This window comes from Solanum dulcamara, chromosome 2 (genome assembly GCF_947179165.1).
Source record: "Solanum dulcamara chromosome 2, daSolDulc1.2, whole genome shotgun sequence".
NCBI lineage: Eukaryota > Viridiplantae > Streptophyta > Magnoliopsida > Solanales > Solanaceae > Solanum > Solanum dulcamara.
This window is the reverse complement of record NC_077238.1, coordinates 78,086,858-78,145,162: the sequence shown is the minus strand read 5'-3', so window position 1 is coordinate 78,145,162 and position 58,305 is coordinate 78,086,858. Positions and strand designations below refer to the sequence as shown.

The 58,305-nt window shown below is 34.2% G+C and overlaps 5 protein-coding genes across 5 annotated transcripts; 2 read left to right on the top strand and 3 right to left on the bottom strand.

Annotated features, from left to right (window-relative positions):
* Positions 1 to 8,872: 8,872 nt before the first annotated feature.
* On the bottom strand, positions 8,873 to 11,525 carry LOC129877725 (chalcone isomerase-like protein 2). Its single transcript, XM_055953255.1, has 5 exons — positions 11,453 to 11,525; positions 10,900 to 10,986; positions 10,271 to 10,426; positions 9,248 to 9,474; positions 8,873 to 9,163 (listed from the first exon to the last, which is right to left on the bottom strand). Coding segments are annotated over exons 1-5 (633 nt in total). The 5' UTR covers positions 11,454 to 11,525; the 3' UTR covers positions 8,873 to 9,001.
* Positions 11,526 to 17,304: 5,779 nt separating this feature from the next.
* Positions 17,305 to 18,345, top strand: LOC129877713 (uncharacterized). The gene has a single exon (XM_055953245.1). The coding sequence runs from the start codon at positions 17,522 to 17,524 to the stop codon at positions 18,197 to 18,199; it is 678 nt and encodes a 225-aa protein (XP_055809220.1). The 5' UTR covers positions 17,305 to 17,521; the 3' UTR covers positions 18,200 to 18,345.
* Positions 18,346 to 19,277: 932 nt separating this feature from the next.
* LOC129880850 (U-box domain-containing protein 62) lies at positions 19,278 to 27,848 on the bottom strand. The gene is made up of 8 exons (XM_055955076.1): positions 27,232 to 27,848; positions 26,907 to 27,150; positions 25,538 to 25,619; positions 24,692 to 24,749; positions 22,480 to 22,568; positions 22,200 to 22,295; positions 22,045 to 22,115; positions 19,278 to 19,675 (listed from the first exon to the last, which is right to left on the bottom strand). Exons 1-8 carry the CDS (start codon positions 27,698 to 27,700, stop codon positions 19,552 to 19,554), a joined length of 1,233 nt encoding a protein of 410 aa, XP_055811051.1. The 5' UTR covers positions 27,701 to 27,848; the 3' UTR covers positions 19,278 to 19,551.
* A 4,495-nt stretch (positions 27,849 to 32,343) lies between these two features.
* LOC129880849 (uncharacterized) lies at positions 32,344 to 36,021 on the top strand. The gene is made up of 4 exons (XM_055955075.1): positions 32,344 to 32,932; positions 33,544 to 33,715; positions 35,019 to 35,143; positions 35,284 to 36,021. Exons 1-4 carry the CDS (start codon positions 32,801 to 32,803, stop codon positions 35,680 to 35,682), a joined length of 828 nt encoding a protein of 275 aa, XP_055811050.1. The 5' UTR covers positions 32,344 to 32,800; the 3' UTR covers positions 35,683 to 36,021.
* A 6,716-nt stretch (positions 36,022 to 42,737) lies between these two features.
* On the bottom strand, positions 42,738 to 57,813 carry LOC129880848 (uncharacterized). The gene is made up of 21 exons (XM_055955074.1): positions 57,550 to 57,813; positions 54,458 to 54,556; positions 54,153 to 54,304; positions 53,052 to 53,124; positions 52,423 to 52,545; positions 51,891 to 51,999; positions 51,399 to 51,478; positions 51,190 to 51,271; positions 49,585 to 49,724; positions 49,358 to 49,468; positions 49,102 to 49,218; positions 48,879 to 48,968; positions 48,199 to 48,252; positions 47,947 to 48,021; positions 47,753 to 47,828; positions 47,423 to 47,522; positions 46,083 to 46,152; positions 44,648 to 44,718; positions 44,153 to 44,265; positions 43,755 to 44,003; positions 42,738 to 43,364 (listed from the first exon to the last, which is right to left on the bottom strand). Exons 1-21 carry the CDS (start codon positions 57,673 to 57,675, stop codon positions 43,018 to 43,020), a joined length of 2,457 nt encoding a protein of 818 aa, XP_055811049.1. The 5' UTR covers positions 57,676 to 57,813; the 3' UTR covers positions 42,738 to 43,017.
* Between the last annotated feature and the right edge of the window lie 492 nt (positions 57,814 to 58,305).

Genomic DNA, 58,305 nt, shown 5'->3' with positions numbered 1-58,305 from the left:
AATTATTATTTTTTATATTGTTAGTGTTACTTATTATTTATTTTAAGTTATTAACTAATGTCATTAAATAAAATTATATATAATTACAACAACAACAACAACAACAACAACCCAGTGAAATCCCACATCGTGGGGTCTGGGGAGGGTAGAGTGTACGCAGACCTGACTCCTACCAATGTAGGACGGCTGTTTCCGAAAGACCCTCGGCTCAATAAAAGCATAGAAAAAAGTCAGACAAGAATATTAGAGTAAATAAGTAGATGACAAAAACTGTCCAAACAATAGTATAATCAAAACACAGAAATAAAATTATATATAATTATCTTTTAAATAACCTAATTAATGCGTGATTTTTTTAAATACATCAATGTCAGAAATTTAAAGCCGTATAAATATCGTACAAATTTCTAGAAAATAAGAACATCATTATAATTAACCCTTCTTTTTTTGGCTCTTTCAACTTTTATTACTTCAATTGATTCTTGTCCTTTAATTATTTAATCATTTTCTAATATTTATATATACATTTGATATAGTCATAAAACGACGACTAACATGCACATGCGCGCAGTTGTTCTAATCTAACCACCAGTTGATAATTATTAAGATCCTAAAACCACATGCATTTCTCAAATATTCCGTCGCGGTTTGAACATAAAAATTATGAAATTTTAAAAAAGTATATTTATTTAAAATTAAAATGATTTTTAGACAAGAATATAAGTTATAATTGTTTATGAATTTATGAGTGATTTGAAGTAAAAATTGTGAACTATTTTGTAATCATTCAAATCCCAAAAAATTATAATAACTTCATGTTAAAAAAATCAGAATAAAATTACGGAAAAGTTAAAATTATCCATGGCAAATGGTTGTACCCTTCCTTTCGTATATTATAGGGATAATTACATTAGATGGTCATTCGGTCATTCCTTTTAATTATCAAAAATTGGTCATTTGCATGTTCAGGTATATTCGATGTATATTCATGTATACTCAGTATATATTTCATGTATAGAATGTATCATAATGTATATTCATTGTATAACTCTTGTATAAGTAATATATATTGTATAGTCACTGTATATTCTCTATGACTTTTGCAAGCTATATTGTATAATCATTGCATATTTTCTATGATTTTTGTTATTTTTTATGTAAATAAAACTTGGCTATATTTATTGTAAATTAATTAGTTTATTGTATATATTTGAAATTGTCCCTATATTATATTCCTTTTTCTATTATTTTGTTTGGCATTCATGTCAAAGTATAAATATTAATTTCTGTATTTCACTTAATCAAATTGTGCTAGTTAGGTAGGAAGGAATCAGATCCAATAATATTGTTAATCATATGACTCATATCCAACTTTTATTAATTAATTAGAAAAAAAGGTACCAATTAACTATCCACTAATCATAAGTATATCTTTAAATTAAACATTGTATTATTTAAAAGTATCTTTTTTAAGACTTAGAAAACACGGCGTTCCTCTAGAGTCCAAAGAGCAGGTGGTGTAAATATTTCCAGTTGGTTGAATTTTTTTTCCTTTAATTTCAACCAAAAAAATAAAAATAAATCATAGTGTTCGTTTAGATTGCTTTGGTTTTGGAGTTTAAATTATATATGTATATATAATATGATAATTGAAACGAACTCGCTTTCAATAACTATAACTAAAAGCAAGTCAAAGACTGAGGGGCACGTTCCCAACTTCTTAGTTATTCTGAGCATTATAATTCATTTGATTGACAGATACAAATGATTCATAGCCTCTCAATTACAATCCTTTTATTATATAAATATACTATTTAAGTATTAACTTAAATACCAGAATTATGTGCACAAACTTGTTAAGGGTTTTTCTTTAATTTATTTTAGTTAGCATGTTATACTATGTATCTCCCAAATGTTATGTACACATGCAAATCTTGATTTTTGAGATCACATTAATTATTAAGTTTAGTTGGCATATCTCTCAAGTATCCCTTACACATGATATAATTACTTTGTAAGATCACATAATTAACATGTATATATCAATTTTCATGTGTACTGTGCTCATGATACCTAATAATGTGATCTGTTTGGCTTCACAAATCTCTTGTCAAGATTTATGATTGTGAAATTATGCCACACGTCCTATCAAACAATTCTCATTTTGGTAGGCGTTTGGACATGAGATTTGAGGTCATAATTTTTAATCATTGTTTGGATATGTGATTTAAGATCATGATTTCAAATCTCAAAAAAAATAATAGGATTTGACATTTCAAATTGTGATTTCAATTTTTATAAAATGTAAAACCTGACTCGTAAGTTATAATTAGTAAAAGAAGACTCATCAATTTAAATTTTGTAAAAAAGACTCAGGTTTGGCGTGAAGAGATTGCTTGTATCATGTGAAATGATTATATTAAAGAACAATTAGTTACTACTGTTGTTGACTAGCGAATCTTTTATGAAATGATGTGTATCTGAAAATTTATAATCGCAAATATTTATTTATATATAAAAAATGAAGGTATACAATTTATCAATGCAGCGTCTTAGGCTATTCCAATATCTTGTTTATAAACTACAATTTACTCACTTGATAATTGAGGATTTCTTTTTATATAGTTTTCACAACTTATGGGGGGGGGGGGTTGAATGTTTCTAAGAAAAAAAATATAACTTAAGAAATTCAAATTGCATGTTCAAACAAAATTTCAACTTCAACTTAGTAATTTGAAATCATGAACAAACAAGCCCAAATAATACCAAATTATTACTACCAAAAAACAAGTACCCTTAAACAATGTCTAGAGACTAAAAAGGACAATTGTAACAACCTAGCCTGTTGTTACTAAAAAATATATACGGTAAAGATATATGAATATCATTCGTCACAAAACTGGGATCAATTCCTCGGTATACGAGTGCAACAACAACAACAACAACCCAGTGAAATCCAACATCGTGGGGTCTGGGGAGGGTAGAGTGTACGCAGACCTGACTCCTACCAATGTAGGACGACTGTTTCCGAAAGACCCTCGGCTCAATAAAAGCATAGAAAAAGGTCAGACAAGAATATTAGAGTAAATAAGTAGATAAGTAGATGACGAAAACGGTCCAAACAATAGTATAATCAAAGCACAAAAAACAGTAGATATTATTATTGGATAATAACATAAATACCATAAATAACATACATCAGAGTACAAGAAATCATAGTGCGTTAATACGCCTACGAATAAGGGAGAATAAAACCACTATGTACTAGCCTTCTACCCTAATGTGTGTCCTCCACACCCTCCTATCTAGGGTCATGTCCTCGGTAAGTCATAAATGCGTCATGTCCTGTCTGATCACCTCTCCCCAATATTTCTTCGGCCTACCCCTACCTCTTCTGAAACCATCCATGGCCAGCCTCTCACATCTCTGCACTGGTGCATCTGGGACTCTCCTCTTTACATGTCCAAACCATCTCAGTCGCGTTTCCCGCATCTTGTCCTCCACCGAGGCCACTCCTACCTTTTCTCGAATAGCCTCATTTCTAATCTTGTCACTCCTGGTATGCCCACACATCCATCTCAACATTCTCATCTCGGCAACCTTCATCTTTTGCACGTGGGAGACCTTAACTGGCCAACACTCCGCCCCATATAACATAGCTGGTCTAACGACCACTTTGTAGAACTTGCCCTTAAGTTGTGGTGGCACTTTCTTGTCACATAACACACCGGAGGCGAGCCTCCATTTCATCCATCCTGCCCCAATACGGTGTGTGACATCCTCGTCGATCTCTCCGCTGTCTTGCATGATAGAACCAAGGTACTTAAAACTACTTCTCTTTTGGATGGCTTGGTCCCCGAGCCTAACTTCCGCGCCAACCTCTTGAGGTGTCTCACTGAACTTGCACTCTAGGTACTCTGTCTTGGTCCTACTCAGCTTAAACCCCTTAGACTCCAAGGTGCGTCTCCAATCTTCCAGCTTAGCGTTAACTCTGCTACGAGTCTCATCGATGAGGACTATGTTGTCCGCAAAAAGCATACACCATGGCACCTCACCTTGAATTTATCGCGTCAATCCATCCATCACCAAGGCAAATAGGAACGGGCTAAGAGCTGATCCTTGATGCAACCCCATCATAACTGGGAAGTGTTCTGAGTCCCCTCCTACTGTCCTTACCCTAGTTTTGGCACCCTCGTACATGTCCTTGATCACCCTTATGTACGCTACAGGTACACCTTTAGCCTCCAAACATCTCCATAGTATCTCTCGTGGGACTTTATCGTAAGCCTTTTCCAAGTCGATGAACACCATATGCAAGTCTCTCTTCCTCTCTCTATATTGCTCCATTAGTCTCCTCATAAGGTGAATGGCTTCTGTAGTTGAGCGTCCCGGCATAAATCCGAACTGGTTCTCTGAAATAGACACGCCTTTCCTCACCCTCATCTCTACCACTCTTTCCCACACTTTCATAGTATGGCTTAGAAGCTTAATACCTCTATAGTTGTCACAGCTCTGGCTATCCCCTTTATTTTTGTAAAGCGGGATCATGATGCTCGATCTCCATTCTACGGGCATCGTTGCCATCGTAAAGATGACATTAAATAACCTAGTCAGCCATTCCAAACCTACCGAGCCCGCACTCTTCCAAAATTCTCCAGGGATCTCGTCAGGTCCGGTCGCTCTTCCCCAGCGCATCCTACGAACAGCATCCTTAACCTCATCGACCGTAATACTTCTACAACCCCCAAAATCGTGACTCCTTCCTGTATGTTCCAAATCTCCCAACACAATTTCTCTGTCCCCTTTGTCATTCAAAAGTTTATGGAAGTATAATTGCCATCTTTGTTTGATAAGGGTCTTCTCTATCAATACTTTTCCGTCTTCGTCTTTAATGCACTTCACTTGATCCACATCGCGTGCCCTTCTCTCCCGGACTCTGGCTAGCCTGAATAATTTTCTGTCCCCACCTTTCTCTTCCAGTTCAGCATAAAGACGTTCAAAAGCTGCCATTTTTGCCGTTGCAACCGCCGACTTCGCCTCCTTCCTCGCTATCTTATACAGTTCTCCATTCGTCCACTTCTCCACCTCATCCTTGCTCTCTATCAACTTAGCATACGCCACCTTCTTTGCTTCCACTTTCCCTTGCACTTCTCTATTCCACCACCAGTCCCCTCGATGCCGACTACGACTACCTGTCGAGACTCCTAGCACTTCCTTTGCTACAACCCTAATATAACTAGCTGTCCTATCCCACATATCGTTCGCATCCCCACTACTATCCCAGGCCCCCATATCCTTCAATTTCTCTCCCATCTCAAAGGCACTAACCATTGTCAAACTCCCCTATCTGATCCTAGGTCGTTCTTCCCCGACCCTCCTCGTCCTTGTCATCTTTATCCCTAAATCCATCACTAAGAGCTTATGTCGGGTTGTAAGGTTGTTGATCGGGATGACCTTACAGTCTTTGCATAAACCCTTATCATCCTTCCTGAGGAGTAAAAAATCTATCTGAGTTTTAGCCACTGAACTACGGAAGGTTACCAAGTGGTCCTCCTTCTTTGGGAAACTCGAGTTGGCTATCACCAATCCAAAAGCTCTTGCGAAATCCAACAGTGCGGTTCCTCCTCTATTTCTGTCCCCGAAGCCAAAGCCCCCATGCACATCATCATACCCTCCCGAAATAGATCCAATGTGCCCATTGAAATCCCCTCCCACGACAAGCTTCTCAGTAGGTGGTATGCCTCCCACTAACTCGTCCAACTCCTCCCAAAAGCGCCTCTTATCCTCCTCGCATAAGCCCGCTAGCGGCGCATAAGCACTAATAACGTTCAACGTGTTCCCTTCAACGACCATTTTAATCGACATCATCCTATCATTGACTCTCCTAACCTCCACCACCTGATCCCTTAAATCACCGTCTATTAAAATGCCTACCCCATTTCTATACTTCGATTTACCAGAAAACCAAAGCTTATACCCGTCTACTTCCTTAGCTTTAGAGCCGACCCATTTTGTCTCCTGGACACAGGCTATATTAATCTTCCTTTTCTTTAGAATCTTAACCAGTTCTATGGATTTACCCGTTAAAGTAAATTAAGGTAGTACTATGCTCCTATCTCAAAGTTGAGTTAAAAGTGTCTTTCCGATTTAATTTTGGACTTGGTTCAAACTAAGGTAAACTTCAAACGACCATATGTCTCAGCCTATAATGAATTTGTTGGCCCATAACTATCAAATTAAAGATCTATGAGTCTTCTTTTCAACTCCACTAAATTTGTCTCATTTGAAGTTCGGAGTAAAGAGTTATGCCTGTTTTACTGAGCATTGTCTGTACAAGACCGCTGGAGTGAGATTTAGGCTGCTAGTGCGGGATTTGACGGGACAGAATAGAAAGGAGGCATATTTTATCATCTCATTCTTCCCTTAAGTGCCAAAATAGATGAGGATTACCCTAAAAACCCCAAAGAAGCTATTCTAGGCTTGGAGAGAAGAGGAGAAGAGATTCCTAATTCAAAGTAGGCTACAACCCACGGATTCAGGCCCGTCTCCATAGATTCTCCTTCCAAAAGTCAGGGATCATGCTATAATCCTTCTACAATTGCTTGGAGCCCAAGTAGGCTAGGTTTTCTCAGTTGAGCAGTTATAAATTCCTTCACATTGCTTAATATAATGTAGATTGATGGGAGATTTCATGCCTAGGCCTTCAGACACGGAGTTTGGATGGTTAAATGATTGTCAATTGATATTTAGAGTGAGAATATATGTTGTGGGTCATGATTATTATGTGATTAGTGATAAAGACTCAATCTTTGAATGTTAATCTTGATGAAACTATTAGAAGGCCAATGATTCTTGTGAGATTAAGTATAAATAATAGCTGGGTCATAACGGAATCCTGAGACTTGGGAATTATGGGTTATTGATGCATATAAGGAAAGTATTATATAATAATTGTGTGTGTTTGTGTTGATTATTCTCTGTGAACTACTTGAGTAATGCGAGTCATAAAATAAAGCGTAAATGTGAATGACTTAGTGTTGATAGATCTCATGTCATGAATCTATTTGATTGTCTGTGGCTATAAGTTATGGTTTATACTATATCATAGAGAGACTCTTAATAATGGTTGAGCAATATTGTGTCGTTTACCATGCATTTAATTGTTATGGTTGGGTGAATGATATGTTGTTGTGATTGGTCTATAATTTCAAAATCGTGAATTCATAATCTTGAACTTGTTCTACCAAAAATGATGCCTTGAATAAAGAGGGTTTGATGAGTTACTGTTAATGAAGGAAAGATAGAATGAAACCAATGAAATGACTATTTGTGAACAATTGCATCTAATGAACATGTTACTTGATTGTGAAAGTATGTGAACTATTCGTTGTGGACTGTGATTGGGTTTGTGATTGTGATATTAGATCGGGTATCACATTTCGACACGTATATTAAATCGAATATCACGTTCCGACACATATATAGATTCAAGTATTATATTTCGACACATATATAGGATCGGGATTCAGGTTCTGACACATATATTGGATCGGATGTCACCGACACATATATAGTTTGGATATGGGTTCCATGAGAGAACCATTGCATGACTATTATCTGCAAATTGATCTTGACTATATGTTTGATGATAGAGAAACTAATCTGATTATAATTAAGCATGTCCATTCTATATAACAATCGATATGAAAGGACCGAAGGTCCAAGTATTACCATGTTGACTATTGTATTGAGATTTATCCTGTGAAATTATATATTGCTCCTGAAATGATAAATTGATAATGTGTTTTTGTATATGCCTGTTCGACTTTTGTTATAGGTGTTAGATGCGTCTGCATCATAGGTATGAAGTCATGGGTAAACAAGTGGAGAGCATTTGATGTGTAGTTTAGTAAGATCAGTGAATTAGAGTCAGCTATTGATGTTGTCATGTTAGTACATGTGTTGAATGGGTATATTGGAAAGAATTCAGAGATTCTGTCTCCAGGAAGACCGCCCTAGTGGGAGGAATCCCGCTGTGGCGAGGCCGCCAGAGCGGGATAGATCCCGTCATGGCAAGCCAGTATGGTTATGAGAAGAGCGTTAGTCCAAATATTTTCCTCTTTCAAGTGAGATGTTAATTATCCTAAGGCTATGTGTTGGTGTGAAAACTAAATATAGTAGATGGGTTAGACAGAGTTAGTAGTGGCATGTAGTTTGAAAACTCCTCTATGTGATAGAAGAGCTAGGCCTTGATCTTTATTAGAGTTGGCAGCGGACCAACTAGAAGGGATGAAAGTTAGGCTTGAACGACTTTAATGAGGTTAATGAGAATGATAAGAGTTTGTACGTAAAGGTTTTGCGAGTATATTTTCTTGAGAGCATGTCTTCTACTTTTTAATTTATATATATTATGTGATGGGTATTGGGTTGACTGATGATGCCTGCCAATACGTGTTATTTGTACTGATACTACTCTTGCTTTGCCACTTGGCATAGTCTGGTTGCAGGGCCAGTGATGTTTCTTAGGTGAAGACGAAGATGATTCTCCAACAGCTTCTATTCTTTCGCCCTTATGGTGGGAGTTGTATCATTATTTTATTGTATATTGTATCTTTAGAAACACTTGCACTTGTTTAGATTAGTATCCTTGGGGGTGTTTGATTGTTCCTTGTAATAAACCATTAGAGTTTTTAAGTTAATATAAAATGATTTCATAACTCTTTTGGCCTATTATTGATATTTTGTTAAACTTCCGCATGTTCTTTTGTTTAAGGAGTTGAAGGTTCTCCTACCTAGGTGTTAGAATAAGTGTCTGCATGGTCCGGTGGGTTGTGTCGTGACAACAACATAATAAAAAATGTCGCAAACAAGCTTAAATGAACTTCTAATTTATTAAATTTCAAACACAAATCTTGAAACAAAAGGTCTCCATAGGCTAAATACAAAAGCCAACATGACCAAAACAACAAATTCAACAAAACAAACATAAACATAATGTCTTTCATTTAGACAATTCAGCAGAAATGTTGTTAGCCAAAGAAGAAATAGTTGTAGGTGACACTCCCCTGCTTCCACCTAAGTACCATTTCTTCATCATCTTTACAACATTTGCATTTTCCACTTCAATTTCCAAGTCTTCCTTACCTTCTATCGCGAACGATATCTATTAAAAACATCGTACCAAACATCATAAAATGACTCGATGATTATAATTTAAATTCTTTCGCGAAAAAAGTGTTAGTTATACCTTTGCACCATCAGAAGTAGCTGGGAAATAATACGTTATTACGAAGTCTTTCTTGAAATATTTAGACTGAAAAAATTCAACAATTTTTTCGAGGGCTTCTTCTTCTTCTTCCTCATATTTATCGACTTCTGCTAAGCGATCACGTATAGCGTTCTCTAGCTGCACCCCATACTGTGAACCTTTGATCTCTTTAATCACTACTACTCTCAAGAACTTATCAACTGGAGCTGCAAATTTTAAACATTGTATCTTCATAAATAGTCTTTCTTATTCCCTTTTAAAATCAAGTTAACGGTAAAATACATATTGAAGTATCATGTTTTTGTGAGTTTTCTATCTGAACTATTAAGAGTTTACTCTTTTTTACTTGAACTACCGCTAACTATTTGAAAAAACACGTGTTGAGTATCAGTTGTTCACTATCGTTTAGGTAGGAAAAGGGAACAACTAATAGTTGAGGTGTGTTTTGATAAATAGTTGGTGATAGTGGTGGAGTCAAAATTTTCACTAACGGGGATCAAAATCTGAAGAAGTAGACGCATGAACTAGCCGAAAGGGGTTCAACATCTAATGTATATACATAAAAAAAATATTTTCATCATGTATAAATAGTAAAATTTTCTGCCGAAGAGAGTTCGGAAGAACCCTAACCACAAGGTGGCTCCGTCCCTGGTTGGTGATAATTCAGGTAGAAAAAATGAATACCTGAACTATCGCCAACTATTTGACAAAACACATCTTCAGTATCAGTTGTTCACTACCTGATAGTTTAGATAGAAAATTCGCAAAAACGTGATACTTCAGATATGATTTTGATCATTATCTCTTTTTTAATTTCAAATAAACAATTGTCTAAAAATAAGAAGGCATAATAATCTATGTTGTTCAGACTCTTTAAAAATATTGATAGGTAAGTGTCAGATCCTCCAAAAGTAATGTAATTTTAGAAGATTTGACATGGATGCAACAACATTTTTAAAAAGTCCAAACAAGGTAGGTGGTCATTACTAAGATTTTAGTTACCATTAACAATAGCCTCAAAGAATTCATCATTTTCAGTTAAATCTTCCCCTGTTTTGCCCTTCCATTGCTGCAAATAAGTCACAATTTCTGGATCCAAGTAAACTCCAATTGCAGTGAATTTAATTTGGAGAAAGTGTATCTCTATGTCTGTTATTCCTGAAAAAAACAATTTGTACCAATGTTATTAGTAACCTGAAAAAAAAGTTTACTCTGACTACGACATGTTAAAATTTACCAATAGCGTAAACTTTTTGTTATTGCCAAGATATATAAATTAAATCTAAATTGATTTTTTGAAACTATAGGTGCGGAATTTAGTATGTTGAAAATTTAGTAATATTACATATAAATATATAATCTATATGGGAAAATTTGAGTTTGATTGAATCCGTAGCAAACATGTTATATTCGTCTATGTCATCACAACAATCATCACAAATTCTGGATCCGCCATACTAGAATAATCTTTCCAAAATTTAATAAACTGTCTTTTTAGATTCAAAACTCATAAACTCAAAATTTTGAATACGCTTTTATACACCGATTTTTTTTTTACTATGACCAATGACCATGCAGCAGTTAAAGGAAGAGATAAAAATCAAGAAAATGTGGTAAAAAGCTTTTTTTACCATGGCCCATCAAAGGTAAAGGCTTATTGTTGATCATGAATTGAGAAGGAAAAGGGATATCATCCACCATCACTTCATTCTTCACCACTACACAAAAAAAACAATAAAACACTTTGGATAAGAAATTAATCAAGAATCTCTTTTTACATTTAATAACTAAGCAAAAAAAAAAAATCAGTGAAATTCCATAAGTGAGGTCTGACGAGAATCGTGTGTACGCAGATCTTACCCTTATCTTGTGAAAGTAAAGTGATTATTTCCAATAGAGCCTCGACTCAAGGAAAGATGAAAGTAGAGGACTAGAAGTAATAACAACAAGCAATAATAACAACAAGATAATATGATAATCGAATGGATCGATAGAAATAACGGATAGTAATATAAATGTAAGAATAAGAAAAATACAAGAATGACACTTATACTCCTAATACGGAAAAGAAATACGTTTATATATCTACTAATCTTCCATACTAATTTTCGATTGACATGCCCTCCTATAATTACAACAAACACATAAGGAATAAATTAAAAAAAGAATTAAAATATAGCTTACTCTTGAACTTGATCGAAAAAACTTGGAGAGTTTGAGAGTGGACTTAAAAAAAATTGAAAGTAAGTTTGTTGTTATAATATATATATATATATATATATATATATATATATATATATATATATATATATATATATATATATATATATATTAAAAAAAATATTTATTATAGAATTTTTAGCTACCACTCAATCTACCTTCCAGAAATGGGAAGCTGTTAGGTATGAGTAAACATTTTTTTGTTAAAGAAGGTAGGCTTGGCACGAGTATTTGGAAAGTAAGGTGTGAATTTGTAAATTAAAAGTAGAATCTTGATACGTGATTTTGTCGGTGGGATAAGGATAATAAGTATTATCATGGAAATGAATCTTGTTGAAATTTGAGTTTGTGTCGAAAAGATTCATTGGAGGTAAAAAGCTCCCTACCAAAGGCAATTGCATTAGATTAATTTGAATTTGCGTTGAAAAATTATACTTTGAAGATGAAAACGCTCCTACCAAAGGCGACTAGATTCTATTAATTTGAATTCGCGCCGAAAAATTTCACTTTAAAGCTAAACCGCTCCCTATCAAAGACGATATCATACTAATTACTAAATATTCAAACTCGAGACTTTTAATTAAAAATGGAGAAGTACTTACCGATACATCACAACCTTTGATGTTTATTTTTTTTCCTTTCCTTTCTTCTCCACTTTCATTAGTTACATAGTTCTAATGTGGAATTATAATTCAAAATTAATTCATAACTATAAATAAAAACCGGAATTTTAATAAACTGTTCATCTCCCCTCTTTAATTTCTTTTTCTATATATATACTTTTATTTAATACTTGCTCAATGTAAAATTATGAGGATTATGTCATTATTTATAATATTTTAATTATATGTATGGACATTGAAGTTATTTTTATACCATCAGCTCAATTTAATTAACCATAAAAGATTATTACTTATTTTCTTTATCATCATATCATGATTAATGTTGCTACGAAGATTTACATACGTATTATTATAAATCGACTAATTTGATAGTGTAAAAAATTATACTCGACAATACACAAAATTCAAAACTCTTAATTTAGCACGTTTTCATCATGAACTTGCTAGTAATTATGGGTGTGAATAGTTTGGACAAACTCAAAATTTGAATATTTTGAAATAATGTTATTTTAGATTTTCAAAATTTAATTTTAAAAATTTATAATTATGGATTTGAAACTTAGGATTTTTTAATAGCAAAAAAAAATGAATTTCTTGTACCTTATTATTTACTTATCGTCTGTAATTGCATAACCACCACGCCTTTCACCAACCAACTTTAGGCCCTGTTGTCTCATTGAACACCTCTGACATTATTTTATTTATTATATTATATACTAATATATATAAGTACATTAAAAATATTTACTAACCAATCAAAGTCAAATATTTCATCAAATTTTCACAAGAATTAGGTTGGACTCACAAGATATCGTAAGAAAAAATATTTACCATTTATAGTAAAAAAAAAAATTCATTGGACACTTATAATATATTTATAATACAGTTATAATATATATTATTGAGAATAATTTATAAATCACATATAATACAAGTTTTATTCATGAATAATACATTTATCACACACTGTCTCGATCCAAAATGGGTCATTAGTGGCATCCACACTTAACCTCCTCGGTGGGAGAACCAACGATACAACTCTAATTTATAAAATATGACAATAATGCGGAAGCTCAATTTGTGAGAGTAAGAAATAATAAAACCACTCAAGGACATCTAATTCTAAAATACTAAGTCTGAAAATATCAAACACCAAAATAAATAAATAACTTAATGTGTCCGAAAACTAAGGACATCATGCCATGTCCGAGAGAATCCAACACGAGCTAAAATAAAAGGCTCACCCTAGAACCTGGTGTGCTGGACACTGCCTATAGCTGAGGTCAAGTCGAAATTGCCGGTACACTTGCTGCACTCCACAAAAGGAAAATGAAGAAAAATACTAATATGAGTCAGTACATGACAACATGTACTAAGTAGGTATTATCGACCGATTCGAAATAGAAAACAATATGCATAAAGTAATAGCGGAAAATCAACCATAACACTTAACAAGTGACAACCAACAAGATCAGCCTCAACTGACAACACAATGAACAATTACATAATCAGTCAACAATATCAAGATCACACATGAGAACTCATGCCTCCACATCACGCTCTATTGGGAAATGAGTTATTTGAGATTGGATAGCATTAAGTCATTTTAATTTGTTTTATTTAATATTATCATGTCAGAACGTGACACCTGATCCAATAATATTGTGTCGGCTAGTGACACCCGATTCAAATATACTGTGTCAAAATGTGATACCCGATCCAATAATATCGTGTCAGAACATGACACCCGATCCAATAATATCGTATTGAAATATGACACCCGATCCAAATATACCGTGTCATAATGTAACACCCGATCCAAATATATCATGTCGGAATATGACACCCGATTCAAATATAATTAATTTATCATTATTTATTAGTACTTTCCACTTTATTAATAATATTTCATCATCATTCTTTATTCAAGGCATCACTTTTGATAGGGCAAGTTCAAGATTATGAATTTCACGATCTTGAGATTTCACACCAATCACAATAATATATCAATCATTCAAACCACGATAATGAAATGCATAGTAAACTTCGCACATTACTCAATAACTATCAATCGCTATTAAGAGTTTATCTATGATATAGAATAAAAACCATAACCTACCTCAACCGAAGAACCGAAGTCAATCAAGCTAATCCATCAATGTTTCTCCTTTCTTCAATGCCTTGAAACATTTTCAATCTATCAAGTATACAATATTCTTAAGCAAACGAATTTGTACACACCAACATTATATATATGTTTAACCTAAACCCAACAACTCACTAAATTCTATAATTAACTCCCTAAAACTCAAGCCTAGGGTTAAGCCTCAATTCCCCCAATAACATAAATCTAATGATTTTGATATAATACAATATACATAACATTTAATTACCTATCTCAATATATTAAAACTTGAATTATAATGTGATAAATAAATAAAAATAACTAAAGTCGAGACCAACTGCTAGAAACAGTGGCGGCGCAGATTTAAAACATATATAGGATCATAGTTTTCTTTTTTTCATATTCACCAAATATGCTCATAATGATTCCTAATGATTAGGCCATAGGATTATATACCCACCTTTCTTACTATTTCTATCAACTTCTGCCAAAGTAATCTTAACATAATATATGAAAGAAAAGTCAAACAAAGGTTTCTAAGAAAAGTAAAAAGAAGAAAAAATTAAAAGTTAGGCAGCAACTTTTTGACTGCTTTTCATTACGCGTTTTGAGTAAAGAAAACGCGTATGCGCGTTTTCTTCCTCCTATAAATAGAGGGTCTCGAGCCCTCATTTAATTCATTTAGAAAAAGAGAATAAGAATATAAAGAGAGTTATACACCAAGATAAATATTGTATTCTTGAGTGTCCTCTTTAGTAGTTGTTCCTTTTAAAAGAGAGAAGTGTTAATTGTTGTTTTCTCCTTGTATTTGAGAGCAGTGTACTCCCATATTTTCATAGTAAAATTCTTCTACCCCGTGGTTTTTTTCCCCTCTATCTGTTAGAGGGATTTTCACGTAAAATTCTTGTGTCCAATTTATTTTCATTATTTTCATCATATCAAACTTTAGTTGTGGTGCTTCCTCCCCCAAACAATATAGTTAAATATATTTTGTCCACATACTCAATCATTGGTTTGTATATTCATAAGAATATAAGATTTCTCAGATTCGTATCTACATTCGTCATCCGTGTAAGTTCTTGTCTTCTCTCTTTTCTCTTTTCAGTTATGCTTAAGAGTGCACAAATAAAATATTAAACCCTATTCCACTTATTTTACTAAATATGAGATAAGTGGTATAGGGTATAAAATATATTATCAATTTAGTCCACTAATTAAATTAGTTATCCAAAGTTATCCCTCAACTAATTAACCGTAGTTATCAAATAGTCCAAAATACCCATTAAAAATTTACGGGATGAGTATTTTATGAAATAAAAAGCTCTAGTACTCAAAACGACCTAATGGGTCATTACACACACTTTAATATACTTATAATACATTGTGTCAATTTCTTACCAAATAAGCATAATATATTTTAAAATATTTATAATATATTTATATTGCATGCATAATACACTTTTAATAAATAGCATATTTATCATAATATTGCTATGTATTTCTATAAATGATAATAAATAAAAAATATGATTTTAAAAAATATCGCTAAAATCAAAAATGGTAATTTATCCTCTCTATTACATGTATGTTGAGGACAATGGGCCTTTTGTTATTGTTTATGATTTAAAATGATATAACCATTTTATAAATTCAGTTTCTTGAGTTTACATGTGTTAGATATTCTAACAAGGGAATAATGAGACTCTTACATGATATTTTAAAATAAAGCATCAAAAATTAATCAAAACGTAATTGATACCCCCCAAAAAATGAGATGATTACGATTATTTCGAAAAAAATATTTTTTGTTATATACAATATACAAAAAGATAACATGATATAAAAAGTAAAATAACCAATCGAATCAAACACTTAACAGCTCAATCAATATTCATACGAATAATATGGCAATGCCACAACGCAACATGATGAGATGGATATGGAAGTGAGGTTTTATACATAAGTCATTCAAAAAAAAAAGGATGTTTCAATTATTTTGGATCTATTATTCAAGAAAATTGCTAGATTGATGAGAATGTCATTTACGGTATTGGTGCAGCCTTGCAGGATGGATAAAATGGAGACTCGCATCAGATATGTTGTATGATAAGAAGATTTATTACAATTAAACAAATCATATTTCAAATGTATAGATGAAATTTATTAGGAAAAAATACTAGAAAAAATATTTTTTAATAAAGAATTACTGATTTTAGCGATACTCTTTATTTATTACCATTTATAGCAATATATAGCAATATTATGATATATCTACTATGTATGAAAAGTGAATTATGCATGCAATATAAATGTATTATAAGTGTTTTAAAATATATTATACTTGTTTGGTAAGAAATTGACACAATATATTATAAGTGTATTAAAGTATGTGATAAATATATTATTCATGAATAAAACTTGTATTATATGAGTTTTATAAACTATAAATGATAAATATTTTCTTAATATAGTACATTTATTTAAATTTTCCAATTTATTACTTGCAAGTTTAGGAGGTTATCATTAATTAAGCCTAAACAATTTATTTAGACATTTATGTAAAAACCACAAACGTGTCATAATATCATTGGTGGCACCTCAGCACCAAAAAAAAAATATGATTGGACTCTAGTGTTACATGTCATACGTAAAACGTGTGCCTTTTGTCCCTCAACTCATTCCTTGCTTGTGCTTTGCTCAAACTATCCATTCCATGCTCGTGCCACATTCTCAAATGTTATCGTTTTAAATATGTTTTCTCTTTTAATTATACGTATTGATCCCAATAAATTATAAAATTTCAGGTATATTTCAATTGAGGTTGATATGTATAACTAAAAAAGATTAACATACAAATAAATTTTAAAGAATATAAACCAAAAGTATCTGATGACAATAATTTATCATATGTTCATGTACTCAATTGAAACAAATTATAGTTTTAACGCCTAAACGAAATACGTGGCACAATATTGTTGGTGCCACCTCAGCCAAAAAAATAAAATAAAATATGATTGGTCTCAAGTGTTACATGGCACACGTAAGACATGTGCCTTTTGTCCCTCAACCTATTACATGCTCATGCCACATTTCTCAATATTTCTATTCAAATTTGACGACTCAATTCCCTCTAACAACCAAAATAAAATAAAATTCATTCCAGGGAATTAAATAAAAATAATTCCCTGGTAAGAGTCTTTAAAAACCAGATCTAAATCCTGTCGAGTAATTGCTTTCAAAACTCTTTTCTAAGGCAGGCTAGTGACGATTATCCCCTCCAAAAAAATGGCGTTGTTACGCGTAAATCCGAGTGTCCATCTAGGAAGATTGGATAAAATTGAAACAACAGAGAGAAGATCAATAGTATCCATGGTGAAAATGAATCATGTTGGTGTTGTTTCTGCTTCATCTCTATCTCTATCATCAATTCCGCGACCCTGTGACAGAGTCGCGAAAATTGATGATAATAAACACAAGGATAAAGTAATATTATCGAGAAATCTGGATGATTGGATGAATGTATCTATAGTAGAGATTGTTAAGAATTTGAATGAAGCGCCATTACTTGTCCACGTTTACGCGAACGAGGATACTGAGAGGATCAAAACAGAGAGAGCCCTGCCTGAAAATTGGCCAATAATGAAAAATGAATGGGAAAGTGGAAAAACAACAACTCCAGATGGATTAATTTTTGTTGAAGAACTTCGAGAGGGTGATGAGGAAGAAAATAATGGAAATCGTATTTTATTACAAGAGGATTCAGATGAAGTGTTGACGAAATCTTGGGGAGTAATTGTACAGGGGAAAGGAATTAAACAATTTGTACCTGCTTGTTATTTATTGAAGACTAGTAGAGTTAAAGCTGGTAGAGGAATGGATTTATTTTGTACACATTTTTGTTTAGTAAGAGTTAAGAATTTTAGCGAAAGTGCTCTGAAACAGTTTAAAAGTTGTTGGTTGTGAAAGGAGAAAAAAATTATTCTGGTGAAACGCCGATGGTCAAGAGGACGATTATGCAGGCTAATAATTCGAATTTTAAGTGAATTTGGGTGTAAAATTGTGATAGTTTTACGGCTATATTTCTTATCTCAGATTGATATTTATTTGTATTATTTATTGTCAATTGTATGTATATATATATATACACATCAAAGAAAAGAATATACATTATCTATGTACATAAAGAATGAAACTTGTTTGCAAAGTGATGTCAGATAAGAAGTACTGGAAATAGTTCAGTAAAAAAGAGGTATTGGATATTAAAACTTTTGCACCTATGTCTCAACAACAATAACAATTACGTCTCAATCTCAACCGAGTTAGGATCCAAAATCTTATTTATATGTTTATATAACGGTGGTGTTGCAAACACCTTGACTATTCATGGGGTACCTGTTGACCTTCCAGTCTTTCATTCACAAGAACCTAATAACTTTATCCATCAAACATATGCGGAGAAATCATCTAGCCCTCAATTGGAATAAGCTTCATTGATTGGTAGGCCAAACCTTTGTGCGCCTGCCTAGTTTGCCCCCAGCATCACTTAAAGATTGTTGATAAGATGCACATGCACATTTGACATATCACATGCACAGAACCCAGCATTATGAGCTTTAGAAGGTCATGCAGATAAGATATTTTTATCTTTGTATGTCTGAATAGTAGTTATAGTTGAAATAGCTTTGACTTTGATGATAAATAATGGAGTACCAAAGCATCTATGGGTTGAAGCATTGAATCTCTTTTTGCCTTGGTGTGCGAGACAACAGAGCTGTTTGGATTGACTTATTTTTAAGCAGCTTATAAGTTGAAAACTAGTTTTTTTAAAAAAAGTAGGTACAGGCCAACTTTTTTTTTTTTGACTTATAAGCTGTTTTCAACTTATAAACTGCTTAAAATAAGTTCATCCAAATAAACTCAACTATTTATTGGGACTTATTTTAATCACAAAATGACTTTAAGTTGGTCGGCCAAACACTCAAAAAAAGCTGAAAACAGCTTATAAGTCAATCCAAACGGCCTCTAGGTGTCAAATACAAAGTCCAGCAGAAACAAATCTGTATAATTCATTTATTTTAAACAAGTGTGGCTCTATATAGTTCATATCTCATGATTTCATCTCAATGCTGTAGTGCTACAAGACAACCTCTACAATATACAACACCTAAGACTGAGAATAACATTGAACAGATACAAGATCTAGATTACAGCTGAAAAAACACAATTCTTGTTCTAGTTAGACTATACGTATCAAACGTGGCATATGTGCAGTAAGTTGGGATGAGAGAGTCATGATCATTCTGCTGAAGGGAACTCTACAGCCAATTGGCTGCCGTCTTACTTGATATTGGCTGGATTGATAAATTATCTGAAACCTTGGCTAGGGAGCGATATTGCAATTTTACACTCTCAGCATTATCTAATGTCTTTACAACATACCTGCACAAGTTGTACATTCAAATAGAGAGTCATTCCTCATAGGTAAAATGAGTCATTAGAGGTTGGAATCTTTAAGAACATGTTGACCAGTGTTTGTTTAAAGTGACACAAGGAATAGACCATATTCATAATAAGAGGAGTAATAACTTCTCAGTACTAACAAGGGTTGAACCAGAACACGGTCTTCCACATATACTATAGAACACCATGAGACAAAGAATTTTATCAAATACTGCAAGATGACAAGAAGCAAATCGCGACATCAATTATATAGATGCAAATCCAGATATATTCCACAAAGATAAAAGGAAAGTGAATAAGATGCATTCAGCGGTGCGCTCAATAGGTAAAATTCAGAAGCCTCTTGACAAGGTTCAACAAAGACAATGTGTAAAAACATGAGTCAAAATTTGAAGGATTTAGCAAAATACAACAAACTTACGATTAACATTTTCTTCCCTTTTCTGTGAAAAAAGGAGAAGGTCGATAAACCTGGATGAGCTGAAGAAATCTTTTTAATAAACTACTAACACAAAGTAAGCATTTTCAAGGTAAGCGCGTTTTTGAAATGGACTTTCACGGTCGGGGATATGAAATACAATGAAATATTTTAAGCCTTGCATGTTTAACTTGCATAAAGCATTTTAAAATTCATAGAGCATACCACTTATCTGAGTTATGTGCATGCACTCAGAATCGTTTCTGATGGATCAAATATTTCCCCTGAACTGTACATAAGTCATGTACAGTCATCACGGAATTTTTACTTGGATAAATTCTCAACACTCCCCACAGAAAAGGCTATGCTCCAAAGTTTTCCGGTAGAGAAGGAGAAAATCCAGAATAGAGGTGCAAAATATTTTGTAATTGATTCTTGTTTAATATAGGCAAAGAATGGCCACCTTTCACTCTCACTTTGGGCAGGGCAACGAGACTTACTCTATACGGCACCATTCTATGTTTTGGACGACTAAAATTATTAAAGAGGACTGTATCCAAGTCTCAATATGATAGAGAAGGCTTGTGCTTCACGTGAAAGGGGAATTAAGACATGCATGTATAGAAAACAAATACAAAACAAAAGAGGCTTACAGATAACACCAAGTTTTTGGGAGTTCTGTGCAATGTTTGGATAAAGGAAGTAGATGAAGTGTAAGGGTAGTAGGAACATTGGTTATCTTCCGCTCCTATCGTTGGCACAACTATAAGAGACGTAAAGACATTTACTTTCTCCTTTTCACCAATTATGAGGGTGCATCACCCTTCTTTACTCTCTGCTTCCTTCCCATTTTAGTTGATAAAGTATCCCTTCCTTTCTCCCTCAACTAACCAAACACAAGGAAAATTACCTCTCACTGCCTCTGTTACTTCCCCTCCCATAAAATTCTCCATTCATTCCCACGAAACATACTAGTTAAACTTTCTGCGGTAACCAGTGCTACGCATAAATGTTTAATACATACTCCCTCCATCCCAAAATATTTTATCGACAAGAAGTTGAACTGTAAAATGCTTGAGTATATAATTATATTTATTTTATTTTTTTGATGACCGTGGTGTCCGGGCCAGCTTACCTCGACTAATTCCACGGGATACCTGTCACCTCCCACTAACATCAAGTACCAGATAACTCTGTCCACCAAGGCTATGATATATGGGAAGAATCACCTAGTATTTTTTGTCTCCGCTAAGTTTTGAACCTGAGACCTCAGGGTTCTCAACCACTTCATTGACCACTAGGTCACACCCTTCCACTAGGTCACACCCTTGGGTGCTATATAATTATATTTAATCTGGCGGAGTAGTTTAGAATAATAGTATAAAATGTGAAATGAGTGGTGAAGTATTAGTTTATATTTAACGTGAAGTGCTGAAAGGAGTAAAGTTTTGTATATTGAGATGGATTTAAGTTATTTTGTGACTGAGGGAGTGCTTGACACAGATAGACTCTCCAACTTTCCAGATGGATGTCTCTGCTAGATAAGTCAATATTTCATTTATAGAAGAGAAAATCCTAAGGTCCAGGTGCGCACGGTTTGAAACACAAAGGATAATCAGCCTACCTCTCTACCCTCTACTTAAATACTAGGCTTCTGTCCATGGAAAAGTTCAAAGTTGTGAATTGTGCATAACCCATACATCATGCGCTGCACTTTTACCAGTGAACAAAGCCTGGACAAGAGAAGTCTAGATTTTTCAAGATTTTAACCTTTTAGACTTAACAGATATATAGAATTCAGATGTTGAGAGAATAAGCAAACAAAAAATATTTTAGTGGACATTTTTAAAACCATAGTGAATTGCTTTGAAAAGGCAACAAGGATGTAATGAAATTCAAGAAAGCAAATAATGCAAAGAAAGAGATGTACCATCCATTCAAGCACTGAGTGGTAACAACAGCCTCACGACCCACAAAACGCTGAGGTGTCCTTTTGTTACCCTATTTGATTAATAATTTCAATTAGATAGCCCATTCAAAACCAATCAGGAAATGTTATTGAAATTCAGATATTACTGGAAGAACCTTTATTACAACCCTGTCTGTCACAGCGAATGGAAACTGAACCCCTCTTCCTCTTAGATGATCCGGAAGTGCTGAATCACCAAAGTTCCCTCTATCCTGCATAGATATATGATGTTAAGACCTTAAATAATAGAGTAAAGTCAGGCTTTTGAGTACCAAGAATACAATCAGATACTCCCTACTTTTTATTTTTATTTTTAGCCTAAATTAAACAACGTTCAACATTCTTTCCACCTCATTTCAGGTAGTGATATAGTTCAAAAATATGGAAGTGGCAAACCTGATCATATCTCTCCCTTCTTCTTTTTAAGGAACGGTTAAGCTGTGACTCCTCTTCTCGACAGAATGCTTGAATTGCAGATCGAAGAGCTACACATTTATGGAAATGCAAATACATATCATCAGAAGGAACTAAGATAAGTAGGACTGCATGAAGTCTCATTTCAGACCTTTAAAATGCAGAAAGGACCAATGAAGCACATAATGAGAGTAAAACTAGGGTCATAAAAATTAGAGCTCAAACCCGTGATGTGTGTCTAACCCACAGATCACATGTTGTGCTCTTATCACTAGAACAAAGCCCTGAGAGCATCAGGGCAGAAATTTATCCAGTTGATTCAATGCTTATTTACTTTTTGACAAAGTAATGCAATGAGTTTGGAAGCCCTTCTAGCTCAAACAAAGGGTGGAATTTGTAGCTACAGCTGAAAGAACATGTGGGTACAAATTAGATATCCTCAATCTGCTATGAGAATTTAAGATTGCTGCTTCTAGTTTAGAAAAGCGATAGCTAAGAGTTTCCTTCGTCTAAAGAAGTGAGAATGATTAAGATGACATAGAAATGTACACTTGAGAAATGGTAGTTCAGAAATAGACATAGCAGCTTAATGTGCGAAAGTAGTGCGAGAGTAAGCATGATAAAGGAATAATTTTCTCTTCTATACTGTGGTCGAAAAAGAAGACTTGGTGCATATTCCAAAAGTGGAACATGAGATGTTCAGTCTTTTTTCTTCTTTTTAAGTGATGAGATGTTTTTCAGTCATAAGCACACCTAAGAAGCATGTAAGGTAATCCACTGATTCTTAAGGACATCTGAATGGCAAGTTGATGTATTGCAACTTGCCAACTTGCAAGCTGCAACTGCTTGCTAGGGTTAGATGTCTACAGAAGTGGGAAATAGAAGGCCAGAGGAATTAACATAGAATAAGAGGCTAAAATAGGAAACCAATCTAAATCGCACGAAGGTAAAAGTGTTGTCCTAGAGAGGGTCATGAAATGTGTCCTTGCTCTAAACCTTCAAGCCGTGTACTCAATAGTGTCGTACAGTAGTGGATGATTCCAGAAACTAGGTCTCAAGTTACAGGCATGAAGGCTTGTGAGGATGCTTTGGGTTTCAAGGTACATAATGTTGCCAAAGGTTCTTGACATATTTTGAACTGATGGAAAAGGTTGAGTGGTGAACATAGTTAGAGGGAGGAAAAAGTTATCGAGGCAATGAATTATTTTTACTTGTCTTGACAGCAGTTCGTTTATATGTACTGTGATCGGGACATGTGACACCATTATTCTTAGATAGGGGCCAGTGCAAACCATGGTGCTGTTTCCTGGACAGTGAGTCCATGCCACCACCAGAGAAATCTCCCCACGTTTAGGCGTTTAAGATGACAAGGTGCAACCACATGGGTTATAACGATTCATTCATCCACCAAAACCCATTGGTTGTCTTTTGAAATAGTCCATACATGTGCTTGTATCATAATTCTTTATTAGAGTCCTCTTCCTGGGATCCTCAAGTGGCACAAAGATACTAGAATATAAGTAGCTTTTCAGCACAAGAAATGATTATAACTTATTTAACTGGAAATAGTCATCTAATATATGTTTTCCTGTGACACTTGCAACCTATGGAATGAAAATGAAATTAAGAGAACGGCAATAAACAGGGGTGTTCATTGGGATTTGATTTTTTGATTTTTTTTAAAAAAATTGAAACCGAAACAAATTCATTTTTTTTGATATTTTGTATTCGGTTTGGTTTTGGCTTGATTGGACTTGGACCTTCTCAAATTGAGCTACTAAAAGAACACAATTTTGAAATAAAATAATTGCATAATTGAATTATTATATATAAGTATTCATATAATTGTAAGGTCTTTAAATAATATATAAACATATATAAATTCAAATACTTATATACAATTAAATTATTCTATACAACAATCATAAAGAGTAGGTATTTTGATATGCTCGGTGATTTTTGGATAAAACCGAACCGAATTACTGAATTAGCAAAAAAGAAAAGACCAAAACTTCTTTGTTTGGTTCGGTATTTTTGGTTTTAACCTAGTTATGAACACCCCAAAGCAACATCTCTTATACGGCAGCAGACATTTGAAAATGTACTGGCATTCACTGGACATCATTATCAAGTATTAGGAAAACCAGAGGAAATGGTATACTCAAGCTACCAACAGTACAGAATGTATACTTACATAAATTAGGCGACACTGAGACTTCGGACACCGCTTGTGAACAGATATAGCAAGCTTTCTGAAAATACACCATAAAGGCTAATAAGACACTTTAGAACTATAGTCCAGTGGTACACACACTAAAGTCACTGCAAATTTCTATTCTCTTTGGAGGACCTAGTTGCCAACTTAAATGGGAGAAGAGAGTAATGCAATTTTTCGTCTCATGCATTTATGTGAAAGTATACATTCATTAAATATCAACGAATGTCATAACTATACCTACTAAAGTAAAAAGATAAACACTTGGACTTCATTAATATGCAGAAACATTAAACGACAGTGCAAAAGAGGATTACTGTAACTATTTTTGTTTGACAGGAGGAACGGAAGATTAAGTACATCAAGCATGGAATATTTACGTACAGCTTTTGCAGGTGATATGGTTTCAGAACAGTAGGTCCTATCAATGTCAAATCTTAAATTAAACGCACTTGCATTTGATTTTGATATTTGCATCTCTACAACAAATGAAAATATTAGCATTTTTGGTTATCACTATGTAATCAAATGCAGTGCAGCTTCCCCTAAACTGAAAGCAGAGAGAAGCTTTTCCAGAGAAGCCTGCTAAAATCAAAAAGCATAAAACCACAGCCAGACCCCAAATTCAGGAACATATTCTCATATTATACCAATGAAGATGTCAGTCTCTCAATCTCATGCATCTTGAAACAGAGTTTGTTGATTAGGCAGGCATTGAATATCAAAATACTAAAAGGAACGAACTATAAAAACAGTTTAGATGCAAATGCAATTAATATAAAGTATCAACAAAAGTTGGTAACAAACTGCTTCCAGAGGACATACCATTCTGATTACATGCTGCACTCCACCACTACCAAAGGAATGCCCACAAGTCAATATCATCGCATCATCCATAAGCTCTCCCCTAAAAATGACAGCATGATGTCAAGTGTGCCGCAAGTAACAAGAAATAATGCATGAATCAACAACGGAAATATCGTTGAAAGAGACTACAAGAGTGCATGATGTTAAGTTAGGATAAATAAAATAACGCATGAGTCAACTAGCAAATAACGTACGAAAAGAAACTACACAACAAATAATCATAATAATGTTCTGACCTCTACTATAAGCATAACACTTGGTATCTCAGATAAGATTTTAAAAAAAACAAAAAAAAATGATGCAGCCATCAGAATTCAGAAGAACAAAAAAGTAAAAGCATACATCAGCAGCTTTCCAAGAAGAGCACATTTTGTTGACCAATGGTCATTTGGAAGAGTAGTTTAATGAAAATAAGGGAGGGGTAAACTTGTAGAAGCTAACAAATACTTCCTTTGTTCTATTGTATGTGACATGTTTTCCCTTTTAGCAAGTTCCAAAAAGAATGATACCTTCAATATTTAGAAACAATTTAACTTTAAACTTTCTATTTGTAGAAATTTGTTTAGGACCTCAAGTTTCCAAATATCTTTCTTTCTTTCTTTCTTTAATCCCCCACCAGCACAAGAATCAGGTAGCTTTGTCCACCAAGAATTAGGGAAGAAATTACCTAGTGTTTTTTTTGTCTTTGTTGCGATTTGAAACCTAGTCTGCAGGTTTGGACCACTTCATTGACCCCTAGACACACCCTTGAGTGAAGTTCCTAATCTTTTTTTTTTTTTGTGGTTTGGCAAAATGACGGCCATCCTAAATTCTGGACAAAACTTATAAGAGTCATCTAGGCAAAATTCACCGAGTCATTTCATCCCATCAAAAGCCCTTTTCTTTTCTCCCTAGTTCCTAGAACTAGAGAAGAAGTGGCAGAGCACACCAACAGTATAACTGAGAATCTAGAGCAAGTGAGGAGAAAGCAACTAATGCAAGATCATGCTTGATTAAACCAGAAACAACATGCTCTCATACATGATTTGCTTTTAATTGCTTCCACATTACTTCAACTTAATGCATTTACCTAAAAGCAACCTCTATCATATAAACTGCTATTATGCACAATTACCAGTTTGTCAATTCACCTTGCAATTTTCTTTGTTCCAGAAGTCAAAACTAGAAGCTCAAGGAAAGAAAACAACTTTCAGTAATAACTTTTCTTTTAAGACAGACTAGGGGTCAAAACACAATTTATGCATTACTTACAATCTAATAAGTCAAGCAGCTAAAGCAGAAGAACAAGTGCACAAACAAAACAAGAATATATAACAAGAAAACGTACGTAATTGGATCGGAAAGAATAGTTCTCAATGACTCTCCTGATTCACTTAAATAATGACCTTCTTTTCTCCCACTAAACCCACACCCATTCTCAAACCCCATTTCCTTCTGCCCTGCATTTGACGCTCCCTGCAAATACTGATTATTATAATATATGTCCCCATCAACACTAGCAATTGTCACTGCATTTCTCCCGTCGACACCACCTTCATTTCCCGACTGCCGGACATTCCCTTCCTTCTCACCTTATTCAAACAAATCAATCAAATCAAAAACAATATCTCAATTCCAAAACAAGAAAAAACAATAAATCATCAAAAACTTACCAAATGTAGAAAGGCTTTTTGTTTTATCACTACCAACTACTTTACTACTACTATCAAAATTAACTTTATCATTATTACTATTTTCAACTGTAACAATCCCCTCATCATCATTATCCTCATCATCGTCATCATCGTCCACATCAGTGTCATCTGATCCATCGCCATGGCTCTTCGCATTATTCCAATCAGGGCGTTCATCCCCGAACATTTGACGGCGAAAATCAGCAGCTTGATGGAAGTAATGATGTTGATGTTGATGATTATCATACTTGTCTATGAATCCGGTAAGCTCCCTTGTAGTTTTTGGGCCTGGATCACCGGTAACGGAACCTACCCGACCCGGAGGTGGTGGTGGTGGTGGTGGAGGTGGTGGGATACAGCTGAAGCCGCTTTCATGGAAAACGAGCTGTGGATTGAGCCCGTTGTCCACTCTTCGAGCTGAAACAATGCCCATATCTTCAGAAGCCATGGACGATGTAGAATGAAGAAACCCTAAAACCCTAAAATTGAAGAATTGAATTGAAGAGAAACTCCATTTTTGGTGATTGAAGGAAGAAATGGTAAGGGTTAGGGGTTTTAGGAAGAAAGATAAAGACGGCGTCGTATTTAAGTGGTTAAATGTACAGTAGTAGAAAATAGAAAGTTGTTAATATTGTCTGCGGACATTACTGACAAATCATAAGACAAAAGTTACCTTAACAATGTTTCATTTCGATAGAATGGTTGAGATTTTTCGTGCTGAGTTCGAATTCCTTATTGAATGCGTGTTTATAAAAACATGGGAATTTTGAATTTGATTGAATTTCAACGTGATTATTGGATATTATATAATAATAATATATTTAGTAAAATTTTACTAAGTGAAATCTAAAGAGAATAAAGTATACGCAGATCTTATCACTGTTTTGAGGAGATAAAAAAGTTGTTTCTGAAAGACTCTCGACTCAAATTCCTCAAATTCAAGTAAAAAAAAAGAAGAAACCATAAAAAAGGCATAGTAATTAATAAGAATAACAAACTCCTTTTTTTTTCATTTGGACATTATATATGATGGGAAAAAAAAACTAACTAGTAGTAGTAATTTTTGTCTTGAATGGAATTAGGATTGCTATTCAAATATTTTTAATTTATTTTATTAATTATAAGACCCTATATTATCGGAAGAATTATCATGAAATAGTATAGGAGTATTTCTTCTTCCTACCAAAATTTAAATATTTTCATTTTTTATAACACACTATATGTTGCAACTTTTTTGGATTTATGTGAAGTGGCATTTTGAAGATTAGTATTTAGGGATCGTTTGGTATGGTGGATAAGGCAAAATAATTTTGGGATAAATTTTTAGTAATCCTCATTTGTTTGTTTGGCTGCAAAGTGTGGATAACTTGTTTAATTAAATAATTTGAATACTTTTTTTAAAACACGTGGCGGCCATCTATTGGTTACAATTTAATTATGGCCATCTATTGGTTACAATTTAATTATAAATCAAAATTTATTACAAAATTTTAATTAAATAATTTGAATACTTTTTTTAAACACGTGATGGTCATCTATTGGTTACAATTTAATTATAAATCAAAATTTATTATAAAATTTTAATTAAATAATTTGAATACTTTTTTTAAACACGTGATGGTCATCTATTGGTTACAATTTAATTATTTAAAATTAATTATAAATCAAAATTTATTTAACAGAATTTTAATTAAATAATTTGAATAATTTTTTAAAAACATGTGGCTGTCATCTATTGGTTATAATTTAATTATTTAAAATTAATTATAAATCAAAATTTATTTAACAAAATTTTAATTACGAAAAAAGGCCTAAAATGCCCTCAAACTATTGGAAATGGTACAAAAATATCTCTCATGACTTTTCCGTTAAAGAAAAGATCATTTTGGACCTAAAGGTGGATGTCAAGGGCATTTTAGGCTCAATAGATGGATGAAGGACATTTTTGTACCATTTACAATAGTTCGAGGGCATTATAAGCTCTTTTCAATTCTATTTTATTACTATTTTATTTGTGAAGTGAAACCATCTACCATCGATCAATATAATTTCACCTTCTGTTACAACATTGTTGCAACCAATTTGAAAGTTAATTACTATGTACCGATCTTTGTTTGAGCATTAGGAGGTCGATATTGAGTTTTGACATCACTATTGATAATTTGAGAAGGATTGTGATAAAGTTGTGTCGATGTAGTTCTACGATAAGTGAAAATTTAAATTTTATCGACAAATAGTTCATTATTTGAGTTTTATTTAGGGATGATTTAAAGATAGAGCGCGGTTAATTTAAATTTAGAGAATAGAGTTGTTGTCCAAACAATGATCTTCTTCTTAAAAGTTACGATGCAATTTAAACCACTTCACATTCAATGGCAAATATTTTTCAATTAGTGAATAAAGACATTTATAACAACTAGGAACATTTGACAAATAGGATATTTCATATTTAAATATTGACCATGTTAAAAAGTTTGCATCTAGATTTTTGTATTACTAGATTTTTAAATTGACGATCAAAATTTGTTTTGTCATAGTAATCACTAGGATTTTAGTCAAAATTTAATGAATCGCGAGAATTCTAATAATCAATTGATGGCAAAATTTAACTCGTCACATCAAAATTATGACCACAAATCCTAACAAATTCTCTAAATTGACTACAAAATTATAATAGGTCAATATAACTTATCGTGTAAAAAACTTCACCAATACATTTTTACTTCAAAATTGATTCAAATCAACTCCAAAATTGATATACAACATTCTAATATCAATCCCATCAAGTTCAATTGCTAAATCCAACTTAAACCTTCAAAAATTAACAGACTCTTTTTATCTGTTTCCAAAAAAAAAATCTCAAGGTAAAAAGATCCAACAATAATATTCTTTAACTTTTTCCAATCAAATCAATTTAATTATTAAAAGTATAATATGAATTCAATAAAACAATGCCTACAAATTACAATCATAAATAAGCAATGAGAAGAATCTAAATTTGTTAAATATTTGTTAACCAGACCAAAAATAAAATGGGTGTTCTTGTGGGGGTCACCCTACGTAAATTTGACTATTAGCTGTAGCAAATTAAAATTTGACAAATTTACACCTAGGTAAATTTGACTAATAGTTGTAGCTAACTAAATTTCACAAATTTAGTTGTGGTAAATTTCACTAATAGTTGAAGTAAAGCAAATTTGACAAATTTTAGACCTTTTGGCAAAGTTTGGTAAATTTGAACATTTTTTTGTTTAAATAGATGAAAGCTAAACTCTAAGTGAAAAGTAATTTTTTTTTAATTTATGTGATACGCTTTCCTTTATATTATGTTCTAAAGAAAATGTTATTTTTTTATATTTGGTAACAATTTTAACTCTAAATTTTTTTTAATAAAATAATTAATAGCCACACAAATATCTAAAATGTTCGCATAAATAAGGAGATGTATAATAAGAGCTAATTTCAAAAGAAAGGCTTGGATGTGAGATCTTTTTTGGTGTCCTATTCGGGGTTTGATATTTCTCTTTCGGACCAAAATTTTTAAAAATAACTTCTCTATTCTATAAAAATATATATATTCTGTAAAGATATATGGGGTAAGATCAACATATTATCTTCTTAGACTCCACTTGTGAGATTATATTGATTATGTTATTGATCTTATTTTTATTAATACGGATCAACTAATTTTAATTCAAGTCGAAAGTTTCTCTTTAGGTAATTCGTTCCCTACCACTTCATTTTTACGGTTGGAAGATGTAACGACTGAACTCTCCACAACTTACTTGACAACTTGTTTGGATGGTCGTTACCTCGTGTGTTATATTGTATGTATTGATAGTTTAAATATAATATTTTATGTATTTAAATTTTATTAGATCGTATCATTAAATTCATTGTACATATTAACAAAAAGTCTTATTTATGTAATGACTATTTTCGTGATCACGTTATTATGTTATAGATCTATTTGTGATATTTTTGATGTATATCATTATTAATGATAGAAAAGATATCTATTCAAATATTATATTTATTAAACAATACAATACACTATAATGACATAACACGATATACATTATGAAACTATTTGTAACAATTAAGGCTACTTATCTGGACAAATAGAACCAAAAATTGTGCTTTTGACTTATTAAATATCAACTTTTAAATGTATTAGCCAATTAATAAGATATCAATTGATTTGATATCGGGTTAACAATTATCGAAAGATTATCAAGCGGTGTATTGACTAAATGTAAGAGATTTTCTCACTGCTTAACGTATCTCACAACCAGAGTAAATCTAAACTAAACTTGTCCCTTTAATTTTGCTGGAATGAAAACTATCTCTTTTGGTCATTCAATTTTACATCAGAAGTACTATTGTTATATTATTCTTTTTCTTTAATTAAAATCACAAGAAGAATAGATATGTCATTGCTTCAGTTAACTTGTGTCTTTTTCTCCATAAAATATTTCATAAGATCTCTTACCCAATAAAAACAGACCAAATTTCTATGCTATACTAACAAGAAAAAATATTCAGATGGAATTTTGCTAAAAATATTAAATGAGTGAATGAGGCTTTACCTAAATTTACAATAGATACTTAATATATGTAAATGTAAACATGTTAATTTTTATCCGATAAGAAAATTAAGTTTTACGCCTCTGCATCAATAAATTATTAATTATAAAATATTAATTTATTCACTAACCATTAAATCAAATAACCTAATATTAATAAGTCAAAAAGTCAAATTTATAACTAAATTATCATCTACTATTCGATTTTGAATGATCCCAGTAAACATCATCCAAACAAAGTATGAATCAAAGTATTTGAAAAATTATTCTCTCTACATATAAGATTAGTTTGGTGTGATGTATAAAATATACTAATCACAAAATAAAATATAAGATTATTTTATTCTGTATTTAATTGAAAATATTACATAATTTTTGAATTATTTATAATTTATATTATACTAAAATAATTAATTCCGAAATAATTTATTTTCTACTTAAAGATCCATTTCTTTTAGTATGTAATATGTTCAGCTCTTTATATTTTAACCTAAAAATTGTGTCTTGGCTACTGATGTGTAGTAGTGAATTAGGGAGGTAAAGCTCATAAGGTGATGGCGTAGGGAAAGAGGCATGGTGGGCGTAAAAGTCAGGGGAAAGACTTTCCATTGAATCATTCTGTGACGTTGAAAGCCAGGGAAAAACCACCCTTTTTTTTGACTACGTAATGTGTGTGTGTGAGAGAGAGAGAAGAGCAATAGCTTCATCTACGTATACAAAAAATTCAATAAACCCCTAATTTCTTCTTGATATTTTGTTCTCTCTGAAGAATAATTTTGATTGGCTCTGAAGAATTTTGTATCTCATTGACTTGAAGAATTTTATCTTCCCTTGTTGTGGGGTTGACGCGGTCATCATCTGTTTTGTTTTACCTCTTTTTCTCCGTCAACCCTTTTCTGGGTTTTGTCCCCTTTCTCTTTAATTACTCGAAAGTTATCATCTTTAATCAAAAGGGTCTGTTTATGAACTCTGGAGTTTTTGAGTTCAATATGATGTTTTGGAGATTGGCTGTGTTACTGATTACATTGATTTCAATTTCCTTGGAGAAATCTAATGCACGCTCTGTACACCCTTTTCAGCGTTTAGATAATCAGGTTTATAAACACCCACTCTATATGATTTTTTATTTTTTTTGGATCTTTGTACAAATAGCCGGGCAGATTTAGGGGGGGTTGTTTGTTCATGAAAATTATGAGTATTTGAAAAAAGGTACTTTTTGTTTCAAAGTGGAAAATGATATTTGAAAATTGGAGTTGTGTTTGGTCACGAATGCAAATTAGAGCTTTTTTTGAATTTTCGTGAGTAATCGGGAGTGAAAATAGTTTTTTGGTAGTTATTTTTTCAAATTCCTAAAAGTTTTGGTTCGGAATATTTCTAAATTTTACAAGCCAAATGTGTTTTTGAGAGTTCAACTTCGGAAAAAAGTAAAAAAAACATCATGGTCGTTTACTTTTTCTAGCCGGTATGCATAGATTATACGCAGTTATACATATATTATACATGGATTATACATATTTTATACATCAGATGTTTTTAGTTTAATCAGTTGGTTGGGTGGATGGTTGGTTAGGTTAATTTTCTTCTTAAAAAAATTGTTTAGTTGAAGTTGACGCCTGTTGCCCTTATTCTGACATTGTCCACGTTTCTGTTATGTGTTCTTTCTTTGTTGATTGTTTGGAATTTTAAAGAACATATTTTTATTCAGGTAGCCCCGTCACCAAAGCCTGCTGCTGCACTTACCACGAATTTAGGTGCTAATCAAGTCCCTGTAGGTCAGCCAACGGCAGCTTTTGTTGGTGGTATCTGTGCTGGAGCGGCTAATAAGTGTCGGGATGAGCATATCAGTATGATTGCCTGCTTTTTTCCTGCCCCGAAAGGTGATTCTCCGTTTCTTGTATTACTAGATAGAGTAGTTCATTGTGGTTGTGTAATTTGAGTTTGGTGGTAGTCTTTTCTGAGCATAAACCGGCTGGTGAATTGATTGACATTTAGATTGCTACATCTTTGATGGATGAAATATTAGGATCTGTACTAATATGAACAAAATATTGTAACTTTTCTGACAAGTTCATGTCAATATGGAGCTCGATAAGGGCAAGCACTAAAGCTCCCGCTATACGCAGGGTTCGGAAAAGGGCCCGACCACAAGGGTCTATTGTACGCAGTCTTTCCTTGCATTTCTGCCAGAGGCTGTTTTCAGGGCTTGAACCCGTGACCTCCTGGTCACATGGCAACAACTTTACCAGTTACTGCAAGGCTCTCCTTCAATATGGGGCTCGATAAGCATATTTAAAATTGAAGAGCGAGGTGGGATTCTAAGGAGCAGCTTGGATGTTTGATGGGGTTGCAATTAGCTTTAAGTAATAGCTTATTTTGGATGAATTTGACTACTTAGATCTTTCAAATATTTGTATTATTATGTCACTTTGGAATTTGGATGCCTTATGATAGTCCAAGCTAACCGTGGACGCCCTTGAAAAGCAAGCTATTCTTGGCACTTTGCCGGTCCTTCTTGTCAAAGACTGGCACTTAGGGCCAAATTTGCTGCCTTTCCAAACTCTTAAAGAATCTAATCTGTTTTCTTTTGATCCAAAACCTTCTTGGATTTATCCTAATTTCAAGCTTCGGATCTTGTGTCCTGTGTCCTCTTATTCAGAAGTTTCTAGTACTCTTTTTTTCGTCTGTCCTTCCGTTTTTCTTCTCTTTTTCTTTTTGGATTTCCTTTTCTAAATTCCTGATAGCCTCTGGAGGTGAGTTCTTGCTTAGAAAAGATACATGTGAAGATTTTGATGTCTTCATCTGTTAAATGTAGATGTGTAGGAAATATTTGAAATGGATCTGGTTCTTCTCTCAATGACATCAAGTCAAACAATTTTGGCCTATTTTCTTTTGTTTACCCTTTTCCTCGTGATATTTCTCTATGTATGGACTTCTTGTTGATGGTTTATTATTTGCTTGTTGTTTTAATTTGCAACAAGGGCCGCGTTGTATTATCTTGACATTTCTATTTTCTCTAGTACTGCTTTTTTACCAATGTTGCCTTTTCATCAGCTGACGAACATTCATATGTGTTGTTGTATCTCTCATTTATATCAGACTATGTTGTATTTAATAATCACTTTCTTGTTATAACACCTGGAATTTGGCTAGACCATAAAGCTTACGTTATTTTTCTTGTAGGGCACGAGGAACCATTTCTGCTCGTCCTGAACAATGGTGAGAACTCTTTGACGCTGAAGGTCAATGTTTCATCTGCAAACAAAACTTATGAGAATATTCAGATAGCAAGACATCATTTCAAGAAGGTAGAGAACTCTTCCTTTCTGAATGGTTGGCTTTATCCTGGACAAATTCTAAGATTACAAAATGACAAGATGAAAGCATTAAATTGAACTTAATGTGCTGCTTCTGAGTCACTGTTTTTGATTTCCCATTTTGTAATCAGATTAATATCTCATCAAAAATTGGAGGGAGTTCAATCATGCTAGACGCTGGAACTGGGAAATGTACGATTGACATAGGACGTTCAGTATGGCAAGGCTACTTTAACATGCCATCTTATACCATGTATGTAACCCCAACTAATGGGGCGTACTTGCTAGGTATGACAGCTCTTCTAATAGGAGGAATAGTTATCTGCTGCAAGTTGAGAAAACAGGATCGACATGTTGATGGTGTTGCATATCAGGAACTTGAAATGGGACAACCCGAACCTCACTCTTCCATGAAGTTGGAAATTTCCGCTGAGGGGTGGAACGAGAGTTGGGACGATGACTGGGATGACGAAAAGGCAGCGAAATCACCGGATGGAAAAACCATAAGCATAAAACTAGCAAATGGTTGATCATTGTGATAAGAGTTTACACAAAGACCAAGATAGCAGGTACCTCATGAAATTAGTTGAGGTATGCGGAAGCTGGTCTACACATAATTTTTTTTTTTTAAAAAAGACTCAGATTTTGTCCATTTTGTTGAAGATATTCATAGGAAAACACTGAAGGTTGAGAATGCACTAGATACATATGATACAGGAATAGGAGATTTCTATATAGTTATACAATTTTACGCATTTTGAATTGTGGTCTGAGCACTCATGTTATCTAAAGAATTGGTTTACTTTAACCTTTTCATGTCCATGTAAAAACCATTTTTCTCTTTTGTCATATTTTTTAATATGTCAGTATTTTCTATCTTTCTTTTGCATCTTGTTTGCTTAAAATATTATAAATGCTGCTTTGTGGAATTGGATGTTTAATGCAAAATGATTAGTTAGGGATTAGTGATTTCTTCTTGTTTAATCTTATCTTAAGACCAGCAGCTTCACTTTAATTCCTTTTTATTACTCCCTCCGTTTCAATTTGTTTGTCTTATCTGTTTCAAATAGAATAATTCTTTTTTTGGCAATTTTTCAATTTCAACTTTTCACATCAGTGCCTAGGGCCTACTGAAGCGCTGTAGATCCTAGCTAGTCGGAATTTGGGGAAAGATAGAGAGCTCTCTAGGCTCTCCTGATCAAATTGAGAGTACATATTTAAAACCGCAAGATTCAAGAACATTTTGATACATTTTACGTATCTTTAATTGAAGACCGCAAGATTCAAAAGTCTTTTTTGCTTTCTTAACTTCATGCAAAGTCAAATCAGACAAACAAATTGAAACGGAGAGAGTAGTTGTCTAGCCTCAGGACCACAAATACTTTTCCAAACAAAATTTGTTCTTAGGGAGAGAAATTTAGTACATGGTTGTGGTGATTAAAGTAGCAGGTATCCAATGAAATAGTTGGCTATGACATAACCAACAATCCAAATTTTGCCTTGTTTATGCATTCAAGACTTCAAAAAAACAACATCATTTCTTTGAATTGGGGATGCTAGAAATGCCTGTGGTGATGATGATGATGGTGTCTGTGTTCATCCCATCCAAAGCACTGCAAAAGAGGGTAACAAGCCACAAATAGGCACCTCCTGAAGATAGAAGACACAGAGGAGACTAACAAACAAGGCCAGCAACAATATGCCAAGAAAGGATCATCATGGGGGGGGGGGGGGGGGTGATGACCCATTTTTCTACTTTGACCTGAATACACAAAGTTAATGATTACACATCATTCAATATTTTGTTTGGATTCTTTAAAAATAGACGGAGGCGTATCAGGTTCTTCAAAAAGTAACGTATTTTTAGAGGATCCATCACGAAGTGCGATAACATTTCTGAAGAGTCCGAATAATATAGAATTAATAAATGCCCACTTAACTTACAATTCTCATCACCGAACATAAAGATGAATCTTGAAGGGGAAAAGCATGGTGGGTGCTGATGATCCATTTTAGAGGTTGAAATTTATGGGTTAGAGATATAATACTTTCAAGTCGCTGAATTCTAAATTAATAATTTATATCTATAAATAGATATGTTTTAATATGGATCCAAGGGTTTATTGAAAATAACATTTTTTTCTTTCAAAAGGTAGGGATAAAATTGCGTACACACCACCCTCATCAGTTCTCACTTACGGAATTATACTGTGTATGTTGTTGTTGTTTCTATTAAATAAAATTTTTAAGCAATACAAGATCTGAACTAAAATTATAGAATTCTGTCCAACGCCCAATCTTCTTCTTGGACCTGAATGGATAAAAGTAGTGATTACCCATTATTTCTACTAGCAAAAGAAAAAAATACCCAATTCCTTAAAATTCTCATCATTGAACAAAAAAATAAATCTTTAGGGAAAAAACATAATGGGTGGTGATTACGAATCTAGAGATGAAGTCAAGATTTAAAGTTTATGAATTCAAGATTTAGTCCTTTTGAGTTTATATATGCAGTTCTACATTAAGTCCTAATAATTCATATATATGAAATGAAATTTTCAAACAAATACAGACTTTGAACCAAAATTATTAATTTTTGCCAAACCCCGCTTCCTTGATCTTAATACACAATATTACAGTATAATATTTGATAGTATATTTGTAGGAAAATACTTATCATATAATTCTTTATATATTTGGTAGCATATTAAGGAGATATTTAGTTTTCTTATTTCAATATTGTATCACATATATATTCTCTCTGGGTGAATGAATAAAGGGGAGTCAAGATTATACAGTTCTTTTCATGGTATCTGAGCCAAAAAAAAAATCATCGTAAATTTTCATGGCTGGTGATGACGTACCTCCTCCACCACCATCAAATACCGCTGCCGTGGGTCATCACTTTACTTCCGATCAATGAAAGGCTATTACGGAATTTTTTGATAATGCTATAATTCCAGAAAATCATTTGAATGGTAAGTTTGACGTTTCTTCTTGGATTATTGATACCGGTGCTACTCATCATATTACCGATGAGAAATCTTGGTTGTTTGATGTTCATACTGTTGATTGTCCTGTTATTTTGCCTAATGGTGAAAAGGTGTTTGCTTCTTTGAAAGGTTCCGTTCGACCGTTAGATAAAATCACCTTACATCATGTCCTTTATGTGCCTTATTTACGTTGCAACTTACTCTCTGTCCCTCAACTTACTGATAATTTACGCACTATTGTCTTTTTTAATTCTTATATGTGTGCTATTCAGGATCCACTGAAGGAGCTGATTGGAACGGGAGTTAGGAGGGACGGACTATACTATTTTAGTAAATCAAACGTGGTGCAACATGTGTCTACTGTCATGGCAGCGTCAACATTGGAATTGTGGCTTCCACGATTAGCGCATCCTTCCGAGAGAGTAGTTAAGTTGCTTCCTCATGTTAGTAGTGATAAGAGTAGTTTAGCAAATGATTGTGAAGTGTGTTTCCGTTCTAAGCATCCTAGAGACAAATTTTCTTTAAGTGATAATAAAGCGTCTAGAATATTTGAGAAAATACATTGTGATTTATGGAGTCCATATCGACATGTTTCATCGTATGGAGCTCGTTATTTTCTAACAATTGTTGATGATTTTTTCTGAGCTATTTGGATCTACTTGTTGGTTAATAAAACAGAAGTGTTTCAGATGTTTATGGCTTTTGTTTCTATGGTTGATCGATAGTTTAATCAAACAATTAAAGTTGTACAATGTGATAATGATACCGAATTTAATTGTTTGATCGATTATTTTTTGCCACTGGTATTCTGTTTCAAACCTCTTGTGTGGGTATTCTGCAATAGAATATGATAGTAGAGAGAAAGCATAAACATGTGTTGAATGTTGCGAGGGCTCTAAGATTTTACGCCAATTTGTCTATATTTTCTGGGGTGAATGTGTTCTTGATGCATCTCATCTCATAAATCGTACTCCCACACCCAATTCACAAAACAAAACACCTTTCAAAATTTTATTCAATAAACCTCCTTCTTTCGATGTTATTCGTACCTTTGGGTATTTGTGCTTTGATCATAATCAAAAAACTCAGGGTGATAAATTTGTTAGTTAAAGCAGAAAGTGTTTGTTTGTGGGATATCCGTTTGGTATGAAGGGGTGGCGGTTGTTTGATTTTGATACGAAGGATTTTTTTGTCTTTCGTGATGTAAAGTTTGTGGAGGATGTGTTTCTTTTTGCTTGTCCGGATGATGTTCATATTTCGTCTAATTATTTTGATGTGGGTACTGAAATCGATGGTGATTTTATGGTGTACGGAGATGACTTAAGGGAAGAAGTTGATAGTTCGGAGACTGTCGAGAAGCAGTCGCAAGCAACAGCCCAAACAGTGTTTGCTGGCACCCAGGACGAGCTACAGCCACCGGCCACTGCCCGGCCCACTAGGAACCCAGCGCCCGCTGGCAGCGGAAGGGGGGGCAACACCATACTCCATCCACGGATGTGGAAGGTGGCTTGGGGCGTGGTTTTTGGGAGAAATTTTCCTCTGTTTTGCTTCGTGATCATGTGACATACTCAGTTTTTGCTAATAGTCTGTCTCCTACTACTTCGGTTAACAATCAATCTTCAGGTACTCTCTATCTTTGGCACACTATATTAATTGTGTTAATTTTTTTGTAAATTATCGTAAGTTTCTTGCAACTATTATTTCGGATAAGGATCCTAAGACATTCAAAGAAGCCATGAAATACAAAGGTTGGAGACATTCAATGAAAGAACAGATACGTGCATTGGAAGACAATGGTACATGGACTTTGGAATATCTTTCTCCGGGTAAGAAAGCACTTGGTAATCAATGGGTGTACAAGACCATGTTTTTTGTCAAATGGAGATGTGGAACGGTTCAAATCGCACTTGGTTGTGTTGAAAAATCATCAACAAGCAAGGATTGACTACAATAAAACTTTTGCTCCGGTCGTCAAGATCACTACTGTTCGAGCCTTCCTAGCCATTGCAGCATCCAAAAATTGGGAACTTCACCAAATGGATGTTTATAATGCCTTTTTACATAGTGACCTTGATGATGAGGTGTATATGAAGTTCCCTCTCGGATTTGAAAGTCCAGATCCTACGTTGGTGTGTCGTTTGCGCAAATCGTTGTATGGGTTGAAACAAGCCCCTAGATGTTGGTTTGCAAAATTAGTGACTGCTTTGAAAGGGTACGGTTTCCTACAATCTTATTCTGATTATTCTCTTTTTATATTTACTAGAGGGAATATTCAGATTAATATCTTGATTTATGTTGATGATCTTATTGTTTCTGGGAATGATTCCACTGCACTTGCAACTTTCAAAGCCTATTTGAGTGATTGTTTCAAAATGAAAGACCTTGGATCTCTCAAATATTTTTTGGGTATTGAAGTAACTTGTAGTTCATCAGGGTTGTTTTTGTGTCAACGCAAGTATACTCTTGATATTGTCTCTGAAGCAGGGTTGTTAGGTGCAAAGCCAAGTGGGTTCCCTATTGAGCAAAATCATAAACCTAGTCTTGCAAATGGAGATTTGTTGTCGGATTCGAAGGTCTACTGTAGATTAGTCGGGCGTTTGATTTATTTGGGGGTCACTCGACCGGACTTGGCATACTCTGTTCATATTTTGTCTCAATTCATGCAAGAATCCCGAATTGAACATTGGAAAGCTGCCTTATGAGTTGTCCGTTATTTGAAAGGCACCCCAGGACAGGGTATTTTGTTACTTGCCGACAGTGAGTTGACTTTGCAGGGATGGCGTGATTCTGATTGGGCGGTTTGTCCGCTTACTCGTCGTTCGTTGACAGGTTGGCTAGTATTTCTAGGTCAATCTCCCATCTCTTGGAAGACAAAGAAGCAGCACACGATTTCCAGATCTTCTGCAGAAGCTGAATATAGGTCTATGGTTGCGGTCACTTGTGAGTTGAAGTGTCTGAAAGGTTTGTTGTTGAGTTTAGGTATACAACATTTCAAGGTGATCAAATTGTTTTGTGATAGTCAGTCCGCTTTGCACATTACAAAAAATCCGATTTTTCATGAACAAACAAAGCACATTGAGGTAAAAAGGGCAAGGGATATGAAATGCTTAGTTGGTAGAGAAGACTCTTTACTTGAACTTGAAAAAAGATAAAAAGGTGAGATTGTTTTTTTATTTGCAAGTTGGAGTTGAGGTTTTACTATCCATTAAAACCAGTTTAACTCCAATTGGACTAAATAATCTGAGATGGCAGGTATCACATGGGTTGTTGACAGGGGTAGATGTACAATTAATGTCCCACTTAGCTTTTACATAGATGATGTATATGAGTTAAAAAATCATATGGTCATTTTGGAAAGTTCAAAATGCTGAATTGTTTCTCGTAATGATTTTGGAAAATTAAGAATTCAGATGGTCATTTCTTTTCTCGTGTAAAATTGGTAAATAGCTACTTTTAACATCTATTAACAATAATACTAGCCATTTTTAATATTTTCTATCAAATATTAGCAGCCATTATTTTAAAAACTACTCCCTCCGTTTTTATTTATTTATCAAATATTTTTTAATTTAATTTTTCTTTTTACTTGTCAATTTAGATAAATCAAGAAAAAATAATTTCTTTCTTCCTATTATATCCTCAATTTATTAACATTGAGTTAATGTCTTTGAAAAATATAGTGCGTAAATATATTTAAAACTCTATCAATTAATAGGGGTGAAATGGTAAACTTATTATATCAATTATTATTTTCTTAATAAGTGTGTCAAGTTGAAATTTGACAAATAAAAAGGAATTGAGAGAGTATTACCTTAGCTAGTATTGAAACTCCGCCACAAATTGGCAAAAAGGCTATATTATTGGATTATAATATAAGAGTATGGAGGGAGTGATATATTATGATTGATAATGAAAATTTTGTTACATGTAAATTACTTATTTTAAAGAATATTTTATTTTAATAGTTTGAACCCCTTCATTTCTAATATACATTTTTTTATTTTGCATTTTATTTATCTTGTATATATAATAATATATAAATCCTAACTTAATGCATGTATTATTTAATGTTGCCAACCAAATGTTTGCATTAATTATACAGTAAAAAAAATTATGCAACCAACCAAATATTGTAGTATTTGGATGTAGATTATTTTTTTCTAGGGACAGAGAGAGAGAATGGTCACGATCTAAGCGAAGCTTCATAGGGTCTTTTTGTTCAGGTGCAGATAGTCCGCATCTTCACAAATATATCTATTTCACTGAGCTTCTCTCCGATACAGTGCCCAGATCGTTACATTTATAACACATATCATGTCAGCAAAAAGCGCCCACGGACAATTATTTAATAGTGGAAGTGCTATACCGCTTATGACTTTAGCCTTCATCACCTGATGCTTCCTAAAACTCCTAAAGTTTAGATTATGAGGAAACTTCCCATAAAATCAAAAATCAGGAATCTAAAAAGAAACTGGTAGTTCGAGTATTCTTAAATTACATTCTTATTTCATGTTGCATTTGATAAAAAAATAATACAAAAAAAAAATTACTGATTCAGTTTCCAACAGTAAAGAAAACTACAATACTCAAAGTTGATACTGCATGTAATTTCACTCATGAACTACAAAGAATTTGTATCAATGATTTTGTGTAAAAGAATACAGTGACTAGACTAGGGGATACTATGATACCCATACCCCCAATGAAGCTTAAAAGATAATTCCACACAAAAAAATTAAGAAAAAAATCTAGAAACAAACACAATTTTCAATTGTATTTAAGTTTGGAGCTTTTACTCATCTGATGAGGGGAAATTTTACAGCAACTCATGAAATCTTCTTTCAGTGTTGACCCTAGTTTTGATTTTGTAATTTATATTCCAGACGATGTTCGGTTTATTCTTTGGGCACCCAATTTAGGAACTGTAGGTTTGTTTCCTCGGCCTCGCCCAACTGAAGGTCTGGCTTTAGTAGTCGGTACAGGAGCTGCAATAGCAGCCCATGGGTCATTATCATCAAGTGATCCACCTTTCTTTACATTCAAAGGCTTTGCTGAAGGTGCCGGGGCAGATATGGCGCCCCATGGGTCATCATCATCAGCTGTTCTACTTGATCTTGTGCTTGATGGCTGGGAACTAGTTCTTGGAGCAGGAGCAGAAGCAGGTACAGATCCCCACAGGTCTTCATCTTCATTTTTGGTACTTCCTCGTAAACTAGTAACTGAAGCAAATATTGTAAGAATTAGGAAACAAAAAACAATATAGAAATGAGACTGATCTAATAGCGACACAAGGCAATTCACGTCTAGTTTCTTCCTCCTTTTTTTGTCTACGTTTCTTTTACTTGTTATGGATCTTGTCATTTTTCTAGAAGAGGTGAAGAGTTGCTAGAATTAGTGAAATGTAAGTTTCTAATGGACAGTATCACTGAAAATACAATTAAGAGTTCCAGCAGTAATAGAATCTCCTTGTTCATCAGCCCTCATCTAATTTTTGATTTACTACGAGTGGCTTTAAGCTATACTTGTAATTGAACTATATGACTTGCCAGACTACTATCCAAGAGCATAAGCCTACAGAAGAACACATATTTTAAAGGTATTGTCATTACCTTGTGGTTTTGGTTGAGAGACAGGACGTCTTTGAGCAGCTTGGATATTTGCAAGAAAGGGAGATGGTTTTGGCTCTTCTTGGGGCTCGATATCGTCCCAACCATCTTTATCACCATCAAGACCTTCTAGAACTCCATTTTCAAGTTCTCCCCATCCATCATTTAATGACGGGGATACCGGCACATGCTGATCTGTCATATCTGTGTTGGAACTAATTTGAATTGGTGTAATACTCGAACTATCTGCAACTGTTTAATTCAGAAACCAGTATCAAGTTGGAGATGTGTTCATCCTCATAAGCAAATAATTAATATTTGAACAAAGCAGCACAAAAATTATCATTATCAGCGAATCCCTGAATCATACTGCAAAATAAATAAATTGGTAAGCTGCATACTTGAGCTAGAATCAGGGACTGCAGAAGTAGGAGGCATGCTTGAGCTAGCTGGAGCATATGGACCCTGCTCAGAGGATTTGCCGCCTTTAAGGGTCAGTGAGCTCATAGCCCAGCTGCAATATAAAAATAAGCCCACATTACTGAAAAATATTACAGGAAATAAAACTGTAGAAGTGAAAGGGCAAATGACAGAGCTCCCATAACCGCGATGGATACATGCTTCAACAGTTCTTGACAATATTCCCGTAGTATTAGTTAGGAAATAGAAATATTTTTAATGCTTCACTAACACCCTCCAAATTTTCATATCATGACAAGTTAACAGAAATTTTGGTATAATTATTGTCAAGTTCAGATAGAGCATAATTGGGGAATTCTATAAGGAACTGATGATAAATTGATTATGTTGCAGCTGCTTGCCCAAATGCAATGTTTAGCAATTACTTTTACAATTGCAGCAAAATGACCACATAAAATGCTCAATTTTTTACATACCCTAGCAAACTCGCATTTCCAGGATTTGATGAAGTTCCCATGCTTGTGGAGCTGGTATCTCCAGTGTTAGTCTAAGAGAGGACAACACAGAAATGAGTGTAAACATGCTCAAGGGAGAGGATAAGAACACAAGTAAGAATGGTAGAAAGAATCAAGGAAGGTACGTGATGGTAGAAGAAACAACACCATATTGAACAAGAACATCGATACGCATGTAACTAATGTGTGCGCGTGTGTGCGTTGTATATATGAAACCCAGTTGCACACTGCACTACGAATAGAAAAAGAATGTAGTCCCTACTATCCATTTTAAACGACAGTCTTTCCTACAAAAACACGCTGAGTGTTGAGTATCCGAAGGTCTGAGAGATTCATGACAAGCTACTTAATTTTAAAGTTAATAAGCCGGGAAGGACCTAAGAAGTGGCAGAACTCCACTGCCTGCTCAGTTTATGATAACATGAATTAACAAGAAGAAAGACACAGCTTCTTCTAACCGTACTAGAATATATATTAATGCCACATATAATCCCAGTTTTATGATGTCAATGGGCGTAAGAAACTCCTTTTTAACCTTCCTTTCTAGTTATGCAAAACAATCCGTAAGTATTTTTTTGAGAAAGGTAACTAATATTATATATCTTTAGCAGAAAGGCTGTGCTGCGAGCGATCATTACAGCTCAAAATAAGCAAAAGAATATGTCCTTGTTCTTCTTATAAGGACTCTATCTAACAATGACTCCACATCATGTACCAAATCTTCTTTGCACCAAAAGTAAAACAAATGAAGGCAATTCATCTTAATCTTCTGTGTAGGGCTGCTTGTTCCTTCAAACACCTTGCATTTCTAACCTTCCTTATAGTCGGCTACCTTAAAAGGCGCTTTTACTTTCCAGACAGATTTCCAATGCCATCTAACAGACTGTTCCCCAATATTATTAAGATCTATGTAGGATAGGATGACTTCACTGTGTAATGGCCTTAACTATGCCTTTGCCATATCAATCTATCATCTTTTGTGTTGGTCCCTTTAAACTGTTCTAAAGTGATGAAAAAGATTGCCAATTCCAGGGATCTCCCAACCATTCAAAGCTCCTGAAATTAAAGATCCACCCCTGTTGGTTCCAAATCTACCCAACTGTCGCATCAGGTCGTAATACCAGACAATGAATACTAGGAGGCACTTGCTACCTCCCACTAGTACAGGTACTGAGTAACTCTGTCCACCAAGACTTGGACAGAGGGAAGACAAAGCTAGCATTTTTGTCTCCGCGGGGATAATGCCCCAAGTTTTATGACTCAAAAGAGCAGAAAACCACTTTTCTCACGCTCCTAACGCAGCTTCATAAAAGGTAACCTTTTCAACTCAAAGCTAAAATTGGGACAACTAATGTGCAAATTAAAAAATCAAATAAAAACGAATACATTAAAATACCTTCTCATGGTGCTGCTTGACTAATTGCAAAAATTGATCAACTGCTTCGAACGCTTTTGATTGAACATCACTATTCCATCAAAAAGAAACAAGTGATGATAGAGTACATGCACAAACATAATCATAATAAGTTTTCCCACAACACATAGCAATTAATCCGCTCCAAACAACAAAGTGATTCAAACACAACAAAGTATTCAGAAACTACGAACGATGCCCAGGCAGACAAACCAAATGCATTATCTTTGATGCCATTTTGGCAGGGGAAAGATTCCACAAATATTGCAAATGACAGATATTAAGGATTGTCTGTCTAATATCTGTAAACTGAGTTGACTTCCACACAATGCGAGGAATATGCTCCACAAAGTAATAAAGCCTACACCTCACTAATGGCTACAAGAAATTTCTTACTTGCTGAAAGTTTTTTCAAAACAGAAATGCACATAAATCATCCGGACAGGAATGTAACTCGTCATGTTTGAATCCATTAACATGGCATGCTTGATAGCTGAATCTGTTAGCCTAAGCATCCATCAAACCGTCAACCATGAGGATTCCGGAAATCATAGCGATCTGATAGCCTAACCGGCCTACTATCAACAAATAAGTTTGAAAGCCACAGAGAACCAAAGCCACATAGCTCCAAGTGCATAGGTACTAATATATTTGGGCTGAGGCAAGCTCCTTTTTTTTAAATGAAGTAATCAAACTTTACTAAAAAGAGCAAAAATTGCACATATACAAGAAGTATACCAAAACATAGAAACCTCGTCAAAAAATATGGTTTTTCTACGAACAACACCTAATCTTCTATGCCTATTGGGATCTCATAGGTGCACCAAAAAGAAATAAGGGATAAGAGGTTATTCCTCAAGTATACAAGATCCTTCTCTATTCCCGAAAATGCTCTCCAATTTATCTTTCTATATGGTCCACATAAGTACAAGTTGAGACTAGAGCAACATCCCATGCCCTGTGTCTTTCTTTTTCGTCTTCCAAAAGCCCAACTGAACATTACTTTTTTGGCCAAGGCAAGCTCCTTAACTATGAATATATTTGTAATGGCAAAGCTTAAAAACTTCTTATTTTTATAGAAGCTAAAGCAATCCCAAAAAGTGTCCCTTTGAGAATGCAATGGCGTCAAATGCAGCAAGATGGATAGCAAGGATTCATACAGCTGACCCTGACTAGAGATTCAGTCATAGATGAAAAGTGGTTCTGGAAAGAAAATTTTCTGGAAAAAAAAACAGCATAAACAGATTCCATGTGATATCAGATATCCTAACAAGGACAAGTTTTCAAAGAACAGTAAGTGCAACTATTTAAGGGAAGAATACCTGTCTGGATCAATGGTAAATACAACAATATTAGGTAAAATGCGGGTTGCAATCTCAGTCACGTCATAGTAAGAACTGGTAGCAGACAAAGCCATGATACCTGCCAAAATAAAATTTAATATCCATTATTACGGAACAAGGCCAAAAAAAGGGAAGGGAAGCAGAGACTGACTCAGGAATTTGAAGAAGATCAATAAAAAATCTCAGGAAAAGATTGAACTCAAGAAAATTATCATTACAACAACAATAACTACACCTCAGTCCCAAATAAGAAAATTATCATTTGCTGGTAAGAAAAAAAGGTTGGATATAAAGCATATACGGTGCTACCTGCTGCTCGGGCAGGAGCAAATGTATCACGCAAGGCACGAACAGTGAGTGCATTTATTAGCACCCTTTTCCTTGTCTACAGGCAGAAAATTTCCATTAATTAACATGTCAGAAGTAAAACACATCTCGAAAAGGATAGGGTCTATCACTTAATTAAATTCTAGAGTGGTATGATAACCAAGACAGTTCCTTACCCCCTCATTGAGGTAACCGGCGATATTTCCAAGCAATATAGTAGTGTTTGTTCTAATAGCTGGTTCTTCATCAACCTACATACACCAAAAATAGAAAAGCAAAACCGAAGGAGCAATCAATAAGCCTAGATAAGAGGAATAAGTTCTGCAGTAAGACAAATACCTGTTGCTTGAACAGATATTTCAAACACTATGAAGCAAAGAAATAATCATAGACAAGAAGACTACTAGTTTTGCATGTATGATTCACACCTGTAGCTTGGAGAGATATTTCAATAAAGATCCCGATATAGTGCGATGTGAGAGCTGCAATAAAATTTTGGAAATGCATTAGTTAGTGTGTTACGAGGAATTGACACTACATGTAACTACTTCTTTGAAGACATAATTAAGTAAATAAATGTGTACTCTCTGTAGCAGCTTAAGATTTTAGATGAGATGGTATACACTTCAACATGGTATCACAACAGGCTGAGGTCTTGAGATCGAGTCTCACCGCCACCCATTATCAAAAAAGATTTTCTACGGCTTAGCCCATGAAAAAGAATTAGGCTCGCACATGAGGAGACATGTTGAAGATATAATTAAGTAAATAAAAGTACTCTCTATATAACAGCTTAAGTTCTTAAATGAGATGATCACACACTTCAACATACTCAATCACTACAAAACACGATATCGTTACGGATGAACAACCAAAGAAACACTATGCACTATAGCATCACATGTAAATGCTAAGAATCAATACCAATGCATATAAAATATCAGTAACCAGACTTCCAAGAGGAAAGTCAAAACATAAAATACAATGGCACATTCTAGACTTCTAGTTAAGGTATACGGTAAAGTGACGCACATAAGGTCAGTTAACCGAATATTTGTTTTCAAATGCAAAAATAAAAGTGCAGGACCTATATGCAAGATGTACACACCTTAGGAGCCAATACAAGCATAGATTTAAGTGTCAACTCCCGGAGAAAAGCAGATGTGTCAGAGAACCCAGTAGCCACATGAGCATAAACCTGATCAAAAGCTTTATCAGGCAATTATACCGTAAAGTGCTACGAAATTCTAAATTATTAAGGATATCCCTTCGAGTAAGTATAACTGTATGCTTGAAAAATTATAGCCGTAATTCATCTAATATTTCCACACCTGCTCATCAACAATTTTTGCAGATAATGACTCTCCATATTGATCAATATGCTGCAGAAGACCAACTCGAATGGACCGATCATTGGAGGCAAAAAGTTTTATGATTGTAGGCAGTACCTATTATAGATGCCCACGGTTCAAAATACAAGTTAAAACAGAAACTAAACACCAAAAAGAAGACGTAATCACTGTGCTGGACGAAAAAAATACTTAATCTCAGGAAAAATAAAAGGGAAGAGCAAGAAAAGTGTTCAACCTTGACACTAAACTCATCTGTTGAAAGCCAAGAACCCATTTTCAACAAAGCAGTTAAAGCAGGAGCAGCAGCTGAACCAAATTCTAATGCAGAAGCTAGCAAAGGAAGCAACTGCAAAGAGAAAATATTAGATTTGCTCGGGCAATTAATTTAATTATTTTTGAGTAAATCTTTTTATTTGCTTTATTTGACTCGCTAGAATTTGTAATGGAAGAAAAAAGGATTACCTTCTTCAGCACAATTTCGCGGGGAAGTTGCTCTGCTAGATTTGGAAGCTTACGGAAGAAAGTGTCTTTTTCTACACTATCCTTGAGATTAAGTATTTCCATGAATTGAATGGTCTCCACCAACTTATTTTGGAAATATTCTGCCAATGCATGATTAGCATCTTTAGTGAAGATCCGGCATGTGAATGATATATTGGACAGAGTATTAACATTATCACTTCAAGTCAGTTAAAAATAGAATAACAAGACTAGATAAATCCAGGGTAAAGTGATAATTACAAAATCCTAGAAGAGTAAAAGCAATAAATGTGCACATGAAAAATGAGCAATGGAAGCAGCATCAAATTAATAAAGAGAGACTCAAGCATTAGCTCCACATAACGAATTCTACTAATATGAATCAAAATGGCCTGATCTGATTAAGATAGATTAAGGTTCATAGAAAACATAAAACCATATGAAGGTTCAGAGCATAGTAAGCATACTATCCATTATGTGCTCAAAATGAAATGCTAGTTAATTGGGCCTGGAAGTTAATCTGGAAAACAAAGGTACCCCCCAAAGTAATTTGTTTTAGCTGGTTAGCCCTTCATCAAAATCCACATTGTCAACGGATGCTTCACGTGTCCTAGAGAGAAACAGACCTCTTCTTCATTGTAGAGCAGTCACAGGCATATGGAACATGTTCATCTAAGTTTTTGGTCTAAAATGGGTTATGCCAGATAGCATTAAAGATGCACTGGTAAGTTGGAGCTCATGGAAGGTCGGAAAATCAATCAGGGACGTATGGAAGATGATCCCTGCTTGCATTTTTTGGTGTGTCTGGAAAGAAAGAAACAATAGATGCTTTGAAGGCACCTCTTCCCCGAGCTACATTCTTAAGGCTAGCGTTTTAACAACTCTCTGTAGCTGGGGTAATCTTTCCTCTGTCAATTCTCCTGTAGCTTTTTTGGAATTTGTTAGCTCCTTAATATTAGATTAGCCTTTTGTAATAGAGCTAACAATGTCTTTTAATTTTCTATGCTCTGTAAATTTTGCATCTTCCTAAAAAAACAAGAAGCAAGAAGGTTCAGGAAACTTGGAAAGGTACGATATACACAAGGAAATGGACATCTATATATATTACACGAATATCTATGTTGCAATTCTACTTTCATTTAGTTATATTAAAAGCCTACCAGTTGATTCATCCTGATTGACCACCCAAAAGGTGCATCAATACAAAATTGATAAACTAGCATGCAGCCAGGTATAAGATGAAGTTATAGAAGGCAAAGCCTTTGTGAGGGGGTAAGTATACCAAATTAGACTACTAAAAATGACGAGCAAAATACAGAAAATAGACATGATCATCTTCAGTGAAGTAGATACCAATTGGAGTTAAGACTATCATAACTAGCGTGTTAATAGAATTTCGCAATCATTCTTTCATACGAATATATCACAACACATAAAATTGGTTCAAAAGAAGCAACAATATGACGTAAATAGGAGAAAAGTATTAGCCATATGATGTAAATAGGAGAAAAGTATTAGCCATGTGACGTAAGTTGCTTGGACAGCTTGAGAAGAACTTAATTCATGTACAAAAAAAAAAAGCATTACCACTATTTTCAAGAAGCTTTGATGAATTCAACCTGCGAGGGGGCATAGAGCTCAAGAGACGCTGATAATCTGGAAGTAGAGACTGTGAGACAGGAAAATAAGCCAGTTGCAAATGAAATGAATTTTTCAAATCCACCAGAAGATAAAGAAGAGTATAATCAGACAGGTGATCGAGAGAAGCAAATAAATCGGTGAATGTTGCAGCATACCTTTGGAATAGAAGCAGTATTGCACAGGTCCTCTGTTTTGCTCAACTTGGTGCCAGAAAACAATTCATAGATAAGACAGCCTAGCAAGTCCCAGCATCAAAAGATTAATTTGCAGTTGAAAAGAACATTTAAGAACTCTGGAGTGTTTGATAGATTAGCGAAAATCTCTCCAGTCCATTTTGCATCCAAAAAATGGTGATTCCATAATAAATACTCAAGCATTACAACAATGATAATATCTAAGAGAAAAGGTACAGCAAAAGCAATAATTTCATTAGCAGGGGAAATGTTGAACGTTAAAGCATTTTAGATTTTTTTTTAACGCTCTTAGCGACATGGTAAGGTCCATAACTGCAATCTATATTCCACTATCATTATAGTGAAATCTCGGAAAACAGAACGCCAAACTTCTTAGTCTTATCATTATATTACCATTGAATAATGACTACAACCAAACCAATCAAAAAAAAGAGTTACACAGGAAGGACCTACCCAAACCCCAAGAATCTATAGTCCAAGGCGGAGACTTTCTGATTGTGGTCCAGTCGGACTTCAGCAGTTCCTTTGATTTGTATTGTGCACCAATAAGCCAATCATATTGCTACACACAAATAAAGACAAACAATTAACCTATATTGCACTATTGTTGTGTGACAAAGGAAAAATGAAAAATAACAGTAGAAAGCATGAGAAACTGGAGAATGACATCAACAACAATCAACTGCGTCTCGATCCCATATCAGTTGGGATTGACTATATGAATCCTCTAAAGGGAAATACAGATCTTCAGCTAAAAAGGGATATAAAAAATAGTTAAGGATAATTATTTTGTCATGCGGTGTGCCTTAAAAAAACAGAAAGTAAGATTCCATTTTCCCCATCTTTTCTTTAAGTGCCATCTATAGAGATCCATTGAAAATTCTGTAGTTGCCCATCCTGTTGTTCACAGTTAAAGATGAGGTTTGGTATGGTATAAAAGTGAAAAGAAATGTTGCCAGTGAGTTAATTTTGAATCATAGTTTACCAGCATTGGTCCAACAGCAGATTCATTGTGTCCATCAAACTCAGAAAGAATATCAAAGGCGTGCAATTTCCAGTCCAGAGTTTGCGTAACAACAACACTAGCCAGACAAACATTTCCATGAACCTGCATTAGTAAAATGCAACTCAAAATAATCCATCAAATATTCCAGAGATCCAGTAAAGTTTCAAGCAGAAGATTAAATGACCTCAAACATATACCAGTACAAAAGAAGTAACAGATACATTAAAGATACACTATAGCTTCTCCTAACCATTATGTCAAAAGGATCAGATTCAGGCCAACTCTAGTTTAATAGATAGTAGATGGAAGCTTTCACCGCATATGAAAGAAAAATGCTTCAGGCTTTAAAGGTCTACGCTTCATGATATGCTTGGCCCAAGCTCAGCATTTAGAATGTATAATGAAGCTAAGTATCCAACTTATGTGTGACAACTTCTATGTGCAACGCCAAAAATCAATATGGCTCAGCCATTTAGATATTCATAAGAAGCATAAATAAGCAAATCTACAACAAGACATTTTACTTTTATACTAATATTAAAGTAGCTTTAATAGATGCACTCCGTCAAAATGGGAAACAAATGAAATTTAATCAAAAGAATACTTACAAGTTTGCAGTCGTTATTTAAGAAGCTCACAGCTTTGGCTATTCGATGCAACCCCCAGGCATAATACTCGTCCCTGCCACCATCAAATGAGGTGTAAAATAAACTATAGTTCTCAAAACTATATAGCATGTCTTCAGAGTGAGGACACTTAAGTAATATCAAGATACACAAAGGAATTGCCAAGATTGAGAAGGCATGCCCAACAATTTGATCTGAGGTAGACGGAATGACATCTTTTGGAAGTTTTAAAAATTTGATTTGACATGCCTCACAGTATCTTGTATCTCCTTGCATTTTACTACTTTGCCATGCCCAGGACCAATTACCTCCCCTACTCAAGCTACATAGTTCTCAAATGGAAATAGTAAATAATCAATGGTTTTCTGGGGAAGGGGTTATTGATCCTGCTTCATTTGCAAAATACCTCATTGCACCAAAAATAAAACAAAAGTGTACAATTAGACTTGAACTACTGTATGGAGTTTGCTTTGTCTTCATAATATCTAGCACTCCTTTCATTCCGTACAGTTCATCAGATGCAAGCAGGCATTGTGTTCCAACATAAATTCTTTTTTTCTCCTCTTTCTATTTAAATTCCAATGCTGAAGCAGCTGAGCTGTTTCAAGCCTACAATGTTCAAATCTTTTTTATAACCAAAAAAATCCCCAACAGTCAGCTGACTGACGGGTTCTAAACTTGGTGGATAATGATCTCCCCCCACTTTTCTACACCTAAATACCAAGCTTTTGTCTCCAGCAGAGTTCGAGCTCGTGACATGTGTCTAACCCACGCATCAAGTGCTACGCTCTTAAAACTAGACCGAAGCCCTAGGGGCGTATCAGGAAATGAAATTGATGCCTTATAATGAACTATAGAAACCAAATATAGGAAAACAGATATGAAAGCACATTAGTTCCAGATTGAAACTGCTGAAGCTTATGAGATACTATTGGCAATAAAAGTTGAAGATTATGCATTTTGATACAGCAACTGCTCAAAAATTAACTCATGCAATCATTATGGCACTTCAGGTAAGTCAAGTAATTGGTCCATCTTAGGCATAGAATGGTAAGAAATTAATGAACCACGGTAAATTCATACCTCTGGGTACCTTTTAATCCTAATTCCTTAAGCTTCTCAGAGAGTGGCATGACAGGTTCAGTAACAATATAGATGGTAACTTTGGCAGTAGAACCATCAAAATTTTCAGCTTCAGTGCTGTGAAGAAATGACAAAATATTTGGATGCCTAACCTGAAAAAAAAAAGGAGAAGAAATTAGCATCAAGGAGTCCGATAATTAGAAACGAACCATGTCCATAAGCTAAAAAATTAGAAGTAACACTCTGATTGTAAGGTAAGGTGAAGTGTCAATGAACTCATAATTTACAAACAATAATTAGCTTACTGTACGAAGTCTCTTGACTCCATTCCGGCCAGCAGCTAGATGTCCATCATTTGTGCTACTTCCTGAGAGAGCAAATACTGACACAGGAGTCCCATCATCCTGTTTGAAGAGAGAACCAAAAATGAATTGATTAGCGTCAACTAATTTGCATACTGGAAAACTGAAAATTACGCCAAAATAGCATATAGCTGGTGCTAAGCAGTGTGGTCAAAGGCACGCTTAAGCCCTGAAGCGAGGCTCAAAATGTGTTGAGCGCTTTGCTTCGCTTAATGTGCGCTTCAGTACCGTCATCAAGGAGACATATTTTTTCTTCCTAGTGAGCGCCTCCTGAAGAGGCAACACTAAACAATTGATATTTCACTTTATAGTAAAAAAAAATCAAATTCTTTGTCCATATATTTGTAATTCATGCTTTATAATGCTAGCCTTGGACTGAACAAGATTTGTATTTTTTTCTCCATTTGCGCCTTTTTTCATTAAAGCCCGCGCTTTAATTGCGTTTTGCACTTAAAGCCCCAATGGACCTTAGAGCTTTTTTGCGCTTTTCACTATTGATAACACTAGTGCTAAGACGTACATTAAATAATTGTATGATACATCTTACAGTTTATTGATTTATAATGTTTAAGCACATTGAATCTCGCAAGTTACAGTCACAATCCAATACACATAAGAATTTTAGTTTGTAATTCAGTGGCAAGGATTTTACTGTCTGCAAAAACCACATCTATCCTTCCTTCCTACTCATCTCTCATTGTATGTTATTCCCTTTTTGTTCTTTTTCTTAATATCACTTCTGAAAGGAACTAGAGCAGATGTTGCTCTATTTGTTCCAGAGAAACATACACTTAATAACTTACTTAAGAATATTGAGAAAATAGAACAAGATCATCCAAAATATTATGATAGGAGATTTATGAAAAGCATGAAATAGGGCATAAGGAAATCAAGGAATTGAGAATTTTTTACTTAGAAGTGCTAGATTTATGAAAAGCATGAAATAGGGCATAAGGAAATCAAGGAATTGAGAATTTTTGTACTTAGAAGTGCTTTATCTAAGTATGAACTATCCAACTTTTATATGACACACCTAGCAGCAGTCCTAGCTAAGTCATAGGAAGTCTCCCACTGCAATTTAACAGTTGTGCATCTCTCCGACCTGGATAATTTCACACTTCTTTAAATTGATTCCCGCAAACTGCTTGGAACCACAGTATTTATTTATTTTTGATGAAAAGAACCACAGTAGTCAAATTGAGATTCATTTGCATAAAGAAAACACTGAACTATCATTTGCAAATAGTAAGTGTGATACTTATTGCTATGCTTCCCATTACTGGTTGTAAAACCCTTCAAGTAATGTTCTGCTACAACTCTGTCCATCATCTTGCTCAATGCTTCCATCACCAAGATGTAGTATATGAGAAATCGTGTCACCCTGCATCAGTCCTTTGGAACTACCAAAAAAGCCAAAATGACTCTCATTCACTATATAGAGAATTTTGCCATAATTCACCTCCTCCACCTATCTTCATTATTAGAAAATATAAACCTTCTCAACTCACATGATATCATAAGCTCTTTCAATGTCCTGGTTAGCACTCCTGGTTTCCTCTTCTTCTTTTTTTTTTTTGTGTGTGTGGGGGGTTAATTGATAGTTTCCCTTCCTTTCTTCCTGAACCCACCAAACTCATGTGCCATTAGCATCGACATCTAAATATGTCTTTATTCCACAGATGCATTCTGAAGGGTTGACACAATCTCACTCAGTACCTTCTTTGGTCTAAGATAAAGCACCTCAACAATTATAATGGTGATTCTTCCCACTGGAATAATAGTCAACTTTTATTGTGACTAATGGGTCTAAATCACTTTTTATTGTAAACAGTGAGTCTTAATCATTGATATTTGCTACTCCATCCTTCATCGTAATGATTGCTATAAAGCACATTGACACTCTTTTCAAACTCTCTACATTCCTAGAACAATAGAATCACCTCTATGAATTATTGTATTCAAGTGACTATTGAGAAAATATAGAATAAGTAAGCTTCCATGTACTACCTGGAAGATCGGTTACAATGTGAAATTTAAATCCCACTTCCTTTACAAGTCCTGATCATACGATCTAATATTTTAATTTTTTTGATAAAAGTGGTGCTAGGACAACCTGCGCACACCTCAACTAATTTCATGGAATACCCGATACCATTATCTGTTACCTCCCATCAGTACAACAACAGGTACCTAGTAACTCTACCCATCGAGGCTAAGGCTGATGGAAACAAATCAACTAGTGTTTTAATCTTTGCTCGCCATTGGAATTTGAACCTGAGGTCTCATAGTTATCAACCTACATTATTAACCACTAGATCACACCCTTTGGGTCACACAATCTAATATTTTTTCTTTTTTGATAATTGTGGTGTCCGGGACAGCTTGCACGCACCTCAACTAATTCCACGGGATACCATTACCTGTCACTTCCGACCGGCAACAAATAGTTGGTAACTCTATCCATTAAGGCTAAGACAGATGAAAAAAAATCACATATTGTTTTTGTCTTTGCTAAGATTTGAAATTGATATCTCATTGTTTTCAATCTACTTTATTGACCACTAGGCTCTATCCTTTGGCTCACACGATCTAATATTTGAAGATACTATCAACAATAAGCACAACTGAGACATTTACAAAAATTGTTATGCTAAATTCCCAATCCAAATTAATAAGCACGCGTTTGGCAATGAAATTTCGGAGAGTCTAGAATTTAACTTCAAGTTGAATTTCGAAATGTTTTCTGTTTTCACTTTTTTTACTTCAAATTAGTCACAAAATCCAATTTGTATTCATGCTCAAACAACTCCAATTTTCGACTATCATCCTTCACATTTAAAATAAAAACTACTTTTTTCAAATACTCACGATTTTAATGGCCAAACACCTTTGCGCATGAACAACACTCTATCGTAGGAAACTAAAAAAAAAAAAAGAAATGCTAGCAATATCTAAGCTCGCAGCATAAAAGAGATCAAAACTACGTCTAAATCATATTTGTTTGAGTGTATAAACAGAGAAAAAACAAAGAGAACCTTGGAAGTGCCACGGTAATGAATCCAAGAGCCCCAAGCAGATGAATAAGGTTCACCGATATTGTATGGCAGATCTTTGAGGCCTGTTCCAGATCCGCTGACAACGCCTTTTAAGAAATTCAGCATCGTTAGAATCTCTCCGATCTCCGATCGCCGGCGAAGAGACGGACCTGAAAAGAAAGACGGTTGATCTGCTACGGAAGGAAATGGTAGTTCTATAGTGATTGATTTGGATATTGTGTGCTTCGCGGCCTACGAAAACATTTAGCAGATTATTTAAATATAATTTTTAGCTCTTATAGGCAAGAGTTTATTAGTACTTTATGAGGAAGGGAAAAAAATTAACATGGAAATATATATTTATATATATATTTTGTTGTTGTGAATAGTGTATGTAAAGTACAAAAATATTTGGTTAAATTTCTAGATCAATTATTTATTTATTTAAAAAAAATCGTTGCTACAGAGGATTAAATTGCTATTTGTGTTTAAATCAATAAATATTAGTAAAGAAATAATAATAATTATAAATAAGATGAAAGAATTAAATAGGGTTAAACAATTAAATTTAAATGAATTTTTGTTCAAAAAAAAAGGTCTCAATCGATTGTCAAAACAAAAATTATGTGAGCAATAACGATGCAACGCTTGTTTTCTTAAGACTTTAACAACATTTAGAAGTGCTTCTATATTTAAATATTTGAAAGTTATTCTCTCCCATCAACGTGAAGAAATACCTCCTCCAAATTGTGAAGT

What these genes read in the sequence shown, in the direction of transcription:
- LOC129877725 (XM_055953255.1), bottom strand. An exon ending in CTTTGAGGCTATTGTTAATG is followed by an intron (nt 9,475 to 10,270) that starts GTAACTAAAATC and finishes TAAAATTTGCAG; the next exon opens with CTCCAGTTGATAAGTTCTTG. An exon ending in CTACTTCTGATGGTGCAAAG is followed by an intron (nt 9,164 to 9,247) that starts GTATAACTAACA and finishes TGTTTTTAATAG; the next exon opens with ATATCGTTCGCGATAGAAGG.
- LOC129880849 (XM_055955075.1), top strand. Translation starts at nt 32,801, where the DNA reads ATGAACTCTGGAGTTTTTGAGTTCAATATGATGTTTTGGAGATTGGCT. An exon ending in CTTTTTTCCTGCCCCGAAAG is followed by an intron (nt 33,716 to 35,018) that starts GTGATTCTCCGT and finishes TTTTTCTTGTAG; the next exon opens with GGCACGAGGAACCATTTCTG. An exon ending in CAAGACATCATTTCAAGAAG is followed by an intron (nt 35,144 to 35,283) that starts GTAGAGAACTCT and finishes TTTTGTAATCAG; the next exon opens with ATTAATATCTCATCAAAAAT.
- LOC129877713 (XM_055953245.1), top strand. Translation starts at nt 17,522, where the DNA reads ATGGCGTTGTTACGCGTAAATCCGAGTGTCCATCTAGGAAGATTGGAT.
- LOC129880848 (XM_055955074.1), bottom strand. Translation starts at nt 57,675, where the DNA reads ATGCTGAATTTCTTAAAAGGCGTTGTCAGCGGATCTGGAACAGGCCTC. An exon ending in GCGAAATTGTGCTGAAGAAG is followed by an intron (nt 49,469 to 49,584) that starts GTAATCCTTTTT and finishes TTCTCTTTGCAG; the next exon opens with TTGCTTCCTTTGCTAGCTTC. An exon ending in CAGATGAGTTTAGTGTCAAG is followed by an intron (nt 49,219 to 49,357) that starts GTTGAACACTTT and finishes CATCTATAATAG; the next exon opens with GTACTGCCTACAATCATAAA.
- LOC129880850 (XM_055955076.1), bottom strand. Translation starts at nt 27,700, where the DNA reads ATGGCTTCTGAAGATATGGGCATTGTTTCAGCTCGAAGAGTGGACAAC. An exon ending in TGCAGCATGTAATCAGAATG is followed by an intron (nt 24,750 to 25,537) that starts GTATGTCCTCTG and finishes GTGTATTTTCAG; the next exon opens with AAAGCTTGCTATATCTGTTC. An exon ending in ACTCAGTGCTTGAATGGATG is followed by an intron (nt 19,676 to 22,044) that starts GTACATCTCTTT and finishes CAACTTGTGCAG; the next exon opens with GTATGTTGTAAAGACATTAG.